Source organism: Lagopus muta, chromosome 4 (assembly GCF_023343835.1).
Source record: "Lagopus muta isolate bLagMut1 chromosome 4, bLagMut1 primary, whole genome shotgun sequence".
NCBI classification, from domain to species: Eukaryota; Metazoa; Chordata; class Aves; order Galliformes; family Phasianidae; genus Lagopus; species Lagopus muta.
This window is the reverse complement of record NC_064436.1, coordinates 27837632-27909720: the sequence shown is the minus strand read 5'-3', so window position 1 is coordinate 27909720 and position 72089 is coordinate 27837632.

Genomic DNA, 72089 nt, shown 5'->3' with positions numbered 1-72089 from the left:
TGTTATGTGAAATTTTTAATTTTGGAACCCAGCTTTTACTCACTTGAACTTGGAAAAAAATGTTACTCTTTGGTCTAAAATTTCCCTTGCTGGTTATTTGCCCAAAGATTGAATGATTTGATTACTGGGAATATGTTGAGGCAAAATATATGCATAAGAGTTGTTCAAGCAAGTTTACAGATTTGTCACTGAGGAAATGTAGTTTAGGGAAAAATTGTTTGCAGTAATATATTTTCATGAATTCTGCCTATGATATTTATTCATACCCTCTCAAGGTATAAAAGAACATGCAATAAAAAAATCATGTGACTGAAACTGCATGAGGGACCTGGAGTAAAACTAACTGAACTACATTATTTTGTTGTTTTCAATTTGTGAAGTTACTTGGCCACACTACATTAAAAAGGACTTAAAAAATAATATTTCTGTGTAATGGTGAAGAAAGCAGTCTGACCTGGGTATTCAATTCAAATTGTGAAGTACAAAACTTAGAAGTAAAATAGTGAAACTCCATAGGCAGCTCAATTCCTGTGACCAATATCCAGAGTCATCCAATTTTTAAGCCTTCATCTTCAAAAACTTTTCTTTCTCTTTGCATAAAGTCATTTTGAAGAGTCTGAATCACAAAACAGTACTCTTTTTATTTGCTGGGACTTCCTATTTAGGATTAGATGGCAGTGTTTCCATACAGCTTAGCATGTTTTCATAGTTTAAGAATTTGAGCGTAGGTGTGCTGCATCTAGAATAATAACAAATCAGATTCCAAAGCAAGATGTACTCAGGAAATCAGTCTCTATGAAGTATGTTGATGCCATCATAGGCAAATTAGAATATTTTTATTTAGTCAAAGCAGTAAAATGTCTGAAGAAAGCTCTTGGCACTCCAGGCATGTACTTTTTCAATTAGAAGGTAATAAAACTTAGGGATTGTCTGCATCGCAGGATTTTTTAGGTCAGGATATCAAGGTTATTCTAAAAACAAACACTATACTGAGAGAATGAGGTATTTCAAGAGGTTGCCCAGTTTACACCAAATAGCCCTTTTTCCTACATTTCTCATGCCTTTTATTATGCTCAACAAAAGCACTGTTCAGCTGCATCTTGCCGGACAGTTAAGATATATAAAATGCCCATTTAGTTCAAATGAATGACAGTAACCTTTATTCTGAACAAATAGCTAGTGCAGCAAGGGAAATGCAGCACTGTCTCTATAGTTCTTCTGTGCTCACTCTTCATCCATTATGGCTAAATAACAGTCATATTTCCCTCCTTTCCGTTTTGCCAGCTCTAGTTCTAGTCTCTGTAAGTGATCACTGTATGGTTCGTTAAGTTCTTGTACATATAAACTGGTGGTTTGGGAGTTGTTGAGATCTACAGTTGGTGGGATCTGGCTATGTTTCCTCAAATCATTTTTCTCTGTGGCAGTGTTGTGTGGAAGGACGCTATATTGGATGTTCTAGATGGGGAGAATATTAAAACAAAAAGTAACTTTTTTCGAGTTCTTAAAATTATGCAGAACTGTAGCAGCAGGTATTGAAAATTGTGACAAGTGTTTTAGATATATTTCTGACTTTCCCAAACTGTGTGAGAACTTTTATCATGTGTATGCCACAGCATACATGTTTTAAGTGGATAAAACTAGAATAATTTTATTGTTTTCAGTTGAACTACAGTTCAAAGTAAGACAAATTTATAGGCAGAAAAATAGGGCAGTAAGGAATATGTAACTAGGAGTCATAACTAATACGTACCCACGAATGTTTGTCATGTGATTAAGCTTAAGCATACAAATGGACCTCTTGCTTTTATTGTGAGCCTCTACCTAAATATTTAGAGAACAAAGATGTAGGACTAAGTTATTGAAGAGTACTTTATTGAAGAATATTATATTACCCTTTATGATAAAGAACACCAACACAAACTTCTACAAATTTCTGTGATGTAGTGCTAAAACTTGCACTTAAGAGGAATCAAGACTTTCACATGCAACACGACACATTACTGTCATGTAATGTGGTGGTTCTCTGTTTAATGGATTTAGGCTGACAGAGTTGCTTTTGGCACATTACTGTATGGTCCTGGACTACAGCAACTGAGGGAAGGACTTTTTTCTTTTAAGACTTGTAATACCTATGGAGGCAGGAATATGCCCAAATGTGTTTTTTTTTCTACATTTTAGGTACGGACAGTGAATGTGAGTGGGAAATTAGGACAGAGTTCTTGATGCTTATCAGCCCAGCTGAGGGAATTCTTGAACTTTTGTCCTTTGTTCTGTTTGTTAACAGAGCTAGGAGTGAAGGCAAACTGATACTGATGAATCTGAATATTTTGCGTAGTCTGAAAATTTCATTGATGATAATCCAGACCCTGTCTGTGTGTGTTCAGTAACTGCATAAAAATATTTTCTCATATGCAGTAACTTCACAAGCAAAAAAATATATCTTTGATCTTTAATCATTTGAATAGTTACTTATAGACTATTGTTTCAAGTACTGGAAGTGCATGAGGCAGTTTGCTCTCCTACGGATGGAGCTCATGAAGCTAATTAATAAGACATATGATTAAAATAGTCATTTAGAATAAAATCTAGCACAGATAAAATAGCCTGAGTTTTCAATGTCTTATGCTGCTGGACCTTCTAATTGTTTAATTTTGCCCTGAAATAGTTAATGTGTAAGTACCTGAAATGCTGCTTTTATAATTAGAGCATGATGATAAGTGGGGGTTCCTTAAGTGAAGAAGAAAAAGGCTAATGTTGCACGAAACTGATCTGTTTCCAATGCTAGAAGATGTTAATACTGTGGGCAGAGTGTAGGAGATTATTCTTTTACATCAGTGTCTCAAAGCTTGCTCTGGGGACACTGATGGACAAGTCCAAGCAAGTCCTGGGCAAGTGTTGTGAAATCCTATGTCTGGAGAACACTGATGGACAAGGTGCAAGGGCTGCGAAATCGGAAAGTTGGAGAGGAAAATGGAGAGGGTACCTCTCTGGAGCTCACTATCTTCCGCTTCATCAGAGTCCTAATTCCTAAGGAAAGATAATGCATTTTCCTTAGTATGCTTGATTGGAAGCCAGAATGGTCTTTCTGAATGTAGCCACCCTAGATAATTTTAATAATCCCATGCGAAATGTTCTCTGTGTTCTTCTGCTACAGTGAGATCTGTATATGTAAGTACAAAATGAATGCATCTCATGTGATGCCCCGTGTTTCTGCAAGTAGACATAAATTGATCCATCTTCACTTACATTTGTTTTCTAAACCTGAATTGGGATATAATCTGCTTGAGACTCCTGAGCAGTGTTCTCTGGAGTGTAAAACAATATGAAATAGATATCTTTATCCTGGAAATTTGGGATATAATGGGAACTGACATCATTTCTTCTGTAGCTGTAAAGCATTGTATATTATAATGCATGAGGCTGGCTGGTGTAACGCTTCTATTGTAAAGACTTCTTGCAGAGAGGTGAGGACTAGCACTTAGTAATAAAACTGAGCCATTGTATAACTGGAGTTAATAGCCTTCATAGTCTAAAAGTGAATGTTCATCCACTTTTCCTGGTTTCTGAAGAGCCAGTTTGAAAATAGTGCCAAAACTCTTGGTTTGGACAGATGCAGAGAAATGCTATCTGTGTTATTCTGCTACAGTGAGACCTGTACATGTAAGTGCAAAATGAATGCATCTCATGTGATGCCCTGTGTTTCTGCAAGTAGAAAAATTTCTAGCTTCTCTTCCCTTCTTCTCCTGAAGGGATTCAGGCTTAATCATTTAAATTTTTGAATGCAACATCTTTGCTCAGGTCTCTCCCCGGGGTGCTTGATGTGCACAGATAAAGGAAAGACCTGCTTCTCAGCACCACAGCCTTTTGGACATGGTTTGCTAAGCAAAGACTGTGTGTTCTGGTTCAAACTGACTCTGGTTCTGTGGTGGCAGGGAGAAGGAAAACTGGCGCAGCAAGACTGATACGTAGCTGGGGACTGTGAGCTGTGGAGAACTGAACTGTGTTTCTAGCAACAGATTGGCTGTGGGCTGAGAGATTCCACACGGTGTTCTGGATTGCTGGCCTCTGCATTTCTTCTCTCACTTGTTGTGCTCCCTGTGTAGCTGGTACTGTCTGCAAGTGTCTGTTGTTGTGTTAAAGGAGATTACCAGCAGATATCATGGTAAGACTTAAAGGGACTTCGGTACTTGGTGAGGCAGCCTCACTGAGATGATGGTTTCTCCCCTCAGAAGTGTGTAGTCAGATGTGATGTCCTCTGCTGTAAATTCTCCTGGCCCTGGAGAATTAAGTTATCCAGGCATTTTTTTTTAGTAACCAGAGTGATTTCAATTACGGCACTTAAGCAAGTCACCCTTAGTTCCTATTTGGAATCTGAGCATAGAATACAGCCAGAAAGCTGTTGTACAGCAAAGAACAGGTCAAATATAAAGCAGTATGTAATTGATTTTTGTGGATTTAGGACCAAATGAATTGCCTTGGCTCTGCTCTGCTGTACTTTCTGTGTCTTATTCAGCTAGGTATTCTGTTGTTTTTTTTTTTTTTTTTAAATCTATACATTTTGCTGTATTTTCCCTTCCATCTCTTCTTTGCCCTGTCTATTCATATTACTCCAAAAATGGAATAAACCAAGCTTCTATTCCCAATGGTGTGGTAGAAGGCAGTTGTGTGCAATGGGGATGCTGGAAGTTACACTTTTGAGTATGCCAGTCTAAGGAATAGCCTGCTTTCCTAATAAAACTATTTCACTTTTGCATGTCTCATCAGCATTGTAAATACAGAACACTTCTCTGCAACTTAACCTGCCATCTGGGGCTGAATTCTAGTAACAACCTACCATACGGAGTAAGTAAAGAATAAATGTGAGTCAGCTCTGTTGTAAAGAAGTACAGCTTTGCATGCTCCTGCCATAAATTTTAGGGAATTGTTCGTCTCTTCTGAATTAGAAATCTGCCAAATTATCATGAAGCAATTTGGATAGTCTGCAAATAGTTATTTCCTGGATAGCATAATGAAAATTCTAATAATTAAGAGCCCTTCTGTCTATAGAAACTTTTGCTTGTTTATTTATTTCAACATTACGGGAGGCCGGAGATGAGAGCACAAGCTGTCATTAGAGCTGTGCAGATATTAAAATGGCCTCTAACTGCCTGAAGACCAGCATACAAAAGTACTTCCACAATAATCACAACAACATGTTGCTCTTACCAAGGCATTTCTCAATTGCAAAATATTTCAAGGGTGCTAACCACTAGGCTATGTTTCATAATCTGCAATTAGTGTCTGAGAAGGCTAGGACTGATTCCTTAATGGTGAAATCAGCATGATTCTTTCCACCACCTGAGCCATATGCATAGGTGCAATGTGGCTCAGAATCAATTGCATAAGTAACTTGCCATATTGCTTTAATTTTTTAAATCTCTTGCATTAATATGTCTTAGGATACATAAGGCTGATAGGAGTATGGATAGACCTAATAGAGATTTTACTGTGAATTTGGCTGTTATGAAGGGCTAAATGCAGCTATGAGTGGGGAAGGGAGAAAGGAATTACCAGAGGTGCAGCCATCTAGTATGAGTGGGAGAACATGCTGCCACAAATGGTATCAAGGGGTGGCACTACCATTTGGATATCTCTAAGTTTGTTCTCATGTATGACATTAAAACACATTATGTGTTTGATTGCTGATCAGGGAAAATAGCATTTTGCAAACTTTTGAAACACTATATTAGAGGAAGCTCGTGATCTATACGGTGCAGTGCTTCCCGCATTTCTACATGTATGCTGCACGTGTGGCAAAATCTCTATGGTTTTACATGCAGACAGGAGAGGAGTGCAAGAGAAACTCATTGATTTGCATGGAGTTGTTCAGAGCTCAAGAACTGTTGCTGCTCAGGCAGAAATGGTGCTCTGGCTCGCTGCTCAACAACAAGATTGCAAATAACACTCTTGCATTGCACTTCCTTCCTTTTCCCATTCAGAAAGCACTGGAACTATTGCCAGTTGCTAACTTAGTAGGAGAACCAAGGCCACTAACTGTATTCCACAGAGGCTATGCAATATCCACTAACTGGAGCAGTTTTGTTTGCTACCTGATATGATTTAGTTCCAACTAATTTAAGATGTGTAATTCTTTATTTAATTTCCAACTATAGCTTCAGAACAGCTATGTTTGCTGTATCTGTTAGCTGTGTAGGAATGAACTTTCAGTACTCCTAAGGTACTGTGCACGGGCTGTTTCAGACACACGAACAAAGACAACACACAACATTCACTTTGTATTAAATATCAGTTGTTTTAATATGAGTGTGTAATCTGCAAGAGACTGTTCTTTTGACTAACTGGTAGAATTGTGCAACAGACTTCTACCATGCTGAGAGAAGAGACAATTTTTTTTTTTTTTCTGAAGAGATGCAGCTCATTACGTTGACATCATCCTAGCCTTGAGATTTCTAACCGCATCTTTGTATTGCTGAAAAAGGTGACTAGTTTTCATGTGCTGATGTCAATGAAAAGTGGAAAATCTCACTGCTATGTGAATTCTTGGAATTATCTTACAGATTTAAAAAAAAAAAAAAGTTTGTATTTTCCTTGTCTAATATGTGCTAAAAGTAGTGTGTTCTTCCTTTGAGAATTTGCCAGTTTGATGTTTTGCTTTACTTTATCATTTTGTTATAGATTTCCTTATTTTCTGTAGAAGGTGATCTGCCAATGGTCATCACTGTGAGCTTTAATTCATAAAAAACTGTTTCAGGCTCTCTTATTCATGCAGCAAAACTGGCTAAACCCTACCCAGAGGAACATAAAACAGCCATCATCATTCCATCCATGAAGGTAGCTCAGGCCTCTCGAAATGAATCACTGTGTTCTAGTGGGATCTTTAACCAGAGACAACTTAGGATCTATTCTGTAATTATATCAAAGTAGGCCTCACACCTCCAGAGAAACTGGGTCCACTTGAGTGCTGCAGGACTATACTCCTAAAACAGCTTGCCATTACAATATTTTCTGAAGAGCGTACTCTCACTAGAATAGCAGAGGAATATCAAAACGTATGTTTACTGTTTTGATGGATGGCAGCATATTTCAAAGTTGTATATGAAAATTATATGCCCTTCTGAAAATCCAAATATGTTGGAGCAGGTCTTGTGACTGTTCTGTCCCAGTTTATTCAGGCATTTGGATCAGGAAGGGTAGTGGGTACAAATGAGAGATCAGGTTTCATTGCCCAGATGTAAAATCTTAACGGTTTCTACTAAAAATAATTAAGGGATGGACTGCTCTTTGCTTCAGATGGTTTGTGGGATTTGAGCTCTTTGGATAATCCAGTTCAGAGCAGCTACTTATGCAGTATGTTGTCTTATATAACATATGTTGTATTCTACTTGTTTTTTACCATTTTCTGAACTGACTGCAGTGACAACCACAAACAAGTCTTTAGAAACCTCTCACTTTAGGTAGATTTTGCCATCTAATCTCAAATTATAGCAGAGCAGGAGTCTGTTTCTGGGGAATTTATTGAGACGTTTAATTTTTAATCAATGAAAAGAAAAAAGAAAAGCATGTTGACTCATCTAGCCTAATTGGTATGTCTTCTGTAAGTAAAACTGAAAGATATTTCTCCCCACTAGAAGATGGTGCAAGTATTAGGTGTGCGTATTGTACAGGTCTTCAGATGAATTCTTCTTTTGTAAGACCTCATAAAACTCATTAGTTTGCTCTTTAACCTTTAGCAAATATATGATTTCCCAAAGTTTTACTGTAGATATCTTTAACTGCTGTTTTAATGTTATGTGTAATTATTCGGTACGTTACCAGTATTAGTGACATTGTCCAGCAGAAATCTCTTTCAGTGGATGGAGCTCTAGATGAGCATTTTCTTCCTAGATTTTTCCCTGGCCCACTGTGGCCCTCTTGCTTCCACTGTTTCTGTTTCGAAAAGTGAGAAGAATAAAATCGTACCTGCCTCCATTTAGGCTACCTGCAGTCTATGAATTATTATTAATTTTTTGTTATATTCTGAACTAGGCTTCTTCAGGATTTTTGTTTAATTTTGGACTTAGCATATAGGGAATTGATTTGGGATCGTTATACTTGTCAGGATACCAGAATTCTTGGTTATAGGGAAGAAAATACGATAGTTGTTTTAGTCTTCTCTGGCATTTCTCTGCTTTTTTGAATTATCAAAAGTCAGCAGGAAATCTGAAGCTAGCTATTTTCCAGCAGCATAGATACCTTATAGTGAACTCAATCGTGCCAGCTTAAGACAATCTACCAGGTAAAAAGAAAGTTGGTGTTCCCCTGTTGTAACTGAGGTTGTAGAAGACTTACAGAGAGAAAATCTTTCTCCATGCATGCTCTATACAGTACTCTTTCGAATTTATGCCCTTCCAAACAGTGCTCTTCTGTAACTGCATTGGGCTCTGTATTGAGGAAAAAATGGGAATTATCATGGGCTTAGGAATATCAGAGCATCATTTAATCAATTTACTTTTTAGTCAGAGGGAGGCATAAGAAGGGAGGAATTTGCAGAATCTCAATTTTTTCTGATGTTCTTGCTTCCATTCACTAATACCAAGCTACTGGTTTTGTATGAGAAGTGTGAGACATTTAGATAAGGTAAGCAGCTTAAACATTATCATTCCAAGTAATTTCATTTGTAATGTAACATGAAAATAAATGTTTGCACTACTTTTCATGAATTCTGTTTCATATTTGAATATGAATTCAAACCTAAAATAACCAAAGCAATAAAACCAAATCAAATACCAACTAAGGTGAAACATTTTGACGTTTTAAAAACAAACCAATATTGTCTAATTAAAACTTTTGTTGGTTTCGACTAGATTTTAGTAGATTTTTGTTTTTATTTGACAGCATGTTTTCAACTGTTTAGGCATCTTTTCTGATTCAGATCAGGAATTCTGACCTGTTCTAGTAGCATCTTCTCTGCTCCTATTGCTGCTCGGGGTTCTGATCAATGAAGCAATTTGGTTCTGGTGACAGTGGTGTCACAGAAGTCAAATGTAGCATGGCAATTAAGACAGTTCCTATTATTTAGAGATAATTTAATTATTCCTGCTGAGTGCTAAAAGATTTCCAGCCTTTCATTAATTTTCATTCTACTTTGTTCTCGGCAAAAAAGAAGGTTATCGACAGCTTCTTCCTGTGTTTTTATGTGTTATGAAAGTCTTGCAACCCGACTTCTTAGATGTAGAAATTATCTGGTAGACAAACATGCAATCTTGTGATCTGGAGAGAAAAGCTTAGAGACAACTGATTGGATTCCCTTCCCTGTGAGATTATCAGTTGGGTATTGAACCACAACCTGTGCTGCAGAGTATGTTGCAAGGGATGTTATAGATTGGCTAGCATTAAATGCATGGTTGTCTCATTGTTTAAGAATGCTGAACATCCCTGGGCTACGTGTACTGTTGTGGAGCATGTGAGGTCTCCTCCAGCTGATTTAATAGTGGAACAAGGAGAGCAGATCTGGGAAGTACTTGTAACCTGGAGTCCGAAGAGCTGAAAGCCAGAGACAGTAGTAGACTTGCCAAGATGATAGTTAGTCTGTGGCTGTCCCATGCTGAATTTAGAGAGCCAGGCTATCACCATTAATCAGACCATCTGGGGGGGAAAAAATGTTGGGTTTTTTTTTTGTATTTTTCACCTGAAAAGCTGAAAATTAGGTGAATAGAAGTATGTATTAGAAGTATAAAACTTATATAAATATGTTAAGGTCTAGACTAATTTTCATAAACAGTAACCTAGGCTCTCATTGTCATTTACATTCCTGCTCCTTGCTAAACCCATAGCCACATCCACTTGTGTGCATTCGTGCTATCTGACCCATTGCTGGTTGAACAGGCACGTTTTTTCTGGTCACTGCGGATTCAGAACAACTGAACTTTATTGTTTTCACTCATAGAACTGTTTCTACTTTGGGGACAAAAACCTTGTTTTGCCAATGTTATTTAACCTTTTCGAGACTGAGATAACTATGGTCATATCAACAGAGCAGGGAAACAAATTGAATCACTGGGGAACTGTATTTGAGAGGTGTCATCCAAAGCTTGAGAGGTGTCTCTGTTAAAGACAAGATCTATATGTGAGAAAATATCTTGACAGTGCTAACTCTGTTTTAATCTTGAGATTTTTCTCTCCTTTCTTTATTTGCAGTCCCACTGTTTTGTAACCATATTCATTGCCCTACCTGCAAAGCATCAAATGTTTTAAGTTCTGACTGAAAAGCTTTGTAATCCATTTTCATCCAATTTTACTGAATCTTACATTCAGTATTTCATTCATGTCTTCAGTCATGTCTTTTACCTCTTAACATCTTTCAACATACTAAGTTCACAATGTAACAGTCACCTGAAGGCAGTTTATTGCTTCTTTGATACACCACAAATGCAATGTGTTCACTGTATTTCAAATGTGAAAGCATCCTTTGTCATAAACTGATGCAAAGAATCAGTTTTGACTACTTTGAATTTTGCAACGCCCACAAAAAGAACAATGGCTTCAGTGTCAGACTATCTCACTGCTTCTCTTTGATGGGGCCAAATATTTAGGAGCATGGAATGGGTGAGGCTTCTCCACTTACATCCTATGTCTTCCCACAGTCTGTGGCTTGGGAAACTCATTTAACAAACGTTGCTTCCAGCATGTGTTTTTTACTAGTTCTTAGTAATATTTTTCCTTAATTTTTATTGAATTCTTCTTTGTTGTTCTTTGTTGAATCTCATCAACATCCTGTGACAGGCTGTTTCTTGTTTTAACCATTTTCCTTGCAAATTTGAATTGCTTCCTATTCAAAGACATGATTGTCCCCAGTTCATCTTCCTCAAGTAGATTATAATTTTAGGTACCACTGTTACATACCTGTTCAATTGCTTTCCAAAGTGCAATGCTCTGTCTATTAAATTTTTCCTCAGAGAGGAGGTGCTCCATGTATTAGATGATATTTTTTTCTTTGCAAATAAGAGTTAGGAGAACAAATATTAATTATGCTAGATATATAAAAAGATAACTGAAGCAGAAAAAAAATACTGCTATATATATTTATATAGACTATGACTTAGTAGCTTGGGGGTAGCCCAAAACAAGAGGTCAGCAAAGTAAACCACATGTACAAATGCAAGATGAATGAATGAAATGTTTGTGAATTCAACGGCTGAAAAAGAGTGTGTAAGTGGTAATTAAACAGTGAATTTGGCCTTTGTTTAGTCCTGATGTCAACAGGAGCAGTGGCAGGCTGGTGTTATGGGTGCTGGTGAGAAAACCTTTTCCAAGAACACTGGTACACTTTGTACTTCTCTGACTGGCTTATTCTGGGTGTTGATTACAACAAATAAAACAGAAAATGTTTGCTCAGTAGTATCAAACTTCTAGCTTGATAAGTTTTGCATACCGAAATAACATACTTTTGAGATTATCCTCATAAAACTAAATACACAATCATGCTGATGTGAAGAATGTAGATCTGAAGGAGAACTCTGTGGTAAAATATTTGATTAGAGTACAGATACCTGAACTTTGAAAACCTTCTTTAAGCCCGGGCCACCCTTAGCTTTTGCTCTGGGCAATAAACACAATATTTATTTTCCCTCCTTCCCATCTACGTAATCATTAATATTTTCTGAAAGTTAGAAGCTTAGAGGCCATAGAAGCTGAAGATCTGCTTGAAAGAGCTCAAGAGGATAAGAGGACTGACTGTAACGGAGTACTGTTTTATAATGTTACAATTTTTCTACAAAACTGGATATGCTCAAAATGGATCAGAACTGCATTATTTTTGTCTGGACTGAGTATATTTTCTGAACAGTTGTTGAAATTTTTATTTAAACCAGCTCTGAGTAGGTGGGTAAAGTGGGAAGTTGTATTTTTGTTGTTTTTCTCAACAGAAGATCTCAGCCCCTACTCTTAATATATGCTGTTTGAATTGTCTGCGGAGTTCTAAACCAAAAATCCTAAGGATTGACTGCATGAAAATTCAGTCAAAGAAGCACCCTATATAATGTTCTAACATTATAAGGCTATGAGCAGCTTGATTTCAGCCTACAGCAGCTCAGGGGCTGCTGAGGTGTTTGGTAACACGAAAGTTCCCAGTAACCAAATTATTTTTATACGGTGCTTCATGAAAGGTCCTCAATCTACATCTGACTAAAATTCAGGAGGTTTTTTGGTAACTTTTTTTTAGTTTTGTCTTTAGAGAGAGAGATATAATGCCTTCCCACACGTACTTTTCTTTCTTTCATTTGACATTGTTTCTGTCTTTTCTCTCTTCTGCTTTCTCCCTCACCTAGTAAATAATGAGAATGACAGACAAAAATCAGTGAAAGGGAATTTGTGAATGATGGGGAAATGAAGGCAGAACTCTTAGAATATTTTGTGTATCTTGCTCAAATTCCTCAAGCACAAATAACATAGAAATGATTTTGTGTGTCACTCAACTGTTTATTTTTTTTAAAAGAAGGACTGTTGACTAGTCCTGACTTTGGTCTGAGTGTCCCACTTTGAGGGAGCCAAAATTGCTGTAGGGCAGAGGAATCTGACCCAGAAAAGATAAATTAAAAAGGAGGTGGTGAGCAGTAAATGACAGCCACAGCTAAAAAGGGACATAAAAAGGGACTGGTCTTACAACAATGACAGGAAAAAACTTGAGGGAAGATGGATCTGCCAATACATGAGAAATAGCATAGCTTTGGAAATATTACATCTGAAGTGAGTTTATGGAAATACCTACTAAAGCAGCCTCCATAAAGATATTTCTTGCATTACAAATGTGTATGTTTCTATTTTACTGTATGACTTCATAGCAAAAAAGAAACAACAAACAAACATAGCAACAGTATGCAGTGTCAGTTGGTGCTTGCAGGGTGGAAAATGGATAATATTTGTCCTTTTGATTGAGTTGCCCTCAGCCATGAAATTGCTCCAGATCCCGTGCTTTTGACACTTAGCCTTGGTGTAATGAAGCAAGTGGTTCTATCCCAGGTAAGCTCCCTTTAAGTGCATCCTGGACTGGTGTTTAGTGTTAACTGGGATTTGGGGAGATGTCACTGCAGGGCTTGTAGTGATGGTGCTTTTCACAGGTGGCTGCAGACTCCAAAGCCATAACAATAATGACATATTAATTGGTTTCAGGACAACACACATTTAACTCCCTGGAATCTGTAGCTTATGAAAGTTTTTTTTTAATACTGAACAAAACTAGAAGAAAGTACTCCTTGGGGAAGAAATCTTGTACTTCTAGGGAGGCTGGAATTCAGCTGTTTGGCTCAGGGTTTCACTTCTGTTTTTGTAATATAAGCAGAAATATTTGTAATGCAAATCCCCCACAAAGGCAAGTGGATGTTCTGCTTTCCTCAAGCAACAAAGCCTGGCATAATCTTGCAAGCACCATAAAACCTATTTTACTCAAGCATTTGTTTCTCCATGTGCTAAGCTGACATGTTGTAAGGCTGGACTTAGTGTTCAACATGCAACAGAAAAAAAAGAAAAAAGTGTGCATTGCTTTAATTAAGCCTTTATGTAGCACTTCAATAAGGTCATTGCCTAGTTCTGTACTGTCTGATACCATTGGCTTATTTTCAGCCCTGTTGTGGTCTCCCTTTTGCTGTGACTAGACTCACCAAGCAAATAATCATCTTGCACACTGAGTTAATTACTTCTGTCCATACCATACAGTCTGGGGAAAAACTGTTACAAATTTGGTAAATTCTTTTCTTTCTCATCAACTGTTCTAAGGAGTAGAGTTAGCTTTGCTCCCTTGATCCCTCCCCTCTGTAGCCCTGTCATTTCTTTAGGCAGCCCATTATCTTTGTTTTATTTCTTGCTGTTAGTTGAGGCTATGTGTGTAGATGCTGTCAAGAGATGGTTTTTCAATTCTCTGCAAAGATTAGGGATTAACAATAAAATCAAATCCTAAATCAGGATGAAAGGTTGAGACTGTGACTTGAACAGGTCCAGAGCAGGAAGAAAAAAACAACCCAGATAGCTGAAGGTCCAAAACTATCTTGTCAATTATTGCGGCTTTCACAGAATAGTTGAAGTTGGAAAAACATCTGTCCTCTTTGGTAGAAATTCCCTATTAATTGTGTCTACACACATAAAAATAACAAGGGACCTGGAGTGATGGAATCTCTACAGTGTAATTCAAATGAAATAACGATGCACCAAGGTTCTTTCAAAAACAACTGCCTTATGCTCAAAATGTTGTCTCCCATATATATATCTGATGTCAAAAATAAACTTGCAGGTTGGCATAGTTCTAATGAAAGAAAAAGCATTTTGCCCAGGCTATTGATTACTTTACCAGATCTATAAAGTAAAAATAACTTCTCTGGAAAATAAAAGGAAGATTTTGTTTATAGCAAGAGTTACAGAAGGAGCATAATGACATCTTCCTGGGCATGCAGATAATAATAGCCTAAGAACAGAGGACATAAGTAAAGGCAACAGAAGGGTGATTAATTATTATTGAAGAAAGCCCAATGGGTATCCAGGAATATAATTGTGATTTGTCACAAGCTGTGACTGGAAAACAATAAAAATCTGGAACAAAGAGGTGCATTACATGCACTGTATGGAATATAAGACACCTTTTTTTTTCTTGCTACATCTTTATTTCACCTGTAAAAGCTAGTGCAGATTTAAAAATAATAATAATAATAATTGTGATGCTTGTATAAAATAGGTAAGTCATCCTATAATGTCAAAGCAATGTCCAAAAAAAAAATATTATTTTTGTGTCTTCGCTCTGTAGATTTTTTTTGCCAAAAGTGTAATCAGAAAAAAATAAGCTTTGGTTTATAGGAGTGTCCTGATATGATGAAAGGTTTCTTATTTTGTTGCTTTTGTGTATCTGTTATGAACAGCAAAAACTTGCACATACCTCACGCTCCAGACATGTTCTGTCTCTAAAAAGGGTTATCAAGAGATTCCTTTATCTATTGTTTCAAATCTTTCTCGGAGAGGTCAGCTCCCTGGATAATTGATATTACGAATTTGTTCAGAAGCACTGCTAAATGTTCTAGTCTTGTAGTTTTGCAATATTTTGGACTAAATTAGTCTGAAATAAAAGTGTTTGAGTTGATCTTTCTATTTGAGACACTGTCATTTACAAAAGGACTCGCAGGCAATTGCACCCACTTTGTTCAGCACACTGCTCTAGAAAGTTTTTCTTTGTGTGCAAGGATGCATCTCCTGCTTTTGCAGGAATTATGTATTTCTCTTTTGTCAGTTGAAGTTAAAATCAACATATTTTTTAAGAGCTTGTTAGTTAGTCCCCTCTGGCAGCTGGCATCTTCTGAGCATACTTGCATTTGCTATCACATCTGACACTCTGCAGGGAGTCCTTGTCATCATGTGATGGCTGTGTGCTGCCTTAATACCACTACATTAATCAAACAGAGAACTTACTGCTTTATAGAACGTTACAAAAATATGTTTATAGTCCTTTTATCTGGGACAGCGTGAAATCCGCAGAGGAAGAGGCAGGTATGCAAAAATAAATAAATAAAGGCTTTTCTGGCAAAGCAATTATCTCCCCACCAGAGATATATGGTTTGAGTAACACTGACAGGACTGTACTGAAGTAGGAGTGCCAAGGATATTCACATACCCCTTGTAAAACCTCACATTTTTTTGTTTTTGACAGTGCTGCTACAACTCAGTCTGGCATTCTGTGCTATGTGCAAAGTATTGCTAGGTCAGGTGTTCCAGCCTTTGCGATAATCTGTGATCTGTGAACATTTGCAAGAGAAGAATATTGTTCCAGGCCCTGGGGGGCAGGAATGGCCTGAATGTGTTATTAATTCATTGCTGAATTTCTCTACTTCTATGCCTTGCTGTATATTCAGTACTTAAGCAGCAATGGATGCCAGTCTCTTCCAGATTCTTAGTTCATACAGTGCAGTTTGTTGGAATTTCCTGGGATTCTTTTTCAGTCTAAAAGCTTAAACAATACTAAGTATTCTGGAGTCTCTTTCCAGAAAGAAAAGCTGATTTCTACTTTATACATCTAAAGATCATAGAACCTGCCTAGATGCATTCCTGTGTGACTTAGTATGGGTTTTCCTGCTCCGGCAGGGGTATTGGACTAGATGATCTTTCAGGGTCCTTTCTAGTCCATGACAGTCTGTGTTTTAGACTGAAAAAGTCCTCATATGTCCTATATAAGTGCACCAGGAAGGTGGGGGTCATCCTTGAGGAGAGTCGCCTACTGCACAGGTCAGGAAATTGTTGCTCAGTCTTTAGTTGGTCTCTGTGCTCGGCCAAGTGAAGAAAGGGCAGGGAAGCCTCCATATCACAAGTACTGCCTACCTATTGGACCTATCTTGGGGGGTCTTAGCACAGGAACCCCTCTCTGCATACCATTATCAGTTGCAGAACACCCTGAAGTTGAGCACCTCACCAATGGGTCAGTAGGTGACATCACAGACATATATAGGAAGAGATGGCAATTCATAAAAGCCATGAAGTGTTCTGGTTTTTAGGCAGCATTATTGGACAAGAGAGGGCAGCTGTCACTTGAGGAGAGTGGTATGCTTGTTTTCTTTGCTGCAGGGGAAAAAAATAATCTTAAAGCTGCCTGAATATTTTTTTTCCTTGTATAAGGTGCCAAATAACTCAAAAGCACATTAATTCCCACAGCTTTTCAATTTGGAGATGTATCTATTTCAGGGAAAATACTAGTTATTAAATAAGTGAGGATGCTATTCTAGGATGTCTGTTATCGATTTAGTATCTGATCCTTTAAAGGCTGAAAGGCACATAGCTCTCATTGGTTATTTGTAAGTGTAACGATAGTTAGGTCTTCTCTAAAAATTTTCAGTCTCAGATCTAAGCTGTAAATATTTACAGTATTTCAAGAGAGCATGGACTGAGAAACCTACTTTCCGTACTTTTCAAGGCTATCTAGTCTCAGGGACTTAAGTTTCTTTAAAGAATTGTCTGCAGATGCAAGCACTGAATGCATTTAAAGGCATAATAAAAGGCATAATGGTTCATAATTCTCTCATTTAAAATATATTTATGAGCAGTGAATGTGGTAATCACATCCTTAACATTTTATACATTAAACTGTTAATCTACTTGTATTGATTGCAGCCTCCTTTAATCAAGGTGCAAGAAACAGATCCTATAAAAATGACTGTATAAATGGTCAAATTGAAAATGGCTCATTCACATAGGAGATCACTATTTAGACAGTCTCTTGGTAAAAAATTCTGCTGTTACAGAAGAAGGCTGTTTATATTGATGTTTTTCAGGCAAAAAGTACATCTAGTTAAATAATTCACAGCTAATACTCCCTGCAGTAAATTTATTTCTATTTTCTATTGGCAAATCATTCATGAAATGAGCTGATTCTTTCTGTGAATGAAAAATACTGGTCTATGGGTTATTTTATCCAGAGCTTTGCATGATACCTTCGTGCAGGAATAGCATAAATTTTCTAAGGTCTAGTCTCAATTTGTTATGTATAATTTTGAATGAATATGTAGCATTCATTTTTCACCTATGTCTAGTGAGAAGTCATTTGTCAAGTGGAAATTACTCTAAAAGAGAACTGTGAAATACGGATTGGAGAAATCTTTGTTTAAGTGTGCACTCATGCAAGTGAGTTGGTATTTCATTGTTAACTTATGGATATTGGAATAGAGCAAAGCAATGGGAAAAAGTGTCAATCTGGGGGCCAGAACTCTTTGCTAGAAGTAACATATGACACTCCACACTTAAGGCATCGAAGATATTTAGGAACTGAATTTAGTTCTAAGTACATCATACATTTTGAACACTAAGCTTTAGTTAACATAAGTCTCTATAAATGCAGAAGGAATTGAGATTCCTAAGTTTTAAGCCTCAACTAGAAGCTTATATGCTATCATAGATGAGTTGAGAGCAAAAAAAGTGCGTGAAGGAGGGAATATTTCTTCTGTTTCAAAGTTTTTGTGTAGGAAAAGTAGTTTAGAAAAAAATCTGTTTTGAAATGCTGTCTTATCTGAGCATTGAATGGTCCTGACACAGAACGGAATTGCTTTGCTTTATAGAAACCCATGAATAATTGTTGGGTTTAATTGTTTTGCTTGTTCTTTTTTCTTAGAATCTGGTTATCTGCAGCAATATTAACAGCAGATTCAATTGTCTCTAAAGTATGCTAAGCTGAGAAGCATCTAAATTATGCTAAAACTGAAACATTATATGTGAATAATTCTGAGTACAGTCTTAATACTGTATAACAATTTACACGGTGCTCTACGTTCCGAAGTTCTTAGGAAGATCTCTACAGATATTTTTCCTTAAACTGTAAAGCAAATGTTTTCCTGCTAGTAATTGTCATTTCTGTGTCATAACAAGAGTCCCAGAAGTTGCTTTTGCCTCTCTGAAATTATTCAAGTTAGAGTACTGATAATAAACCTATAATGCATGGTGAATTTCAGTACTGTGTGATTAACATTGCAGCTTAAAACTTAATTATATTTTGCCTTTGAAGACATTGGATTTCCACGCAATTTAACGGTTTGCTTGTTTGGGGGCTCTTTGGTTCCACTGGGCTATTTTCTCTATGGCTCTTCTGAAAATAACTTTCCATACTAAGACAGCAAGAAGAGGCTGGTACAAGATATTACTAAGGTTTCATATGAGAAGAGATAGGTGGGGAGAATTTTAAAAAGGGTGTATGGAGTACCTGAGTGCACGTAGTACCACTGCACTGCAGGATTGTTGAAATAGTAATACAGCCTTTTGACTGCAGTGGAAATAGGTCAAAAGGCATCAGATCCAAAACTCTTACCAATGAAATAAACTCCAGTTCTTCTTTACGCAGGTTTCAGTTCAGATCTGTTTATAAGTGCACGTATTAAATTAGAAATGCATTAATGGAATCATCCTGATGGATTCTACGTGTTTGTAAGGGGTAGTAATGCACAGACCCTGGCAACTGGTTGGCCAGTTTTTGTTCTTAATTATCAACTCCTAGTAAGACATGAAATACTCAAGTAATGCTTTCTCACTCTTGTGATTAACACCATGTTTCTTGTTTAAAATGGCAAGTTTTGTTCTATCTGGGGTGTGCTAGATGTCATATGTGCTGTTTTCAATGAATTTCCCGATTTAAGATAACTGCATTCTTTCAGGTAGGAAGCATAGTTATTTAAAGGAGAAAACACTGCAGATAAGCAGCTAGTGCGTAAATTCCACTTCCTAGGATTTTTCACACTGGTGTAGCTGGAAACTTATTAATTACACCAGTGATGTTGCACCAACTTAGACTTGGAGAATTTATCCACCTTTGAGAATCCCGTGAAATGGCGCTTGGCAATATACTTTTGTTCATTCAGATATCTAGAATAGGTTTTGGTCACCTTCATAATTATGATGTTATAGCATTATTCCGTGTTACCTCCTACTAAAATTGGCAGAGTAAGAAAATATCTGCAAGACTTGTGTAGTCATTACAATGATGTATTTATTATACTGAACCTCAGTTGTCTTTTGCAACTGTGAAGAATGCTTTCTGCATGCACCATACGAAAAGGTTACTTGTAGAAACCATGTTATAGGTAGATGTCAGCTTCAGAAGTGAAACAGAGACCTCGTGCAGATAGGAATGGAGAAATTCAGAGGCCAGTAGTGCAAATCCCATTATCCCAGTCTATCCCAAAGGAGAATTATTACTGTTGTGTAAAATACTCATACCTTTCCCCTCAACCTGTGTATGTGATCATTGGGCTTGTGCTAAGACAGAAGAAGACTGTGATCATTTCTTTCTTAAGAAAGAGACCATGAATCATTAAATGGGGAAGCACAAGTGGGTAAATGAGATAAGGACTAAGTTCTTCTTCAGCATTTTCCTAAAAAGTTTTGATTCCAGGTATTTTTATTCATGATAGAATGACTTCATAGACTTTGAACTTTCTATTAGCTAGAAGGCATATACAGCTCAAATTATAGACCTGTTCTCCAATCTCAAGGAGCATGATTTTTTAAGGAATATTTGATGGGTTTGCCAAGGCATGTCAAAAAGTCATTGAGTTGTTAATCAGTAGCACTGGGAACAGATTGTTTTTTGCTGCCTGGAAGTGCGAAGAACAGACAATAGAGAATGTGTTCTCAAACTTGTAAATTGGGAAGAAAAAGAAACGGAGAAAACCAGGAATTGCAACTATTTATTGAAAGTAGCAAATCTAAACCTGCTGGTTATATTAAATACAAACTGACCACCAATTCATAAGAGATCTGCTTTTTTCCTATGTGGGAAGTGTATTTAGACTGTTGTGTCTGGGCAAAATCATACAAGAGTCTTCAGGAAATGGAAGCAGGAAGAAAATGATACTTCAGACTGGAGATGGTATCTATGACATGCTGTTTGTCATCTCTGACATACTGCCTAAAGAGTGCGGTAGTAATGAAGATGTGCTTTACAAAAGCTTATGATGCTACTTATTCTATGGTATGACAGTTATAGGGAGTTTGCAATTGGCAATGCTGAATGCGTGGTGAAAGTACAGTTTGCTTTGTTTTCATGTGCTTTTTTCCCTTACAAACTTTTTGTCTATTCATAACTTGTCTAAAGCATTTTACTGCTTTCTCTGTAGCATTCCTGTGGCCAGAAATCTGGAACTGGCCACATTAGGGATTTGGGTCTAGAGAAATTACATCTGTCTGCTGCTGTGTGTAAGAACTGATTTACAAAACCTATAAAATACATTGCTTGTTGCTTCCAACTTCAGACTAAATTTCACTATCCAGGAATGTCCTGGTCAGGCACAAAGTTGAGCTGTTGGCAGCGTTAAATATTCACACCACAGAGCATTGATATAAAATGCTTTTCTCTAGCTGCCCGCTTGGCATAAGTTTGAATTACTCTGCAAATTTGGTGTCTAAATCACTGACTTGCTCTGCATGGCGAAACGACCCATATTCATCATTGTAATGATGCCAAGGATGTTCTCTGTTCCTGTCCTCATTCCTTCTGTTATTGTTTAATGTTTCATGTATTTATAGGTGCAAAACCAACTTGTCACTTTTATGATCTTATAATCAGATTTTCAGCATCTGGTTCCTGCATATTCACCTAAAGATTTGCTGGTTAGGAATGGGGTTCCAATGTACAAAACCCCCAGACAAACATCACATAAAACCTTCACCCTGAGGAACACAGATGGATCAAAAATGGAAAGGCAGAAAGAGCTCGGGGGAGATAAATGCACTATAGTCACACATTTTTCTATGCATTTATGTTCTCTTTTATTTTTTCCCCTTGAATGTTTACCAAAACAACACTTCCTCACCTCCTGTTTAGTCTTATACACCTTGGTAAAATCTGCCAATATTCTTTGTGCTGAAGTGGACATGTGAGTTTGGAGCAGTGTTTTATGAATGTGTCTGTTTGTAGCTGCATTTTTTTTTTTAATTGGTTTAAATACTATCACCTTGGGAGACACAGTTTAGTGGGAATCATGCTTCTAGAAGTAATGTCACTTTGTTGAGAGAAGATGTCTTATTTCTTTTACATTCATTTTGAAAAGCTGCAGGAAAAAGGGTTGTGTGTGTTGTTCTTTATCTGCTTCTGCTGCTGCTCCTGTTGCTCTGCCTCTTTGCGTTGAGGTAGAAATACAGGTTGCTGTTTGAACTGTCCCAGAAATGTGTGCCCAACTGCACAAGCTCTCCATGCTTGGGGTCTATCCAAGTTTTTTTGTCAAAAAGAAGTTAATGCTGAATTGAGTATTCTCCTTGAAATGGGAGAAAACATGCTCTGCTTTGGGCTGTAGCTCAGGAATAGTCATGGAAACACAGAAGCCTTAAAATATTTTCTTTAATTCTCTTCTTTTCCAGCAGATGTCAGGAAGAAATTCTGTGATTTTGATTTACAATCCTGGTGTTTCGAGTTCTAGACTCAAGACCTAGTGAGAGACACATTGTGCTAGATATACTTAGCAATGGCATTGGAGACTGTTGTTGAAAGGATGAGTTGACCTGTTCTGCATGGCTTTCATCTAGACTAAAAACTTTCAATTTTTATGAAGTAATCCTTCAAAAAAAGAGTCCTGATTTTTAAAGTAATTTACCAGAAAGACATTAGAAAAAAAAAAATGCTACAGAGGAAGGAACTCAAATAGAAGAACATAGTGGAGACCACAGGGCCTTAACATGTTCCGTTCTCCCAACACATAAGGAAAAGGTTTTTCATGGGGTTTTTATACCAATGTAAATGCATCAAAAGACCACTGAATTTCAAACTGTGAGGCTTTCAAGGAAAACAAAGATGAAGAATCTAAGTTTTCTGAAATTAAAATGTTAAAGCAACTAGATCTTTTACTGAATATTATCCGGAACACCTGTGACCCTGTAGGACTCGTTCCAATGTTTTAAATCAACTTGGAGTTGTAATCTTCAATGCTGCAGCAATGTGTCAGGCTTCAGAGCATGATATCGTGAACTTAGCTGTCATGCTTTGTAGGTTTCCCCAGCAGAAAAACTGCTTGTGCTGAACCATATTGGAATTGTGTAAAATGTAAAGCAGAAGCAGAATGCAGAGAAAGCAATAATGGGGGGGGGGGAAATGAAAGAGGAGATGAAAAGCAACAAAGTAATAAACTGGAAGAAATCCTTACCACATAATAACTAGATCTAATCAGCTCAGGAAGGGGATTGCTCTTCTTTTTCATCAGCAGGATTTTGATCCAAAGCCACCATGTTAACAGATGAAGACCAGCAATGTTCTCTGGAGACTCTGCTGCTGTTTTGCAGTGCTGCTTAGAAATAAAGGAACAAGCATTCAGGTAGTTCTGTCACTGCTGCTCATGAATACAAAGATGGTGTGATTAAAAATAAGTTTAAAGGCACTGATCTGATTTTTCAGCAAGTCTTCGAGTAGTCTCTCTCTGCCACATTAAGTTATTATTTCCTATGTGTTGTGGGCAGAGTGGACAGGCTTGGTGGCAGAACCAGGTAGTTCTGCTGATCAGTATGAATGACCTATGGTGGGTAATGTGTAGCTGGGAGGAAAAAAGCAGATCCAAAAGAGAGCAAACTTTAATATTAATTAATTTATTCAGCTCAATATATGTCTACAAAAAAAAAAAAAAAGAAAAGCAAACCCAACCAAAAAAACAAAAACCACAAAAGCCAGTAAAGTGCATGAGCACTGTAGAAAAGCAAACTTGCTTTCTTGCAATAAAGTGAAATTAAGTGATATTGTGAATCACTTGTACTTTGGTGAATATGTAAAGACTTTCAATTTAGACTGTTACTCTTACTGGAACGCTTAGTCTTGTGTAAGAGTCTCATTGGTTGCTCACTGCAAGTCTTTAAAATGCCCCAGTGCAATTTGTGATCATTAATCTGCTATTGGAATGATGTGATTTTTTTTTTATATCTGTTTTCCAAATATTTAAAAAAAAAAATCATGATTAATTTTTCCTGAGATTATTGCTTTGTTGTTGCTGTGACTAACAGCACACAGTCTTCCTTATATAATCAGACAGATGTTTCTTTTCCATCTGGGCACTCATTCTTTTGAAGATCTTAATTTATTTTTCCCTTTCCCAAATGCATTGCAGTCTTGTTTCACTGTTGCAGTCAGTCTTGTCCTCATTCTCATAAAACTCCACTGCTTATGCTGATCATTTTGTTCTGGGAATTATTCCCTTCTCTTTCTCCCTATTAAGATTGGGTGTATTGTTAAGAGGGTATCTTTATGCCTTGTGTTGATAAAATAAAAGAAAAACCCCCAACCACTAGTTGCAAGCACAAAACTATTTATCTCAAGCCCATCTTTTCTTTTAAAATCTGGTTGATTTAAGTATCTCATAAAAAAACAGACTTCCTTTGATTATGACTTTGTGTATAGTTATTCTCCAGTCTGTTACATCTTTTTTTTTTTTCCTATTCAGTATACTGATGGCTACCTGCATTTGAGAGTATGCCTAGAATATACTTTCAGTGGGCACCAAAGTTCAGCCTCATGTTTGCCTTTGCCTTTGGGAGAAACAAGCAACAAGTGTATGTTATCAAAGTCTGTGCAAAGTAGAAAGAAGTACCATGAGGAGCTTTCTGTCAATCAAAAGAAAAGATGACCTACAGTTGCATACATAAGTTCCCATGGCCTGACCATTGTCTTCTGATGGTTGCTTTTTTTTTCCCCTGCATCCTTTCCAGTTCCATTCATTAATACAGGGACTGAGATTTTTGTGAAGAAATCAGTTCCCACTGAGATACCTGAAAGTTTAGTCAGACTTACAGCGTAACCAAAATGAACCAGCCTCCATTTAAAGTTACAGTGATGGGAATGTTTATCCTGTGGTAGGAGTGTAGCCTGTGTGTGCTCATAGTCTGATCCCAAGAGCCCAGGTGTTAAGGTAACAGCCTATTCCTGGCAACAGGGAAGCTTGGTTTTAACTCGCGTTTCATTGTAGATGTCCTAATCTTCAGTAGGTTCTAATTCAGTGCTGAGACTTTTGAAGTTTTGCAGTGCATATTGAATTTAATAGTAAAATGAGGGATGAACATCCAGCTTCAGTACTCAGGATAGTCTGAAATGGTCATGTTTTCAGGCAGTTTGGTGGAAGATAGGTAGAGATGAAGCTATGTATTTCTCAGTCTGCCAACGTTGTCAAAAATTTATGTTCTAGTTTCTTCTTCGTGTACTGGAAATGTTTTTAGAAGTCTTCGTACAGGAACTTGTATAAGAAATATTGCTGCATTATACCTTGATATGCTGTTTCTTCTTGCCTAATGCAACTCACTCAACCTGCATACTTTCCTAGATTCCCATCTCAGGCTCTAACGGGTTGCCTCTAGGTGGAGGATGCAGCGTAGCAGTGGGATGGCCAGGAGCTGAGTGCTGAATTTATTAATTTGCTTGCTTGTTACTCTTCTCTTGATCATGCTTGGTTTAATGAATGAATAGCTATGACTTCATTTCTCTCTTAGCCGCTCATCACACACTTGCTGGGTCTCATTTTCATGTACTTTTGTATTAAGGTCATATTCATCACTTAGCACAACAACAGAAGCAGTGAAAATGCACAGATAACCAAAGTTGTGTTTCAACTTTACAGGTACTGTTAAATACATGTACCTTTTTTGTAAAGGTACTTGTCTATCTTAATGCATAAGTTTAGATTAGATATAGCGTTTACTCTTGGAGTAATATCTAATAACATTGGATTCCTGCTATTCCTGCTTTGTTCTGCATGGAGCCTGAGGGCATCAAGTCATGCCTTAAAGACTATAAGCTCTTGTCTTTCTATAACCATCTCTAGCACAGGCTGGTGACATTCCCTTTGGTGCCTCTAGCTCTGAAATGATCCCTCTTCATTTCAAAGTTACTTTTAGATCTAGAGTGTAAGAAGCTGATGGAGCTGTAACGTGCTTTCTCCCATATGCCACTTACTCCATAATGTGTTCTGTCCTTCTTTGCCCTTTTACTGTCTGTAACTTTGTGTCCCTGGGTTACCTGCCGGGGATTCAATGTTAGGCAATGCTGAAGAAGTTTGCTGGCATGGTTGATGTTTGTTGTTTAACAGATTCCCCAGATGTTCCTTACTTGGACCTCAGCAAATTTTTGGATTGTCTTGAAACACTCCCAGGTATTTTAAGGGGACCTTTACTGAAAATGAGTGGATTTAGGTAACATGGAGCCCTTCCAACAGAATGAGTTTCCCTTCATATTATACGTGTAAACTTAGCCTGAAGTAAATTTCTTTTGCATACAGGCTGTTAGATCTTGCAGTAGACTTATGACCTCTAGCACGGTAACTTTTAAAATGATCACTTGTATATTCTGTAATAGTTATTTGTAAGGATAACAACTCCTAGGTCCTGCTTTGCACTTTATTCTGGGATGTGCTGGCTTGAATTTACTGTGTGCACCGGAGCTAAGTTTGCTTGTATTTTAAGGATTTAAGCTTATGCAATTTAAGCTTAGTTGTAGTCTGAGACAGACGATGATACTGTTGTTATTTTTTTTTTAATTTCTGTTCACTCATGCTATCCTAGAACTTCAGTATCATACTTATAGTTTAGGGCCTGAGTAACTTGGAAATAAATTCACTCTCTTTCATAAGACTCCCAAAGGGAAAGAAGCAGATTCAGTTTCTCTCAGTTATTCCTTCCTCCTTCCTGCCAATCACTGTATAGAAGGTGATTTAGATGCATTTGTATGAAGAACTTGTTTTAAAAAGAAACTGGAAAAGTGAAACTGTCAATTTCTTCTCTACTGGCATAACCACGTATAAGTTTTTTGTTTTTTTTTTCCCATACCTTGCCTGGGCCTCTGTAGAGAGAAGCATTATGTTTAACCTGAATAAATTCATAGGTGTAGTTCACAGTATAATCTTGGGAAACGATTGTGCCAGCAGTCTGGAGGAGATATGCTATTCTGTAGCTGGGAGCAGAAAACAGCTTGGAATGAGCGAAAAGGAACTGTTTCAGCTGGCTTCACTGCTGCAGTTCCTGAACTGTTCCACTGCCTTGAGGGTCTCTGTCTCTCAGCAGCTATTAAAACCTTTCCTTGTATCATTGGTAATCTTGACATTAGGATGCAGTGATTTTTAGAGGAGCTGTGCCTCTTTAGGCACAGAATTCTCCATGACTTGCATCACTTGGAAAAGGCATGATAACTTATGTTATCATGAAGCGTGTTTCTGATTATTCTATGGAAAATTGCAACTACTACTGTGAATAGGAAAAGAGAGGAAAGAAAACCTTATTTTGAAGATAGACGCTGTGATCGTTCTACAAGCGAAGTCCATTCAGGGTTTGAAGTTTCGTTAGCATTTTAATCTGCTACTAACAGATCTTCTGAATGCTAGTTTTGTCTTGTGCTTTATTTCTAATACAGGCTTTAACTTAATTAGACTGACAGTGGTTAACTGAGGCTTTAGGTTTTTCAAAAAACTACAGAGTTTCACTGCCAGTTTGCTATGACTGCTCAACTACATTTGGTACAAAGACAGGTCTATTATTAAATTAAAAACTATCATCTGAACAGGCGTAAAATATGACATGCTACAGGTAACAGGGGAAGGAATACAATGACAAATAGAACAGGTGTAAAAGATAAAAGAATGTTTTATCAAATGGTGCAAACATCCCTCAGTAGAAAGTCCTTCAAAACAGGCATTGATTACTGTAAGATGACTGCAAATGACAAATTAAGTGATGCTCTTGCAACAAATGTAAAATCTGACATTAAGGTTTGATACAAAGCATAATGAAAGCAAGACAGCAGCACAATAGAGGAGAAAATTTAAAATGCATCAAAGGTAGCTGATGGTTAAGGCTTTTTGATCCCAGTAACCATTAGATGTTTTTACTTTTTTGAATTGTTTTGGTGGTGCTTTTCAAGTGTTTGGTTAGCATATGCAACAATGGTGGAAAACAAAAAGAGGCAGAAATGCTTGCCTTAAAAGGAATCTTAAGGTGATGAGGAGATTTGCTCACAGAAATTTTATTCTTAGTCAAATTAATAATGAATTAATCAAAACAATACGATAAGCTATTGAAATTCGGTGTGTTGGATGCACTGAATTTCTTCAAGCTTCAGCTGGAGAGTTACACAGAGTGAATGCGTCAGTAAAATTCCAAACCTGTATTTAACCCCTTGCAGACAAGCTATTCTTCTGGAAGTTTAAAGCTTCAGATAGAAGAAGAGGTAACTAGTCTTTCAGGAGTTAAAACTAAACAGAGGATAGCACACGTGGAGGCATCATTGCACCTAATGTATTTCTGAGCAGCACACACATTGGAGGGAACTAGAAAAATTGTGGGAGAGGTGTTCAAAAATTACTATTATTAGAAGTTAACATTTTGTTACACTGATAAGAAAAATCCTGAGCTCAACTGCTATTTCCTAATGTTATTTGGGATATAGACTCCACACTCCTGAAAATCCTCATGCTCAGCTTCAAATCAGTGATTCCCACTTAAAGGGAGTAAACTTTGTGTGTGTTCATGGAGGAACAGGTCTGCTCCATCTTCTATGGGGATATTCCAGAAGCATTTGCAGGCCAAGTAATTTTTCCTTGTAAAGGTATTAGCTGAAGATATCTAAGTAAAAGGTGTTTGTTTTTTTTTTTTATAGGATAAATTTTCACATTAAAGATGATTTTTCTCCATATGAATTTCAACACAGGCAGAAAATTATCTGGAAGATGCTATTTAGCTGTTAGCTATATATTATTAGTAGAAACATACAGTGACCTTTGCTTTCTTCAGTGACCTGGTTGGTCAGCTCAAAAACTTGTGTGGTAAGGCCCTGAAGCCAGGAGATGTCTTTCATTATCTGTGTAGTGTATTCTTAGCCTAATGTGGCTCTTTTTCTCTCTTTTCTTCTGTTTGTTAAAATTTCAAGTTTTTTTTTTTTAAATATGTTGAAAATAAGATTTAAAATAAGAATGGAAAAGTGTTTTTACAGGTTTTCTACTATGAATAATTTGTAATTGAAATATATCTGAATATCTGCTTTTTCTAGATATGATAAAACTGTCTTTCTGGTTACTTTTTATTAAAAAGGGAGAACTTGAGAATGCATATGTATGTGTGTGTATACTTTTATACTTACAAACTAAAACAATAAGAAAATTGAAGTTCTGTGAGTGCAGACCTTGTTCTCTACTGAAACCTTAGAGCGGTCTCAAATGAAAGAGCCCACAAGGCTATTTTTGCTTTTTAAGTGAATACTTCACTTCCACTATTAGCTTGCATGTAGTCCAAGCTTTTGACTACCTTGAGAGTCAGCTTGGCAGATTACTGGACCTAGCCATACAGCCTTCCCTGGAGTGTTACGATTCTTCTCCATTATGCATATACAGTAGGGGATCTAGAGAACCTGGCTTCAGTGGCTCACTATGGAGTTTCCTTAGCCTGCAGACTGGTGAGCTGTATAGTTCATTACTAGGCTGGCTTAAGATATCCAACTCCTGAGAAGGCTGTGAATGACAAGTAGATATTTACCATAATCCTGCTGCTTTCAACCACAAGCTCAAAGCGGTTGGCAAAGATAAATGACAATAAGGACCATATTGGGGAAAAAAAGTCATGGGAGGCATGTTGACATGACCTGCAGTAAATACTGCAGGAAGACAGGCATGTAACTGGAGTAAGCCATCAACAGCTGTTTTATCTTATGGACAAGTAGAGTAATGCAGTATGTTGCAGGAAGACATAGCAGCCTGCAAGGAGCATATGTATCTTCACAGTTGTTTCCTGGAAAGATACCTTAGCTGTAATGGAGCACTGGTTAATATATGATGAAACCATAACATTAATCCTTTAATGTCTTTAATAATTCTAGCAAGAGATGTATGGAGGTTGATATTCTTTTCTGGCACTAGACTCAGAGCCAAGATAAACACTAGAATAAAACGTCTCATAACAGCCACTTGGTAAATCAGATTTAGGTATTGGTAAGGGATAAAGTATTGTGTTGGAGGAATAATGCAACATTAACTATTTTGCATCTCTACCATAAGAAAAGGGCATATGTTTTGTTTTTTCTTTCAGCAAGAACTGTTTAGTCTGGTTCCACCATGATATGGTTAATTCTTGATTAATATTCCACTTCTGAATGCCAGCAAAGAAAACTGTCAGAGCTTTACTTCTTAATTAGCTCCTTGCTTTCCATTTGCAAAAATTATAAGACATACAATGTGCTGAGATTTGTCTCACCAGAGAATTCAAACATTTAGAAACAGAACATACTTTTCATAGGCCGGTGTAATTGATTCTAGGACAATCTATACTGTTACAGAGCCAAAACTTTATTAAAGAGGGGGAAAAAAGCTATTCTGGTTTAAAAAAATAAAAAATATTATACGTATGTAAAATATGAGAACTTGTGTATAAAGTTCATCGTGTGAAGCAAATCAGTAATGTAGAGGGTATGGAAGACCAGAAAGAGAAGAGTTACTCTGAAGTCTTAATGTGAAGGAATGCTGCAGGAGCTGACAAAAGACTTTTTTTTATTTGCAAAAGTTAAGATAAATGATGAGACAAAATACAAAGCTTAATATTTGGCATTGTAATAGGAATATCGTAACATAGGGTTCTGTATTAGGACAACTATTACTTAACATCTTTGCTGGCAGTATGCACAGAGGGACCAAGTGCACTCTCAGTTACCAGCAAAGAACAAACAAAAGGTGAGAGCTAAATTGTGCTGACTTCACAATATAAGGCACTGTAACAGATCATGTCAAAAGGGGAAAAACCAAGTGAGATAATCTTGTCTAACAAAAATGAAGCATTTCTTGTAGAACATGTTGATTGGATTGAACCAGTGTTTTCTAACAGAAAATTATTCTCTGGGGAGAAATTTTAGGCAGTTCTATCTGTGGCTACTGTTCTAAGTAGTCTGAATATTTATTTATTTATTATTATTATTTGTGTCATCCAATTGATTTTTCCATCATAAGATGTTTTGACCAAATATTTGAAAATACTTTCATTGAAGCAGAATATATATTTCAAATAATTATTTGCAGGTAGTAGACCTAGAAGGAAAATGATTTCTTTGTTCTTAATCACTTGAGAGGACAGTGAGATGCATTCTGGAAGCAGTAGAAAATGTTGTAACAAGCAAAATAAATACAGTTAGGCAATGCACTCCGTATTTCAGGTCCAGGATATGAGTGGAATAAGCATTTTGCTCAAAATCACATTGTGCTTCAGAAACGTGGTTAGTAGAACAGCTGCTGATTTTTAGGAATCACCTTAACCCTTGGCTCTCTTCCCAACAGAGGTCTTGGAAATTTCACCACTGACAAAATCTTGAATTTTCCTTCCTTTGTCTTTTAAGTCTGTTTATTACTGAGAATTTTATAAGGATTTCTCTTTGGTCTTACTTTTGTGAAATCTACAGTCACATCTTAATTCTTTCTTGTCTTCATCCATCTCTGTAATTCTCTCTTTTACAGCCGCCTTGTATTCCAAGGTTGAAAATCTGCCCCTTGGAATTCTATTGGAGTTTTGGCTTTGGCATCAGTGTACGTGTGACTGCTTTTTATTTCTTCCTGTAAATTAGGCCTGGGTCTTTGTATAATAGGCAATCGTTATGTATTTCCTACTGCTCCTTGCACGTTAAATTCTAGCAATGAGATGTTAAAATATTGCATAATTTTCACTCAGATGATAGCCTTTTCATTTGAGTTAATTTGGCAGGATTTGTTTACACTCAGGAAGAAACCAAGAAGTATCCTGAAGAAGGTGAGACAGCTGGGAAGGACTTGTAGGAGGGGTACACAGAGGTCATTTTTCACCTGGGAGCAGTATGAAGGCTAACTCATACATGTGGCCAAAATACTCTGAGTAGTATGAATGGTCACTAACCATTTCATGTTGTCTGTCTCTTTCTAATCCCTGCATAAATTTGACATTGATTTATTTACCAGTCAGCATCTATGATCTTTAGTATTGTTACCTCAGATAGAATGTAGATTCTTTTTCAGGGCGGAGAGGGGGAAATCTTGCATATAATTGGCCTGAAAACAATAGCTTAAGTATCAAATGAGTATTTTCTAGAAAACATTATTTATGGGTTTTTTTTTGTTTTGTTTTGTTGTTTTTTTTTTTATTACATTTTTGGTGGCTGCTGACTACCCAAATAGCCCCACTGGTCTCTGGTGCTGGTTGCCTTCAAGAAGGCCACTTGCCTTTGTGTGTAAAGAATGATTTATCAACTTAATCTTGTCTAACAGCATTGTTCTTTTGTTAGCAAAGAAAATGCATCTTTCCAGTATCTTTGTCAGTAAGCATCCCTGAACAGCTGGCTAATTTGCCTGCAGCATGTTTCTGTACTCTACTCAACTTCCAAAGTAATTTTTAATGGAATAATTATTTAATGTGGGGAATGTTCCTTTTATGGCTTCTCTTATACTAGATGAGTTAATCCAAATATTACAAAAAGCAGAAGTTAACATCTAGAAGAATTGGCTGGTATTATCTCTTATGGTATATAATGTAGCAAGTGCATAAAATGAGCAGGTCAGTTGGACATTATTGAGATTGTGTTTTCAGGCTTTCTTAAGAGATCTTTCCTTGATGCCTGTGACTGTGCCCTCATCCCAAAATCTGAGCACACCTCTTTGATTGTAGATCCAGTGCCTCCAGAGGTGGTTTTTCACTTTGCTCTGGGAGCTACTGCAGTTGTGATGGAACAGGAAGGCATTGCTCTGGTTTGTTTAACAAGTTGAGCATGTTCTTCCTGTTTTATTGGATACAGTCGAGTGTACCTTTTCAGTTCATGTGCTTGTTTATATCAGTACTGTGCAAAGGGAACAGTGGAAGATAAAAAATCGTCAACTGCTTTATTTCATTGTAGTCCTTTTTTTAAATTGAATAGTTAAAAGACACTTGTTTTACATCCACCTATAACTGTTTTGTTTTTTTTTTTTAAGTACATTTAAAGACAGTGTATTTGTTCATGTTAAGCAGTTTGCTCGACTGACTTGAAACAGAAAATGAATTGAAAATAGTAGTAACTGAAGTCAATATATGCTTGCATATAGATTTTATTCCCAAGTTTTGAGGCATATACCAAACTGTGATCAGAAATATTTGTTTTGAGACACTGATGGGAGCAAAAGGCCCCCTGTTGCTAATACTGTATGAGTATGAATGCTAATAATGAGTTTCTTCTGCAGTGTGCCCCCTATAAAGTGGGAGATTGTAACCAGCACAGTGTTTCCTCTGTAGGAAAGGTCTTAGAGTGTGCTGTGGGGAAGAGGAGCAAAGAAAGAAGGGGTGACAGGATGTCTATTAAATGTACCAGTATAAAGGAAAGAAGAAATAGCCTTGTTAATTAAAAAGATTTACCCACACTAAGAGCCTTCCTCCATTGAATTGGTTAACAAATTAGTAAGTTCAAAAAATAGATTGTTTTTCTTTTAAAAACTTAATGCAACCAACCTGTTCAAACTAGCAGCATCAGGACACTCCCTGCTTTGATTAGATAGAATACCAGATGTTTAGTATACATGAGTGTGAGCGTTTTATCAGCTTGCTATTTATAAAACCGTAAGATTCACTAATTAAACAGTAAAGGCTGAGTCCCAGTGGAAGGGAAAACAAAAACCAACACAAAAACAACCTTGTAACAAGTTTAGATTTTAAGAAAGCATGCACCTATTTCAAATCTGCAAGCAAGTAAACAAGTATGAAATACTCGTACTAACAGTATAGATGGTTTTTATCTTGTCTTGTGGAGCTCTTTGTTGTAAAGTTCTGTTTGCTACAAGGAACACATTGTCCTGTTTTCTAATCAGCAGTGTAATATAACAGCCTGCAAGAACTATGCAGAGAACTTCCCTGCAGTGTTTTTACTTTTTAAGGATGTATCTAGTTTTGAATAACAAAAATGTTTTAAGAAAGTTATTTTAATTATAAGCACATTACAAGAAGGGTTTTTTGCTTTTGCTGTTTGAACACCCTGCTTAGAACACCTGGATCTAAGGCAAAGCTTAATGAAATCTATCAGTACATTTCATTTGGCTTTAAAATAGTTGTTTGGGGGTGTGTGCAATCTGTGAAAATTTCCTTCTTCGTATTATGGTCTTGGTTTGACCCGGTGTTCTGTAGCATTCTCTGTTTGCTTTTCATTTTAAGAGTGCTTTTCCTCTCCAGGTTGAAGAGATTTAATAGAATACCACAAATGAATAAGATCTTTGTGAACCTGCTGTTTTTTTCCAAATAATTATATGAGATTGTGAAGCTGAAATAATGAAGTAAGGTTTCTGTCAACCTAAAAGAGAGATCATGTTCTATAAATATTTCATTTGGTCTCCTAATACAAGCGTATGATTCAGTTATTCAAATAGGTGTTTATCTTAAAATAATAGCAGAGGGAATATTGCAATGATAACCCATATGGCTTGACAATGTTTCAGCGGTTCTTATTCTTCTGTGAGTTCCTGTTGTTTCTGAATTTCTTCTTCTTATTGAAAGCTATCCTCAGACATCTGTCTACAGCTTGGTATTAGGCATCAAGAGTATTGCATGCATCAGCTTCTTAGAGCCATTGTAGTGGGATTGGCTCCTCCAAACTCAAAGGATAACTTGCTGCCTCAGCATGTTTCCCTAGGAAAGTTTGTTTCTTCTGCCCTGCACCAGTCTCCCAGAGATTGGAAGGAAGCAGCACCTGAGCCCTTACTTGCAAACCCCAGGAGTCTTCCCTTTGCACATTCCACTCTCTTCTTTCTCTCCAGGAATAGTCTCTTTGTGCTATGTGGAAATGAATATTTCATTCTAGGTGTTAAACACAAAAATACTAAGTGCAGTGTCATTTAAAGTGTGAAGTAGATGCATGTACATTTAGTTTCATCTAATTTTATGTTTAAAACAAATTATCTTAATAGAATAGAATGTTCTAATTTCTTAGAATCTCTTGATTATCAAAAGCATCTCAAATTTTTTTCTCTCCTTTTCTGTGTGAGCCAATAACATTGCACCTGGGAGCAATCTAGAGTAATGGACTTCCTTAAACATAAGCATTTTCTCAGCTTTTAGAAAAGGCTTCCTCACTGTGCCTTTGCTGTTAGGCTTCCTCTGCTATCTAAACAATCCTGTTGGGTTAAATACTGGGTTGTTTATGCGTGGCATGTCCCTGTGCTGTTCTGATGTTAGGTGCTAAGAGCTCTGCTTTTGTGGGTTATTTTTTTTGTTTTCCCCAGAAGAAATTATCCAAATGGAAACCAGTTCATAGCTTATAAAGGAAATTATATTACTTCAGTTAATCCAGGTATGACAACTATCTGACACACTGCTTATACTGAAGTATCTTGTATCAGCCTGGGTTGTTTGTTGTAAGACATACTGTAATTGAATGTAGAAAAAGAGATCTGGAGTCCCATGCAATCAGTGCTGTTCCCTGAGTTAGGAAACCTGATTGTTTTATTTGCAGTTGTGAAATACTATACAATTAATAGTAGCATTCATGTGAAGATCATTTTTAGAGAATTTGTATTTGTGGCTGGAGTGTGGAAGGCATATTTGTTGAAGGCATCTATTTAACAAAAAGACAAACACAAAGCAGGGTAGTACAGAAGCACTGAGATGCTTCTGATTGTATGAATATGCTTCTGATATGTAAGAATAAAAAGCATTAATTTCACTTAGCCCTCAATATTCAGCATGTTCTCCCTTCAAATGATTTGTAGTATTCAGGAAGATTCACCTACAAATAAACCAGTTGCATATATAGATGAATGGAAAAAATTCCCATTCTCTAAAGAGAGAATCATAGAATGGTATGAGAAATCTAAATGCCACCTTTAAGTCACTTTCTGGTTAATCACAGTATGAGAAGAAAAGTAGAGCCTAGCTTTTTAGCTTTGGTCTTTCCTGATGCAAATACCAACTCCTGCAACCTCACTTCAGAGAAAACTCTGCTATCAGTAATGTGTCATAGCCTTGAACTCTCTTGAGCAGCCATGGAAGGAGAAAAAGAATCGTGTATTGAAGTTTACTGAAAATCAAACGTTGTATTTCTAAAAAAATTTGACAAAAAATATTCTGAAAGTTCAGAATTTGTCCTTTTGTTTATGTAGATGAATGGGAAATTTTCCCGTTCTCTAAAGAGAGAAATATAATGCTGCCTTTAAAATGCTTTGTTTTTCTCCATTTGAGCAAAAGGCAAGTTTTAATTTATTTCCCCAACTTTTGCATTTCACTGCTGTATTTCGTGTCTTGCTAACAGAGACCATTTCAGAATATTCAGGGGATACTGTTTTGGCACAAGTAACCGGGAATGTAGTTGCAAAGTCTCCATGAAGATGTAAGCACAAATCTCCTCCAGCTCTAGACCATTTGGATGTCTATTAAACTGTTTTCTTAAATGATACATATGTTAAACTTGATAGCAATGCGAGATTTTCTTCAGTCAAATACTTCGCCACTTCATAAGCGAAGAGCACGTCTGCACTACTGGAACAGAAAGGGTGAAATGCTGCCGTGTATCAGTATGGATAGCTCTTTATGGGCCTGCCATCATTCATACCACTCTCTCTTGCATGCAGCCTTCCTCTCTTTCCAAAGTTTCTGATGGCTTAAATTAATCCTTGTAAGTGAACTTCTAGAAAATGCTTCTTCTGGACACTTAGAGTGTTTTCTAGGGCTCTAATGAAGCATATGGAACAACTTAAAAGAATGACAGGTACTCAATATTCTGAAGTATGATCTAAAATGAAGATGTTACTTTGGCATAATTTCCATCAGCTAGTAATAGCAATTGGTTATGCTAGCTTTTAGTTTTTTGTAATTTGGAAGTGAAACATTCATTTAGACATCTCTGAAGATGACTTCAGAAAATGACAGAATCACAAAACTGCAGAGGTTGGAGGGGACCTCTAGAGATGGAGTCCAACCTCCTGCAAAGCAGGCCGTCTGCAGCAAGCTGCAAAAGAAGACAAGTGTGTATTTCAGATGGTCTAAAATACATATATTTAATCTCGCATCAGATCAATCAGCCATAGTAACTTACCTGCTTTGGAAGATCACTACTTATCATTTCTGGGATAGTACTGAAGCTTTTTAAAATAAAAGCTTAGCAGTTGTATGAATGAGCTAAGGAAACAGCTTTGCTTCTGATTACATAGAGATAAAAATATTTAGTAAAAAAAAAGAGCTACGTGCCTTTAGGATTGCTCCTCTGTTACAGAATTGTGCCCAGCAGTAGTGTATGCTAGGTCTTAGATTTGTACAACCTACAGTATTTCCTTAATCAAAATTCTGTTGTTTGTGTGCTTAAATTTTCTCGTGGTCAGATTTATTGCTGTTTGAAATCAAAATAGCCCAACTGACATGGAAGTTTTCACCTTTGTGCTCTGCGCTGATTTATACCAGCACTAAATTATAGTGCTTTAACGTACAGACAACTCTGGACAGCCTCTTGCAGACAGTGAATTGTGGTGAAATATTTCCTTTCTGATTGGGTCATTGCAAACCAAAGTACTACAAGGAATGTTTTGTTACAGTTCATACTACGGGGTGTAGATTACAGGTAGGCATCATACAGTGAGGAACTCAGTCTTCCTGTCTCCCTTGTACCATGCATCCTTTTCTTTGCTGTCTGATATGTTTGATACTTGGCAAGGTTAGGAACCGTTTCCACTTAGTTATCAGGTGGTGCTGACAGGAGAGATGTCTTTTTACTTGTGGAAGAAGAGAAAATAGAGACTGATTTTTCCATGTGTGCTTTTCCACAGATTGATAGCGTGCATGAGTAAACGGCTTTTCCAGTCCTTCCTCTTTGCTTTCTGTATAACCTTTTTTTTCCTGTATCGGTACCGGGAAGATAGAGCCTGCAAAAATGAATGGAACTGAACTCAAAACCTTCTTTTTCCCAGATCTGTGTTTGTTGCCATTGTGTTTTAAGTTGTGGATGCTCTTTAAAAAAAAAAAAAAAAAAAAAAGCAAAACAACAGAAGGGTGTCTCCTTAACCCATTCATATCTTCAGTATGCTGAGTATTCTCAGAAACAGGATTATAGGAAAGAAAGTCTGCTTTTAATGTTGTTTCCTCTTACAGGTGTTTCATATGTGTTGGAAAAAAATCTTACTGTTAGGAAAGGCTTTACTGGATGTCTTTGCAAAAATCACAAACCCCAAATTAACTGTCTAATGCTTTGAAAGAAAAGTGCATTCTAATAATACTCTGAAAGCTCAATATCTAATCACTGGAGCAGTGGGGAAGCTGAAGGATCTATTAATGAAAGCTTCTATTTTACATTAGTTTGATCAAAACAAACCATTTAAACTGACAGCTGATGTTTCACAAAGTGGACGGGGGCTGCTCAGTTACAGCATAAAATGTGAGCTGCTTATACTTAGAGATCAATAAACAGTCAAAAAATCTCTGCTTGGCTGGACAAAAAGCAGCTTAGCACAATGCGGGAGATGGGAATTTTAACACTGTACTTGCTGCAGATTGGCCTGGTTCTGATTGTAGGACCTTCATGGCTGCTGTGTTGGATGGCATCATTTTTAGGGATGCAAAGAAAATTTCTCAGGTCAGATGCAGAGCAGGCTGGGGATTAGGAAAATCTTCCTCACCTTTTCCTAGGTGGGACCATTCACCGGAGCAGGCTGCCTGGGGCAATGGTCTCAGTCCCAAGTCTGCCAAGTGCAAGGAGTCTTTGGACAACACTCTCAGACACAGGGTTTGAATTTTGGGTGGTGCTGTGTGGAGCCAGAATGTTCCTTAATGATTCTGGGGTATCTGTTCTAACTCAGGATGTTCTGTTTAGTTCTAGTAATTAAAGGCATTATATATCTATAAATGTATCCCTTCAAATGTGGGACTTGGCAGTAACAAAACTGGATCATGTCTCAAAGTAACCCTGTGGCAGCAACAGTTTAATTTTAACTCTGAGATTGCTCCTAGTTATTAAGCCACTGCAGAGTGTAAAAAACAAATACCAGCCTGTTAGAATATACCTGATTTATTTATGAGATTGAGATGGTCCTTTTAAGTGCTAGGTGAAGTTACCCATCTGCACCGAGTGTTGCCAGAGAGGTGCTGCTGAGCAGGGTTAGCCAACTGCTAAATAATGCATAGGACAATGTGTGTTTACAGAATGCCTTCTGATAAATTTCCATTTTTATAGACAATCCAAGAAGTTATTACATCCATCCTGCTTTGCATTAGTAGCAGCAAGCTTCTAGCTGATGTCATGCCTACCTGAGCAGTCTTGGTACTTATGACATGGGAGTGTGAACACACAGTAATGGGCTGTTCTCCAGTCCTGTTTTGTATCTAAGTGGTAGTAATCATAAAGGAAGTAAATTTAGCTAGTTGTCTGATTTTTGACTACAGATTGTTCAGTGATTCTAATTATTGTTAGCATTCTTTTGTCATAGATATTTTAGACTCATATGATCATAGAATCAGCCCCAAACCCCTGCTGTGGGCTGGTTGTTTCCCACCAGATCAGGCTGCCCAGGGCCCCGTCTAGCCTGGCCTTGAGCACCTCCAGTGATGGGAACACTCACAGCTTCTTGTTGAGTATCTGCTTTGCATTTCTCTCCATTATTAAGGCAAAAGCTATAACAACTACTTGAACATGGAATAAGACTCAGTTCTTTGAGATCTTCAAAAATCATTTCGTCCAGCTTGGAGTGTCCCTGCTTGAGCAAGGATTCGAGAAGATGTCCTGAATCCATGTCATGGTCCTTCTTGTGCCAGCCTCTATGAGGCTGGCCAGCAGATTAAAAATAAATTCTTTGAAGATTTCCAGTGTCTAATGACCACTGAAATAAATTGTAATATCTCCATCAATTTTGATTTGTGTTAGAGAACCATGATGTGATGATTTTTTTTTTTTTTACTAGAAGTTTCTCCCTTCAGATTTTATCTATGAGTTCAAACTACAGTGTTGTAGGACTTATTTTATTTTTATACAGTCTTGTGGCTACATGCAAGTGCTTCCTTTTGCTGCACTGGGATTTGTAACAAATTTGTTTCCAAATTTTAAATGTCAAGCGTGAAATACATGTGGGGTCACGTTCTCTGAATGAGCTGCAAACTGGAATACAGTTTGCGTACTGTCAGATGAAGGACTTCAAATGGGGTTATGCAGGCACAGGGGGAGCAGTTGCCTTTTTGCATATTCAGGACAAGTGCATGCTCTTCTGAGGTCATCAGAGAATCAAGGTTATTTTACCAATATAAATCATGGAAATGGTCTTGTCTATATAGCTGTTTTTAAACTTCTCAAATATGCATCTGCTTGTTTAGATTAATGGTCATTGTTTAAATAAAAAAAAAAAAATCAAGAATGGGGGACTAAGTCCCTGATGCTAGGATTCTAATAGAGCAGTTCAGCAGATGGCTGACTAAGATACTGAAATAACATACAGATTTGGTATATATAGAAATAAAGTAGTGGGTATTTGGATGAGGACATGTTTTCTAACAGGCACAAGCAAGAAAGATCTGTTATTTTCTCTGCTCTTCTCCATGATCTTCTGTGCCATTCTTTTAAATTTCAGGTAATGATGAAGAAGCAGATTTTCATAGGTAGTAATAAGACTGATTCAAAAGAAGAGCTACCGTACGTTTGCAGTTCAGCAAACTAATACGTAGTAATAGTAATGGGTTGGGTGGGAAGACTTCTTAGTCCCTGCAGTAGGGTTTCATTTTCTTTCTTTAGGCCTTTATTTTGCGTATGATATACTGCTTTCTTCCTAACCTATGATCTGTATAAGCCCCTGATTCCTGCAAAATGTAAGTCTTTATGACCTGTGGAGCTTTAACTGTTCTGGAATCCTTCTACATATTCTATGGCTTAGAGTGCAACCCTGTGTATAATATATTTCTGCTTAGACAACAGTGCTTTTTAAACACTGCTCAGTGCAGAGATGGCTGGCTAGATCTGGATGGGTCAGGATTCAATGTCAAAGAACCGCTTCAGGTGAAAATCTGATGAAAATAAACAAAGGGTAATTTAGGTAAAGTTTTTTAGGTAGTATTATGCAGGTCATCAAGTTAGATAATCCACTCGATCTTAATTTCTGTGTGTGTGGTAAATCCAGGTTGAGGAAAAAAGGCAAGATAATTCTTTATTATCCATGTTTCGTTGTGAGAGTGATCTGTTTTACAGTTAGTCTTCCTTAAGGCTCCAGCATCCTAGCTGGGGTACAGGGATGAATAATTTATGATGTTTCTTTAGTATTCCTTTCTCTTCTGTTTTGAAGGAGACCCTAATCGGCATTCAGGAAAGTTGACTACCTGAAACAAAATGATGGGTGTGTTGGTCACACCTCTGCATTCTGTACAGAAGCAGGGAGAAAAAGATTGCTTTATATGTTTACTATTAAAAGGAATGAGGTTCTATAAACCATAGCCTGTGCTTCAGGATGAGAAGTGGTGGGTTATAACATAATTTTATGTGTGTGTGTAGATTATAATGAATCCATTAGATTACTCTTATGTTCTTGTTATTAATGGCTTATCTGCTTTCCTCAGCAGTTTAAACTCACGGAATAGATTCAGTTCCTTGAACAGGGCAGATAGTAATTCCTGAGGAAGGAGGAATCAATACTTTGCCTTTCATTTAATTGAAAATAGAACAAAAGCTTGCAGATCATAACTTTGTGAGTACCCTTGTAAAATCCTGAAGCAAATTTGTCTTCATTTAGAGCTTTTCTGTCCAGGAAGCTACTGTGCAAATATTTCAGTGAATGTACAGTGTTTGTTGCTCCCTACAAACTTCCTCTTGGGACAGCCTTGGGGCATAATGTGATAACTTCAATGGTCAAGGTCACACAGGTAGTGTGCAAGCAATTCTCACTGTTTCACTGTCCCTAATGAACGAGCATTAGCTGTGAATCTCTTTCAGTAAAGTTTCTATAAAGTATCCATTTGTGCTTGATTTTGCATATGCAGGAGAATACTTGCTAAAAATTATCTTGAATATTTTTTCATAAAGTTGTGATGTTAGCTTCTGCAACACTTCACATTCTTCAAACAGAGCCAGTTGAGATCAGTGATATAACAGAGAACAGCTGATCACTTTTATTAAAGATTCTTAAGCTCTTTGTGCTCATTCCACCATTGCATCATCCTCATGCTCCCCTTGAAATATGACATCTCTTGCTGCCTCCCGGTTGTTCTGTCTTTTTGGCTGAGCTGAGGATAAAAGCTAGTGTCTCATAACCCTTGGGACTGCAGGACAGGAGATGGAGCTCACTGTTTACAGATAATGACACCAGAGGCATTCATACTGGTAGAGAGAAACAGTTTTTGAACCCTGTTGATCTGATGATTTCTTTTAGATGTGTATTTTGAGATAGAATGCATGCCACCCTGAAACCACTTGTTCCTCTGTATCTGTAAGAGGAAGGTGTAAACAAGCTATTTCAGGTATAGACATGCATATATAACAGGCATTTCAAGTTAGGCAGGGGGAACCTGACCAAAGCTTTGTGCTGTGATGCTGAGGTCTGGTCGAGGAGGAACACTGTGAATTCATTTGACTTCAGAGCCGGAATGAATTGCCAAAGGTTAAACCATCTCAGTCAGGTTTGAATGCCAGAGCAAGTACTGCAAAAAGTGGAGTTAACAGCAGTGCAGCTACTTACACAGGCTTCTAGAGAGATAATGAAACACATACCACAAAAATATGTGGTCTCTGAAAAAAATTGATTACCTGGAAAATTGCCATAGGAGGTCATGTTTGAAAGCTGTTAACATTTCTGCATTCTCTGAGGGCAGTTTTAATACATCTCCTTCACCCTCTGCTCTCTTCTCTGGCTGGAAGGGACAGTTTCTCTCCCCTTAACACTTTGATGACCACAAGAATCGTACACTTCCTGATAGCCCAGCCAGAAAGTAAGGGAGAACAAAGTCAGCACTGTTAAAATGATTGCTGGTAAGCAATTGCATTGTGCATCAAGTTTGTTTTTTCTTTCCTTTTTCTTTCCCCCTTTCTTATTTAACTGCCTTTATCTCAACCCACAAGTTTTCTAAATTTTTGCCTGAAAATTCTCCTTCTCCTGTCTGGCTTTGGTTGAGGGGAGTGAGCAGTTTTGTGGTGTGCTACCAGTGTCACACCTCAATACCCTGCAAGGTCCATGGTAATCAATCCAGGAACTTATCAGTCTGATAAGAAAGAAGGAAGATGCTGACTTCATGTAAAGTTTTCCAATACCAGATTGGATCTTGTTCCGTTTTGTTTTGTTTTCTAATTTCAGATTTGTCTGTTATTACTATTAAAACGAGTTAGTACTTTTGGTTTAGGCACTTCCACCCTAAAGCATCTTCCTATGGGAGTAGTGTGTGAAGCTCGTGTGCTTGATCATAACCAGTACATCCGGCAGGACAGCATTATTATTTTGTCCTGTGCCTGTTTATGTGACATCAGTTCAGTGGGTTTGATTCAGTGTGAGGCTTCTCTGAAAATATTAGGCAATTTAGCCTCTATTATCCATAATATGTTCCTGAGGTCTCCTCCTGGAGGTTTCTGTTTGCACCTTCTCCTTAGCTTTTGGAGATAACTTAAAAATTGGTGTTGCTTTTTTGTTTTCCTTTAAGGAAGGATGTACTTACAGTTAACTCAGACACACAATCTTAGAAGTCCAAGAACAGAAACCTCAGGTTAGGAAACATAACAACAACAAAAGATTCAGAAGTGTTTTAAAAATGTAAGTCAAGTATCTCTTATAATGCTTCTCTGATGCAGATGCCAAAATATTCCTGAATGAGGGACTAGCTTTAACATGTCAGCTCATGAACTGGGTGAATGGTAGTAGAAGCCTGCTTTAGCCTGTGCAGTGTACCATGGAGTTCATTTGCTTTTGTTAAGTAAAAATTTCATTAACTGCTTGCTTTCTTCACTGGCGTTATTTTTTTTTTTTTAGTTGTAGGACACCATTAAGCCTGGGCATCACAAAAGTCATATGAAGTAATAAAAAGCTGGAGCCTGATCTCTGCTTAATACACACACTCAACCAGTATCAGATAGATATCAGAAAATAATCTTTTCTCATTTATAAGTCATTGCTATAAAGGATTTAATACCTATTGCTTCAGTGGGATTGGTTATGTGATGGCTGCCTTCCTGCAAAAGGAGCTCATGTATTAAGTAAAATGAAATTAGATATAATCTCTTCAGGGGTAAAATCGTTTAAAATCAATGAAAACAAGGTATAGCAATATCATACATGGCAAAGAGGTGGGGGAGGAATTTCTATTCCTTTATGTTTAGGGCACAGCATCCTAAATTTTAACTACTCCCAGAATAGTACTACAAAAGGCTTACTGGCAGTCCTATGTAATTGCTGTATAAATTATGTCTAAAAGACAAATGGATCCCACTAAGACTTAGTTAATAGGTGTATTGCTGGAGAGTTTAAATGTTAATATATGGGAATTAAAAAAAATACGTATTTTTTTATGGGCTTTATTTGATATTAACTCCTACCATCTGTCTCCTGCTCCTGAGCATATGACTAGATTGATGTTGAAATCTCAGTAGCGTGATCTTAAATAATCCTCCTCTCTTCTGCACGTCTCTTCTTTCAGTACTTAACGCTGTCATGTTTGCTATTAGCAGGCACTTTAAACAAGGAAAAACCAAAGATCTAACAAGGATTTACAGATATGCGTTATCAGTCACCCAGCATAATATAACACAGCATGTACAGTTTTTACTTGTGCCAGATTTTTACAGTGAAGGAGGAAAACAAGATTAACAGTTCTAGCAAGATTTGTCTAATTTGCTCCTATGATTTTGCCATTTTACTATTCTGTGTCTTATACCATTTTAAGTTCCTGCCTTTGACTTATTTGACCAACTTCACTTCAGTTTTTCTCCTGGTATCTGCTGAAAGGGACCTTCTTGTTTTTCATTTCTTGTTTTTTTTCTTTTAATTCTTAGCTATGATGGCCAGCAGGATTCTTACAGCAACAGGGAATTGTCACATTCAATACATTGGATTTTATTTTGATCATATTTATGGGGATGTGAAAAATGAGATTATACCTATCAGGGAACAGGAGATCAGCATCTCTCCTGTGAGTCAGCCAGCTGTAGAATATAGGAAATACTGATGTTTGTAAGTGACAAAAAACAACTGTAAGCATATTACTATGTTACGTTTCTACTGTGTTGATAGCAAAGCTGATGGTTTTAGTATACAGTAAAGCTTTGCAAAGAACAGGGAATTTAAACTCAATTCCCTACGTTGCTACATCATCTCAAAAAGCATCATTTTTAAAAGAAATGTTAAATAACATGCTTTCTAAACCGCGTGTAAATGCCGAAATAAGTACAGCAAATATCCATCTCATCATTTTATTAACAATAATAATTTCATTTTGGATTATTCCATTTTGGAATACTGGTCCCTTAACCAAAGCAGAGAATGTGTAAAAAACAGACTGTGTACTGGCCATTTTCATAGCAAGCATCTTTTATTTTCTTTCCATGAAGCAGCAATCCTGCTCATCATCATTGGAAGGGTTCACTTGAGAAAGCCTCAGATGTGCTGCTTTTTTTCTATTATTTGCTGCAAATGCTGCTTTTAACATTAATGTTCCATCTTAGCAATGAATTTGTTGAGACATTAAAAAAAAATCTTAGAACAAAGTTTTAAAGTATACTTTAGGATTTAAATATCTCTTTAGAGATTGAAAGATTGCAGATGTCCAGATGTGCCTCCTCCAAGCCTGGTCTTTAAGGGGTCTAGGGCACGTGTTTCTATGGCCTTTGTGAAAGTTCACTTTCTTAGGTATTGACAGCTTTGAAAATCCTGCTCCTAGCTTTCATACTGATTCAGTAGAGCTTTTTCCACAGAAGTGAACATGTCAGTCAGCTTCTATGTGTAGATACTACTATTAAGCATGCACAACACTGAAAGCAGCAGCTCTGCCTGCCTCTGTGCCCTGGGCATTCCCCCCAGCTCCCTGTGTCAGCATTGATGATGGTTAGCATGCGGCTAGACTGACTTCTATAGCCCTGACGTAAGCCCAGGGGCAGGGAGGAGTAGCTGTGGTAGGGAAGCAGAAGGTACCTAGGCCGGTTCAGCAAAAGTGTGGACTTCTGCTGGGTTTAAGTAACCATTTAAATAGCCGAAAAAATTGCAGTGCTCTGACAAAGATAAACCTCCTTCCCAATTTTCATACTTAAACAGGCAATTTTCTGGGTCTTGTATCACTTCTACATTATTATTGCTTTTGCAAGAATTGCCTCTACTCTTTAACTTTTGAGAAGTGAACAGAGTTAGAGATGGGAAGCAATCATTTGAGCCTGGGAATTAATTTTGAAACGGTAAATTAATCTTCAGTTTAATATTCCCAGTCATCTGACCTGCAAACTAACCAGAATAATCAAGATATACAGCAAGAGAGACTTTAAAGGATATGTCAGCTGTTTCTTGACATATGGTGCGAGAGACTTACTGTACAAGAATGTCAGCAGTACTTGAAAGGTTAATGGAAGTGGGATTTGCAGAGACATGACTGATTCGCCTAGAACAGGAAGGGAAAAAAGCTGATTTGGACAAAGACCTTTAAAGGCCTTTTGCGTTTGCATCCTTCCATCTGAAGGGAAGAAAAGCACTAGTCTCTTTTAACTTAGATCACTCTAATCTCTTGAAAGGATCCAAAACTTGTCGAAGAAAACATTTTCAAACTAGGAATGAGCCATCAGAGTGGGTGAAATACTCAGTGCAAAGCTTATGAAAATGTATCTACTGTAGCATAGCAGAGTGCCTGATAATATCAAGTGAAGGTTAAATGCATTGTTTTGCTGTGTGTTGCCCTTTGTATCTCACACACACTTTTCTGACTTATCTTTGCATCCATTTGAAATGTAGCCAGGTCCTTTCTTCTTTTTATTTTTTTTATCTATAATTTAATAGCATGAATTAATATGCTTTTGTTCTAGTACTGATTATATAGCAATGCATCAGTAAGAATGATTCTGTTACTGGTTGCCTTTTATTTAAACTCTTTACTTAGGTTAAAACAAAAATAAATAAAGCTCCTGTTGTATAGTAAATGTGTTCTCATTGCAAGAAATAAGTGAATTCACACTAAGCCAACAATTATATTAAAAGATAGTAATACAGTCAGTAATTTTGCTAGCTAACAGCAAGGCTGCTAAAACAGGAATTATTAGTATATCTTGCCCCTCAGAAAATATGTAGGCAAGCAGTTGCTCATAAATCCTTTCTTTCCTAATCTGTTAATTATGCATCTTGAAAGTAGTTGCACATCTACTATTTATTTGCCATTGGTTTTATGTATGTGAAGTCAGATCTGGCATGGAGGATTGATTTAAAAAAAAAATAAAATAAAATAAAATTGTAATTCCTCCATGTAGGTCACAGAGCAATAGAGCAACATGTCACCATGTGGAAAATGAACATTGTATTGGGTATCTTTGGTCTTCAAAATGCAAAATAGCAAAAAATACAGCTGTAAAATGTTTGCAGTGGGCTGAGTGGAAGGGTGCCACTGACACTGAGAATTAGGGAAATCTGGGAGTGGGTTGCATTTGTCAAAGAAGAGAGAAAAAGGAAGAAGGGGCAGTTGCCATCAGGAGGCAGCTCTGTATGCATCCCAAAAACAAGGTGTCAGTCTCTGTTATCCTTAGATCAACCAGCCTGCATTGGGTAAAGAACTGTGGTATAGCAGGTAAAAATTATGGGACTTTCAGAGGAGCTGTGAGCTTTAAAAAGCCAACCAGAAAGTGAGATAAGTCAAGCATTTATCAAAATAAAGGTTACAGATAGCCTGGAAGATGAAAGTATTAAAACTTAAATTCAGCATGGAACTGACACATTTATTAGCAGTGACAATATCTCATCACTCGAACAATGTGTCCAGGATTGTGATAGTTCCCTCTAACAATAGTTTCAGTTTCAACACAACTGGTTTGGAAATGCTGGTTTTTTCTGGGTCACAACATGGATCATAACAATCCCAATGTTTTATTCGAGACTTTGCAGTGCATGAATTTAGCCTTTTTCCTTAGTAGGCTTTGGCTTTCTATTGAAGAGTATAGTATCTGTCGTCCCTATGATGACCTACGGGGTATTATCTATGGAATCTTTAAATGAATATTGCTCTTCCCTAAGCTAAGATGTTCCTGTGCACTTTTTCCCCATTTAGGCTGTGGTTTGTAGAACATGAAGTAAAATGAATACAAATAAAAGGAATTTAACGAACACTAATCAGATAATAGTAATTCTAAAACTGGCCTGTTGTCTTTCCTATATGTCATGTTATTTACTTACAAGATTCATGAATATCTTCATACTGGAAGTTAAAAGTGTTTTGGTGTTTGTTGATTTTATTTTTTTTTTTAATTTGTAAGTCCTAAAAATACCATGAATCTTTGTTATCCTCGACATTAATTTGTCTGCCAGAGGAGGACGGCATCCCATAATGTGATTTGATGCCTGACAAAATAATACAATTTGACAGAATGTGCTGCTCAGGGGATTGATGGACTGATCTTGGTTGACGTAACTGTTGGGCAGGCAGCCTGAATTTTGATAGAATATTTGATGAGATAAAAGATTGACTAAAAGAGGGCAAGTATAATTGCATGAAAGTCACATCTCTACGTTGTCCAGTAATATTTCAGTTCTAAACATGGAGTGAAGTGTTCATATGGCTTCGTGTGCCTTTCTGATTATTTTATTTTGCTGTGATTTTAAGCATATTTTATGTCCACAGTCTCAGTTTGGTGTAGTATCTACTTTATCTGGTTGTCATAACTTAAATAATAATAAAAAAAATCATTCTGATACTGTTTTTCTCATAAGCTTAACCTCTCACAGTTTCCTGTTCTCTCAGCTTCATACCACTGTAGATATTCACTAGCCAGAGAGAAGTTTGGATTTCTGATTGGAACTGCTTTATGTGTGGTGTAAGTAGAAGTGGTGAAGGTGATACACATGCGCATACATCCTGTGTAAAAGGAGCACAACTTTCTTGTCTGTGCTACGATTTTTTTTATTTTTTGTAAATCCCTTAGAAAAATATTTTGGTTAAACAAATTTAACATAGCTTTCATTCATCTTCCTAAACACACTGGCTTCTGTTAGGAAAAAATGATGCCCAGATTTTTCTTTCTGTTTTCACATGTCAGAGTAAGTCAGTTGATATTTTCTCTCAGTTTTTCATCTCTGCATTCACAGTGATGCTCCGTCATTTATTCTGTTTTCAGGTCTAATCCAAACAGTATTTCAGTGATTCTTTAGATTATCGGTTTTGCGTTGGGCTTTAAACTAAACTGTATTGTGGTTGAGTTGAACTTTGTTTATTTCAATTTGAATTATAGTTTTGAGAACCTTAATAATTATTTGAAATGTGACATTCATAGTACTAAGAGATTGTAGCTAGGAGCAGGAGTAAAGCCACTGTCTAAGAAATCTTTTCCTGCTGTCAGTAGCAGAAGGGAGGCAACTGGCACAGATATGAAGCTTTAACCCTCAGTGAACCAAAATTAATTCAGATGAAGCTTACTTATGTTGTCTCTTGATCCCTCCTGAAAAAGTGAAAACCAAATAGCAGAGCAGGGCTCATTGTGCTTGTTTCTGATCTGCTATAGAATAGAAAATGGTACACTTGTTCCAGGGAAAAAGGGAAACAGCAGAATGGTAGCACTTACTAAGAAAAGATGGGTAAGCCCCTGATTTAAAAAAAAAAAAAAAAAAAAAAAAAAAGTAATCTCTTCTGACTAACATAATGGCAGTGGTTTCTGGGTGGAAAAAAGGAGGAAAGTTTAGTAATATGCTCATACTGTCATCAGTGTCTGTGCTGTTTAACTACATGCTTTACTGGGTCTCCAAATATATGTTGTGGCTTTTCTGGCAGCTAAAACTGGAAGAAAAAAAAAGCAGCAGCACTTTGCAGTCTTCATACTGGGACTTGCAGCAACACTATCTGTAATAGCTATAAACAAGATGTGCCTTGTGCCTGCATTTAAAGAATAGGTGTCAGAAATTTAATTTTATGGAAAGCACAGATAATGACATGTTTATACTGCATGGTCATTGAAGTGCTGTGCAGGTCATCCCTAAAGGAGAAAAATAATATATCTAGAGATCGAGGGGGGCTTTAAGCAGGAAAGATAGCTGTTCTGTTTTGTTCATTTTTTTAATTTTTATTTTTTATTATTGGGTCTATGCTTCACCTGCACTCTGACCCACTAAGCAATAATTTTGCTGCTAGCAGTATTGGCTAGTAGCTCTCTCCTGCCTGCTGCCTCTCTGGAGTAAGCTGGCATTGTTCCCTACAGCCCTGATTCTTCAGCTTGGACTACAGCAGCTTATGTTCTTAGAACAGAAAGTATCTGTTTGATCCCATGTGTGTTGGCTACTGTGGCATCACATCAGGCAGTTAGCCTGCATGTCTGCTCTCTCCCAGGGTCAAGTCCTGTTTTTTCTGGCCAAGGTTACAAGTGTAAACCTACATCTAGTTTGTCTCAAGGACAGCAAGGTGCTCTCAACTTCATTGTTCCCTGTTATGTTAGAAGCCACAGGAGGGTACTCTTGTAAAGGAATCTTTGTGAGAAAATTCTTGCAGAGGTTTTCTGCTGTTGTCTGAGAGGTGATTCACAGCCCAGTTCCCTGCCCATCTGTCCTCTACCTAGACAACTGTCAGTTTGAAGTGTGGCTGTTTTTATCTCCATTCTTACTCTGTGCCTTTGTGAAGAAAATAATGGCTGTCACTGGCAACTCTGCAGGCTGCTATCATCCACGCTGCTGTAACCAACACAGGAGAAGAAGGAGCATTGCAGCAGTGTCTGGATAGGCTGAATCAATGGGCTGCCTTCAGTTACAAGGCATTCAGAAAGACTGGAGTCTGGGTCCTGCACTCTGGTTGCAAGGACTCTATGCTGCAGTCTGGGAAAAGAGTAGCTGGAAAGCTGCCTGGCAGAAAAAGACCTGGGGGATGTGCTGCTTGTCAACAATCATCTGAATGTGAGCCAGCAGTGTGCCCATGTGGCCAAAGAGACCAATGGTTCCACTCTGCATCAGAAATATGTGGACAGCAGTACTAGGGAGGGATTGTCCCCTTATACTGGTGAGGCCACACCTTAAGCACTGTGCTTGGTTTTGGACCACTTACTGTAAAGATTTCAAGTTGTTCAAGTACATGCAAAGAACAACAAAGTCAGTGAAGAGACTAGAAAACAAGATATCTGATGGGTGACTGAGGGAACTGGGGCTGTTCAATTTGGAGAAAACTAGGCTGAGGGGAGAGTTCATCACTCCTTGTAACTGCCTGAAAGAAGGTTGCTGCAAGGAGGACTTTGATCTCTTTTCCCAGATGACAAGTTGAAGGACATTGAGGCACTTGCCAGCTTGTCTCAGGAGAGGTTTAGATTCGATATTAGAAAACAAATATTTGCATGAAGTTTGTATGGGCATTGGAAGAGGCTACCCAGGAGAATACAGAGTTTCCATCCCTAGAGATACTTCAGAGACAAGTGGATGTGGTGCATATGGCCATGATTTAGCAGTGGACGCATAGTGTTAGGTGGGTGGTTTGAGTTAATGACATTAAAGGTTTTTTCCAACCTAATTAATTGTACAATTCTGTAATCTTTTTTTCCTTGGCAGGACTTGGTACAGATGCAAATTTTTCTACGTACTTATTCATGTATATTCCTTATTGAATGTAGCTGCACACAGTGCGACTTACTTTGTCAGCTGCTCATAATCAGCAGGAATGTGAAATTTTCTGGGATAACTAGGAATATTCTTTATTATTTGTATTTTTCTGCAGTTAACCATATAGCTGTTGGCTTCAGATACCATTCAGCCACTGTGACTTAAGAAGTTGTCCAGGGTTATTTGACTAACCTTCATAACTATCCACATGTGTGTTCTCAGACTGCTGCAAATAAAAGATACTACGCTGAAGGGTAGATAAAATATTGTTGTTTTTTTTCTTTTTTTTTTTTTGAGAAAAAAGTGTGTACACAGAGTCAGTTTACACCATGTTCTTTGGGAGCTGGATTTGAATCCTTCATTTCACATCACTGTTCTTTCACATTTCACTGCACAAACACATCTCTGAATAGGTGTTTGGGTACACATAGATTTGCTGTGTATGTATGTATAACATTAATGCAGAATGGCTATTTAGGTTTAGGCTATTTAGCTGTGTGTATCCAAAGAGGCAAGACTCTTAAAAGGATGAGCTATGTTCTTGCAACAGAATGTGAAGGGCAAGGTACATTCATAACATACTGACATTCAATACATTAAAATAGTGATGTGCGGCCTTGAGGCTTTTTTTTCTTAACATTCACCTGTGATTGGTCTTGACTGCTTTGTAAATCTGATGGCCATTGTAATGGTAGGTGATACTTCCTGAATGACCTTTCTTGTTTCAGAAGTGGTAAATCTCTTGACAGTGTGCATTCACTGTCTCTCAGTCACTGAATCCATGTGCTATACATGCAATAATACCTGCAGATATTGCTTTTCATCTTCTGTGTTAATTCTTCTCTGTGTATAGTAAGAAGAGAAAGCTGCTCCAAAATGATATCTTTATTGGTAATTAAAAAAGCTGTGCATTGTGAACGTAAAAAATTTCACTCTGTCCTGTTGAGCATGCTTTTATGGCTTAACCAATTGGAGGTAGCTACCTGTGCTGGAAGTTATAAGGAAGGTGTGCTAATTTAATTAAATTGATTTAATAGTCAAGTTGTTTAGGCCAGTATGAGTTCCAGCCTAGGTGCATTTTATCCTTTCATATTTCCTTCCTATTAGTTAAACTAATAATTTATCTAATGGTCTTAATTAAACTGCACCAACTTCTGAACACCTCTCAAGGTCAAGCTTATTGTCTCTTTGGCCTGAATTTATCAGAAGAGTATAGACATGAACATAAATTAGAGGGGCTAACACCATGGGATACATGCACCCATTCCTATGGAATGGTAGATATTGTCTCCCGCTTATGCAGCCCTTAAAGTGAACCCTTGCTCGTTCTCTGGAAGCATCTAAATGGCAAAACTCTGATGCTAATTTGAATTAACATGAACCAGATAACTTAGTAAGAATTTTTCCATCCTCCTTAGACTGGCATTATTTTAAAGACCTTTATGAGATGAGAAGATGCTGAGGGAACACTTCTGTTAATATAAATTATTTCTGGAGCAAAGAAGAAATGAACAAAAGTGAATGTAATATTAAGACTTAACAGAAAAGCACTGTTCCGTTTACAAATGGCATACTTTTTTAATATGGTGCTGAGGTTCTTCCCTCTTTTCCTCAAATGATGTGGTATAGCTGGAAAAAAATGTGTAAGAAGTGTGATGAAAATACTGGAAAAGTCATTGTGATCTGCCATATAGATTATGAAACTATGGTCTGTATTCAGATGGCCTTGGACAGATCAATCATACTTGTAAGAGATGGGGTAGGATTGGGAAGAATGGAACTCATCTTTAACTAGTGTAGGGTAGTAGCTGGGATTTTACGTTAGTCCTCTGTAGGATTGAAAGAAAGGTGCTTCATTAACAATAAGACTTTTTGTTCACTGGTGGAGCTTTCATGGGGGAAATGACAATAAGGATTCAAAATATTGAAAGACAAGATCTTTTAGACAAAGCAACTTTTTTTAAAGAAGTCATTAGTTTAAAACTTTAGGTTTGCTACTGTACAAAGTATAAAAGTCATAAATCTTACTAAGAAAAGAGTAACTTTTTTTCTTTTTTTTTCTGAATTTAAACATTTAGTTTTTTTTCTTTTAATAAAGCAAACAACAGTAAAAGCATGCTTTAAAAAAAGAGTGGAAACACACACAGTTTATTAGGAAACCAAACTAGCTCTACTTAGCATATCACCATTTGTTGTTTCCTAGTGCTAACTTAGAAACTCAGGCTTAATTTAGCAGATGGAATGCACGTTTTGTGTGTGTGTAATTTGTGCTTTCCATTTCTTTGTTAATGTTTTGATAAATTCCTGTAGATTTCCAGTGGCCTCTGAAGTAGCCATTTCACACGTTGCCAAGCTTACAGAGGCATTTTTCTGGGTTGTGTTTTGATTTTATTATTTTTCCTAAAGAGATTCATGAGTGAAGGAACACAGATGCATCAAGATCATTTTTCACATTAGGTGGTGACACATCAGAAAATGTTGGCATGGCCCAAGGGAGCTACCTAACACATTGGCAAATCTGACAGTATTTCTGTCTCTTGTTAGAGACAGTTAAAAGGGTCGTGATTACTGAGATGATCACAGAGTGCCTTCAGAATGGATGTTACAGCTGTCCCAACTGTGCATAGTGGCAACAGTTTAGACATCCATTACAGAGAAGTAGGGATTCATTCTTTAAATGCAGATTGTCTCATAATTTTGAAACAGCTCTTGTATGCTGAGGCATCTCTCACTGTATGACAGTGTTATGTCCATAGGAGAGCAGAGGAATACTTGAAAATGGTATTCTTTGTTCTGAGCAGAGAAGGGACAAAGGAAACTGGATGGCTGGAGGACACAGATATCATAATGACTGTAATATGAGGAGATAAAAACTGGTTCAAGGATTAAGGAAATAAGCTCTTTTTTTATTTGCCAAAATTTGCCGTGAGGTACCTTATCTACGAGGGGCTAAGCATGAGGTCATATGTAAGAGAAGCAGGGAATTTCCATGAACGAGGCTCTATAAGATCAGGCCAAGCAAACGTCTTCTGGAATTGCATAGGTATAGCTGATCTTTCCCTTGGATGCAGTAATTGCCTAGCTGACCTCTTGGTATCTTTTCCAACTGTACGGCTAACAGTTGGGTGAAGACTGATGAGTCACACAGATGCATCACATGTCAAAATTGTTTTGTGCATCTTGGAAAAGCTAATCCAGTTTTTCATGTAATTCATGGAGACTGAGGGATGTAGAAACTTGGGTTTTTGCATCCTGTGTGGCGAATTCCTTTTGTATAGGTAGTGTGCTTCATGCTTTTAGAAGTGTGGAAAGGGATTTGTATTAGTTTTTGAGGAGCAAACTGCAGGTTGTGCTTTTATTTTATTTATTTATTTTAAGAAATGCCCTTTTCTGTGCTTGTACTTAAGGCTATGAGGCTTAGTTGCGTCTCATCTTTGGAATGTCTTGGTGATCATGAGAGGTGCCTGAAGACTGGAGCATAGCCACTGTCACTCCAGTCTTCAAAATGGCAACAAGGTGAATCTAGAAAGCTACAGACCAGTCAGCCTAACCTTTATCCCTGGAAAGGTGATGAAACAACCTTGTGCTGAATGTCATCTCCAAGTAATCAGAAGAGAGGAAGGTTATCAGGTGTAGTTAACATGGATTTACCAGGGGGAAATCATGCTTGACCAAGTTGGTAGCTTTTCATGATAATCATCATTGGTTGGGTAGATAGGAGGAGAGCAGTGGACGCTGTATACCTTGATTTCAGTGAGGTATTTGACAACATCCTTGTTACAAAACTTAGAAAGTGAGATAGATGAGTGGACGTTGAGGTGAATTGAGAACAGGCTGATTGGCAGAGCTCAGAAAATTGTCTTCAGTGGCACAGAGTCTAGCTGGAGGCCTGTAACTAGCAATATTCCCTGGAGGTTTGTGCTGGGTCTGGTCATCAGTGACCTGAATGAAGGGAATAGTGTCCATCCTCAGCAAGTTTGCTGATGATACTAAGCTGGAAGGAGTGATTGACACACTGGAAGGCTGCGTTGCCATTCAGCAAGACCTGAACAGGCTAAGAATTGGACAGAGAGAGGAACCTGATGAGCTTTAACAAGGGCATGTACTGCAGCTGAGGAGAAATAATGACGTGTCAGTAGAGGTTAGGGGATGACCTGCTGGAGATGAGTTCTGCGGTGAATGACCTTTAATGTTCTGGTGGACAACAGATAGGCCATGAGCCAGCAGTGTACCCTTGTGGCCAAGAAGGGCAGTGGTATCCTGGAGTATATTAAAAAGAGAGAGGTCAGCAGGTTGAGGGAGGTGATCCTCCCCCTCTACTCTGTCCTGATGAGCCCACATTTAGAATACTATGTCCAGTTCTGGGCTCCCTTGCTCGTAAGAGACAGAGATCTCCTAGAAGGAGTCCTGTGGAGGGCTAAGGAGATGATAAAGGGCCTGGAGCATCTTCCATATGAGAAGAGGCTGAGTAATATGGGTCTGTTCAAGCCTGGGGAAAAGAATACTGAGGGGGGGATCTGATAAATATTTATAAATATCTAAAGGGAGGTGGGAAGTAAATGGATGAGACCAGGCTCTTCTCAGTGTTGCGTAGTGATAGGACAGGAACAGTTGCCTAAAGCATGAATGTATAAAGTTCCATGGAAACATGTGGAAGAACTTCTTTACCATAATGGTGAGGGAGAGCACAAGAAAAGATTACCCTGAGAGATTGTGGAGTCTCCTTCTGTGAAGATATTCAAGACCCATCTGGATGCCTACCTGTGCAGTCTATTGTAGTGAACATGCTTTAGCAGCGGTGTTGGACTCAGTGGTGTCTTGAGGTCCTTTCCAATGTCTGTAATTCTGTGGTCCTCCCATGTCCACTTAATTGTAAGTTTTCAGATATGTTACTCATGCTGTGCCTTCTTTAACACTGGAATTACAGTAGAAACAGAAGTAAGGTTGAGGCTAAAAGAAGTTTTCTACTTTTGAACAACAGAGTGAAGTCTGTGGTTATCTATGTTTATTTAATTACTTCTTTATTTACTTTTTTTTTTTTTTTTCCCCTGTGCGGGTCTGCAAGAAGTCTATAACAAAGATTTTTATGGAATGTGGTTGTGAAAGATACTGTGTCAGTGGTGAGATTCCAGGAGTCTCTGAAAGGTAACGGATAACACAGTTTATTTCTCAGTCTTTATTAAAGAATTTATGGTCTATGAATTGTTCATTGATTAAGTGATGGGGCTGCCTTGATTAAAAGAAACAGCTTGTTGGAGAAAGCAAGAAGATGATACTGTAAAAGTCTATTTCTTTGCCAAGTCCTTGAGATCTACTGGTCCTAGAAATGAATAGATGCAATACCTGTGAGTTTTAATAAGCTACCAGCTGCTAGTCTTGCAAGGCCTGAAGGCAGCAAGAGATAGGAGAGAATAAGCAGATGGCTTGAAGGAAACAATTTGTAGGAGCTAATTATTGTCTGAGCATGCCCTGTAAGGAAGTTGCAGAGGCTAGAAGTAACATGTTGGAAAGACATCAGAACAAAATACTAAAAAATAAAAGTAAAAAAGAGCAAAACCAGAAGTACAGAATAAAAACAGAAGAGGATAAGAACATTAGCAAATAACTGGAAAAGTGTCCCACATTACTACCTGGGTTGGATTTGGCTCTGGTGCATTCTAGTACTAGAAGCAATCTGATATAGCATAAACATATGAGGAGGTGAAAGTGAGCATATAAGCTGTCTTGGGTATATTGAACAAACTGTTCTAACAAACCAAGTGAGTCTGTCATGTTTGTGTTCTCTGCTGTTTGGGATTCAAGTACAAATATGTTTGTCAGAGCTTTGTGGGTAGATGGAGTCCCACAGAGTAAGATATTATTAAATGGCCGTCACACCCCAGTGAGAAATTTCTTGTTCACTCTTACTATTCTTGCTCGCTTATGCACAGTATCCAAAATGAATGAATGAATTTTATCTTTTGATTCCCATCCTGTTTCATTCTGCGGTTGTGTTGTTTCTTAGTTGTTCGGTGGGCAAACGATCATGCAAGAAACTTAGTCTTTAATAGAGTGTGAAATCATGGCTGTCCTGTCATACTGCTAATTGACATAAAGGATCACTGCATTCTTTAACCTGTGTTCCTTGTGCTGTTTTCTGAAGATGTAACATGTCCTGATAAGACACAGGCATAAGAATAACTGTGTGTGTTTAGTTAATACTTATTTTAGTTTGAAAATAAGCTTTCACATTGATTTCTGCCAGTACTGTAGTATATTCACGTTAGAATTGTTTCAAATTTGCAAAGTAAAGTCTCTTGGAAGCTTAACTAGCAAGATTTTCAACTAGCAGGTTTGAAATTGCCAGTTTGAGGTTTGAGAAGTTGAATCTTAGTTTTTATAAAAAAGAATCCCCCCTCTATCACTTCATTTCACAGAATCACACAGAATCACAGAATGGCCAGGGTTGGAAGGGACCTCAAGAACTGTGAATCTCCAATCCTCCTGCCACGTACAGGGCCACCAACCTACACATTTAATACTAGACCAGGCTGCCCAGGGCCCCATCAACCTGACCTTGAACACCTCCAGGGATGGGGCATCCACAACCTCTCTGGGCAAACTTAATGGTTGTTTCCACTAATATAACCTCAAAGTCTGCCCTTTTAAAATCAATTTTAACCTATTTTTATCTTTCGGTATTCAATTTTAATTAAATTTTCATACCAGTTTTACTGTGCTAGAGTTGATGTCAGGGTATGAGTGATTTTAAATACAGCATTTTTTCACTCCAAAAGTCCTCATTCCTTGTCAGATTTATTCTTCTATTGCTATTTTGTTGTCTTTCTTATGTATGCAAGGTAGCAAGAGACTTTGATATTTATAGAATTTTCTTTATTTCGTATCTTTATAATGGAACACAAGCACTCAAGCTCTAATGAATGTACATTTAAGGAGTTCATAGTACCTGAAATAAACACTGGGAAGAAACTTTAGACTTTCTGATTACAAAAAAAAAAAAAGTTAAGCTCTTTCAAATGAAATGCCAAAAATAGGATACGTGATCTGGATGAAACTCATACCTGCTGAGGAAGCCCTTAGCAGGCATAACTGTCCCACAGGTTGTGAGTAAGTGCTTCTTTGGCTGTAAAAGTTCAGCACATGAGGATGATATCATATGTTGTCCTTTGATCCACTTGCCTTGAATGTCTTTCTGTCCTTGAAAACTCAGCTTAATAGAGTGACTGGACCACATACTGGTTAACTTAGATGCTGACAGCTTTCAACGCCTCAGGAAATCTCTTAGGTCTACCATGAGGGACATCATGGGTTTAGATACAGAGGTCTGAAGGACTCTGCAATAGTAAAGGGCTGGTGTCACAGATCAACTGGCAGTGTATTACCTATATAAACCCCAGGCTGGATTTGTGTTGTGTTTTTGTAGGTTTTTGTTTTGTTTGGTTGGTTACCTCTTTTTTGGAAAGGTTCCTGCTTGGAGGAAGAAAGAAAAAAGGCATCTTGTGAAATGAGCTGCTGCTCTGTAGTGTCTGTGCTGTTAGGGGTTAGAGTAGAAAGGTGTTCTATTCTAAGAATAATAAAGCCAAATTGTTTTCTCTTGTATAATTTCTCTAAAGCAAATTGTGTTTTTGAGTACATCCTGTGGAATGAATTGAGAAGACATTAAACAAAACTGCAGCACTCTGCCTTTTAGTTACATATAAAAATAAAGCAGTATTCAAATTCTCATTTTATTTCATTTCCTTGGTCCTTGTTTTATTAAAAAAAAATAAATAAATGCTGAGCTTGAAAAGAACACCATTCCCTACTCAGTGCCTCTAACTTGCATTCTTATAATTTCTCCACTCCTAGCATCCTATCTGAAAGGCCTATGAGGCTCAGTACCGATTGATTCTGTCAAATACTGCATTGTTTGTAAAACAAACAAACAAAAATTGTTTTGGAGAATGTGTATATATATTTTTTTTCTTATTCATGTATCTATTCAAAATCTAAAAATGTTACAGGAGAAGCCTTAGCAATAGTAGTGCCAGAAATAGCTGGTAGTGTTTGTTATACATCTTGTATCTCTTATTCCAAATGCTGAAGATTCTGCAGCAAAAGTACTTTTATTTCATTCTGACACTTTGGCAGTCAAATCTTTGCTTCTCTTAAACATTTTAAGTGTCAAAGCCCCAGCTGCAGATACTTAGGCTAAATCTAACTGATAGACAGTCATGAATATGTGCTAAGTATCTTGAAAGACAGAAGATGCTATGGCCTTTTTAATGTTTTGGCAGCACTGACCAGGTGAAAGGATATCCTGAATGGGTAACCACTGTAAATAGCCTGCTTAACTGAACTGCAGGGTGGCTTAGTACTTATATTCTGCAGAAAATGTAGCAGTAAAGTTGTGCTAGTTTTACTGGCTTTTAGGTGACTTATTTAAATATTTATTCAGTAAACAAGTAGCCGTGCAAAATTAAAAGATGTTAAAGAGTTGCTTTTAGTGGGGGGAGAGGGAAACACAAGTTATGAAGGATCGTAAACATAGATCGTATGTCAAGAAACGGTTCCTCAGTGCACAGCGTGCAGCAAAGTTTACTAGACTTGCTTCTGGAGAAATTAATTAGGTAATGTATTTAATGTGTCTAGAGTGCTTTGAAAAATATGAAGTGCTTCATAACTGCTAGGAATTTTATTTCTTAATTTGTTAATTGCATATTTATTTATTTCAAAAGCAGTAGTTTTTTTTGTTTTGTTTTGTTTTAATGTGGTAATTCTTGGCAATGACTCTTGAGCTTTTTTAGTACCTGGGAGACATCAAAGATGTTATGCTGTCAGTTGATTTCCCAGCTAACAAAATCTTGGAGCATTTTATGCCTCATAGGAATGTGGGCAATATCAAGAAGGAAAGAACAAATCATGATTTAATCTACTTCTTTATAAATTTACTTGGAGTTATTCTAGGATTGCACTGAAATGCATGTAGTATGGAGAATTTTATGGACCCCACTTTGGAATGGCTGGAATTCCCATTGAGAGGTTATAACCTTGCTTTAATTTGAGAAATAACATATTTGGTTTATATAAGATGTAGTGCAGTAGTGTTGCCATCAGTCTTAGGAATTGCTAAACATCACCATAAATGGAAATAAAGATAGTCCAGTATAAGTGCTTTTGCAAAGTTTGCATGTAGAAAGAGGCTTACGCAGAGTAGACTGCGAATTACAAGAGAGTTGTTGTCTGTTCTAGTTAAAGATCTAGAAACCTGACAAATCCATCAATCCCTGTAAGGCCAAACATAATGTGGCAAAAAATTCAATACGTGCTGTTGAGTCTCCTGTTACCCCTGTTACTATGTGCTTCTTTCTGCCAGAAATTTTTTTTAACTTTTCAGCCAGTTTGAAAACAAACCTAAATTGATCATTGCTTAATAAAAAAAGTAGAAAATAAACTTACTTGAAGTGGAGTAAGAATGCATAAAATCAGAGGCCTGAATAGGGTTCTTCATATCTCTTTAGACTTTAATTGTCTAACTCATGCTGACTTAGTAAGAGATTAGGTTTGTAAGTAGGATAGCTGGCAGATTTGGGATAAGTTAAGGAGCAAGCCTTCATTCTTGTAAGACATTTCATGGTGTGTTATAGTGAAAAGAGATAAAGTTGTTGGAACTTCGGAGTAAAGTGCGATTTCATAGTATGTATTCAGGAATACATGTGTGGGGAAGGACATGACGCCATCCACCATTTGAGTATGGTGTCAGTCTGCCGTCGGCCCTGTGGCCTCACCAAATATGAATAAGATATAGATACACATTGAGGTTCAAGCCTTCCACAGCACTAGTAACATTTTTGCCTCTATTTTTTTAGAGATCCTGTTTACAGCACTCTGATTTCCTTTCTTCACTTCTTATATTTGTTCTGCTGTTAAAATCTGACACTGCTATGTTAGAGTGAAGCTGCTGCTATGTGGGAAATTATTTTACTCTGCTTCCTAGGTTTGCCCTAGTACTGATATGAGCCCTGGAACCTTATTTTCCAGCTTTTCTGGTAAAGTTGTTACATTCTTTGTGGAAAAAAAAAAAAAGACAAATTCTGTGGGGAAAGGATATTTTCTTGGAATTCAAGTTGTGAGACAAATGAGAAAGAAACAAAAATGTTAGTGCTTCATTATTAGCCTTAAAATAGAACTGGGAAGCATGGAAGAACTCCCTCTTCTGTATACATTAAAGAAAATAGCAAATTTATATACATCTAAATGTTCATTGCTCCCAGAAATCTGTAGCAAAATATTCATCTTTACTGTCCAGTTTGCTTTCCTTGATTTCTCTTGAATCAGAGTCATAGTGCTAGGGAGGCCAGATGCTGCTTGTACACTTACCAAATCACGTGCCCACAGCGATGAAGAGAACAGAAATATAGAGAACCTCAGTGACTTTTTCAAAGATTTCAGATTATTTCAGGATGTTAAAAAAATATTTGGCCTTTTTATTTGCAATGATTTTCATCTCTGTAGCTTTACGCAAATTAAAATATTTCTATTCTTAAAGAGTTTCTGCTTCTGTTGTAAAGAATTAATGAAGGACTGATCCAGAAAATGCGAAACAGTTGTAGGGGTAGAAGTACAGAAACTCCCATGCCAAAACAGCCCATACAGAAAACTATTTAGTTTTCTGTACCATTCAGTGGAGATCCATATAGGTTGCACTAAAGTTATCGGGGGAACAGTAGAATGCAGAGTCTCCTTCTTTCAGGCAAGTAATTACCCTGCCTATTGCTTTATAAATCCATTCACTCATTCGTTTTCTGACATTCTAATTCCCATTCACTCATTCTTTCATTTTCTTTCTCTGTAAACATTCACCATATATACAAGATATGCAGAGAGAGGAAAGACTTTAATTTTGTAGGTGAGTACAACAGTAGAGGATATATGTGCTGTTCCAGGCATTGTTTCATGTTAGAGGCCGGTTCCCTCTCTGACACTGTGAATCATACGAATGGTTTTTGGAAAATTGAATTCTCATGAAATGTTTTGGGCTGTAGGGTAATTTCAGTTAGCAGTACAATTTCATTTTTGAGGGACCAAATGTAACTTTTGTGCATGCAGTCCTTATTGTTTTGAACCTCTTTGTTTATTGTGCTAATTATCTGTCCGTTTTCAGTAACCTATGCAAGTTAATCTAGGTTATGATTCATTTACAGTAAAAAAGCTGCTCATAAATATTGCCTAAAGTTACTTTCGATCTCAAAATTCATGATTTCTGCTTTTTTGTGAAAAGCTGCAAATTTCCAGTGGAAAGCAACTTTCCCTACTGCAGTTTACCTGTGTCGTTTTTCTTTGCCCCTCTTCATTCCTCTCTCTGAGTTGCATATTTGCTTCTTCCCACATCACTGTGGTGCTTTTTTTTTCAATCCTCATCAAAACCAGCTGTATGACAAGCTCTTATCCACCACAGAACTCATATTGGCAAGCTGCTGATGATAGGACATGTAGTCTGGGAATTAGTTAATGAATTTTGTTCATTTATTTTAAATTTTCTTATGGTAATGAGGCTGAAAATATGCAGATTTCTTGCATGTTATCTGGTGTTTCCCTTTATGTGACCCTTTTCCACCTCCATTCTGTTCCCTTCACTTTCCATCTCATTTGTGTGCTGCTGGTTTATAGTCTTGCAGTATATACAGCAGACAGCACAAAGAGGCACAGATCTGGGCCAGAATGTGTTTTGCCATCATGCCAATGAAAGATTACCAGTGTATTTACTGTTTTCTCTGAAGCTTTTGTGTGCAGCTTACAGTGATGCAGTAGAATCTGGCTTGAAGAAGCAGAGGCTGTTGCATTCAAGCAGTCTTTGGAATTTGGAGGAGAGAAGGAGAAAGGCAAAGGGAGATTTTCAGAGTCAATCCCCATAAGGCATGCCTATGATGTTATTTTTTTAAGCACACAGATGTTGAAGGGGTGTATACAAAATGCATGCTTTATGCCAATATCAAATCTGCACCATTTGTTACCATACAACTGTCAGTACAGCAAATGAAACGGATTACACAAATAAATAATAGGCTTTGGCTAGCTAGCATATCACTGCAGGTAAACAGGGCTGTGTACAAGCACTCACATCAAAACTTGATACATTTTTTCTTATGTAACTTTGCACCTGTTCTTGTGCTTTTATCAGCATTTTTAAACAATGTTCACTCTGTCTGTCCTTGCTCCAACAGCTTTGTTGTAGTAGATTAGGAAGTAGCAATGATATACATGTGACTTTGTCAAGTTAACTAATGCAGACTGAAAAAGGGGTAGCGTTTTGCAGTGATTCTTGTGAGCCAGTGCTGTCTTCATCAGCTAAAGAATATTTTGATGAAATGCTGGGGTTTGCACAAACGTGTTACACACATGTTATTATTGCAGAATTATAGAATCATAGATTATTGTGTGTGGGAAGGGATCCATAAGGATCATCCTGGCTTGTATCAGGAATGTTGTGGTGAGCAGGACTAGGGAAGTAATTCTCCCTCTGAAGTGTGAAGTGGTGAGGCTCCACCTCAAATACTGTGTCCAGTTTTGTGCACCTCAATACAGACAGGACACTGAGTTGCTGAAGCAGGTCCATGGATGGGCAACAAGTCTTATGAAGGGCCTGGAAAATATGCCTTATGAGGAGAAACTGGAGGAACTGGCTCTGCATATTCTGGGGAAGAGGAGGCTGAGGGGAAACCTTTTGCTCTCTTCAAATATGTCAAGGGTGATTGCAGCGAGAGCAGGGCTGGTCTCACTGGTGACAGGTGACAGGATGAAGGAGAAATGGCCTCGAGTTGCTTCAGGAGAGGCTTAGGTTGGATATCAGGGAAAATTTCTTTACAGAAAGGGTTGTTAATCACTGGAATAGGCTCACCAGGGAGGTGGTTGAGTCACCATCCCTAAATGTGTTTAAAAACTGTTTGGATGTGGTGCTCAGGGACATGATTTAGAAGTAGGCTGTCAGACATAGGGTAGTGTGGTTAGGCTGTGGTTGGACTTGATGGTCTTCAAGGTCTTTTCTTACCTGAGCAATTCTAGGATTGTAAGTACAACACCTGGCTCCACACAAGACCACTCAAAATTCAACCTCTGTGTTTGAGAGCATTGTTCAAACGCTGTTTGCACTCTAGCAGGTTGGTGCCATGGCCAGTGCCCTGGGCAGCCTGTTCCATGCCCACCACTTCACTCTCTGGTGAAGAACCTTTCCCTAGCACCCAGCCTGACCCTCCCTGATGCAACTCTGTGCCATTCCCTCAGGCCCTGTGTCACTGTCTCAGAATGCAGAGCTCAGCGTTGCTCCTCTGCTCCCTGTGAGGAGCTGTAAGTGCCATGAAGCCTCCCTTCAGCTTCCTCTGCTCTGGGCTGAGCAAACCCAGGGACATGAGCCACTCCTCATGTCTTGTTCTCTAAACCCTTCCCCAGCTTCATAGCCCTCCTTTTGGATGCTCTCCAATAGCTCTTGTATCTTTCTTATACACGTGACTGAAGGTCACATCAGACATGGCATCAGTTTAATAGGTATGTCTGATGTGACCTTCAGTGGTAAGTTTCATAGATGGAACTGGCTCTCAGTCGCTACATCACATGACTGTTTACATCTCTGGTCTGAGCACAGTGGAGGTGAGACCTCTCTCAGGGGCTGTCTTGATCATTGCTGACTTAACTTGAACGAGGCTGGGAGCTGTTAGCCATGTAAGCTGTTACCCTGTGTTGTAGTTAGACCCATGGAGGAATGTTTTGGTTTTTATTCTTCCGAGGTGAAGAGACAAATAGTCAGCTCTGTGCAAAAGCTAGCTGGTATCTTATTCCATTCTTTAACTAAGCAAAATCCTATCTTTCCTTCTCCTTGTACTTCCAGCCTGTTTAGGGCAAATACCAGAGAGCTGTTACTGTCATTTTAGAAAGAGATGCAGCTAAAATACTACCCTACTCAAATATCAGCTGTGTAGTGCATTCCTTCCTCATATTGCACAAGCAGATGTGGTTTAGTTTATGTGCCACAGTGACTGAAGACACTCTTTAATGCTGTCACTCACTCCAGAAGGGTTTGAAAAGTACTTATGCCTTTTCTGTGCACAAATAATCAGAATGAATGAATATTATGTAACTGCCAGTACTATGCTTTATTGTGTTATACATTTACTTTTCAAGCAACTTCTCCATCACTAAATTTGGAGGCTATCTATGTAAGGGATTTGCTTGTTTCTCATTCTGGGAGACTGCGTGAGATCACAGATACTCTGGGTCAGTGTTGCCTTCATCTCGAATTCAGTTTCTTCCTCACTGCTGGAGGGAGGAACTGCTTTACAGCACTGAGGTTAACGATCAGTCAGAAAAGTTACCTCGTCTGACAACGTAGCTTCGTAGTGTCTTTGTCTCTCTTTTTTTTTCTTTCTAACTTAAAGTGCAAGTGCCTGCATATGATAATGAGGGCTTCTGTAATGCTGGCTTGTTTGTTTTTGTTATTCTCTCTACAAACCAAAATGAAATTATTTTAGCCTCTGTTGTACTGTACTTGAAAAGACCTGTATTGTGATGGAGATACTTGCTGTCCACTGGGACTAGCTCAAAAGAATTTTACAGAAAAATGTAGGCATATTATATTTTAAATCCTGATTCTGTCATGCAAATGCATCTTATTTTTGTATTTCTTGCATCATGCTTTTTTTAATAAAGCCCCTCTTGTTGATATCTTTATACATCAAACCAAAAGGAGACATTTTAGAGGATCTGTATAAAACAAGAAGCAGTATCAGTGAAAATTTCAGTAGAATTGACTCGAAGCCTGTATAGGAATTTCAAATTGTGTTTTCTTGTTTGCAGATCAGTCTGCATATGTTTGTGTGTTTGCTTCTAGGTGGTGGATAGAAATGGATGGGCAACAGGGAAAAAACTGCACTCAGTGTTTATTACATACCCAACCCCAGGTTTTTTCTATGTCTTGAGATCCCACTTCTGTTTGGTGCCACAGTGGATGCTTGAATCAGGAGGAGTCCTTACATTCTTGTCTAAAGCCTGTTCTTAATAGGAAGTAGTGCTTCTTTTCACACATTATTCCCTGCACCCGTGTCACCTAGTGTTTAATTGCCTGTTTCTGGCTACAGAGATATCTCTTCTGGTCTGTGTGCTTAGCTACCGCTAAGTGTTTATTTTTTTTACTTGATCTTAATATACCATGCCAAAAAGTCAGAAATCTGTAGTTAAAATTCAGAGGCCTTGACTCCTTAGACATACTCAGAGCTAATCTGATAAGCACTCTGGCCATACAGATATGTTAGTGTCATTGATGCAAGCATCAGGCACTACTATGCAAACCTGGGGTTGTGTTATCAACCTGTATCACTTGGATTAATAGCTCTTTCCTCAGTGTCTGAGCTTCACCTTAGTTCTTGTATGTGCAATGTTTGTAAAACATGGATCATTAAAATAGGATTAACTCGCTTGTAAAACAAACCTTTACTAACAAGCAGCTGATCTTAATTGATTCATTTCTTAATTTTACACTGACTTAAAGATTTCATACTCATTTACTGTTTTCATTGCCTGTTTCAAATTCCTCTGCTGACTGGAATTTCTTGGTAATAGACTGTTTTTTTAATTGAAAAGTAAGGACATATTTCGTGGAGATGGATCACTTTTGAGAAAATTCTAAGTTTTAGAAAGATTGAAAAGCATTTAGAGATTGATCAAGCATCTTTTGTTGGAATTTTCTAAATAAAAACAGAAATCTTGGAATTTTCTACTGATTTTCCTCCCTTGGTACTCAGTCATTTTTGTTTCAAAAAATAGTGAAGTTCAAAATAAAGTGTCTTGAAGTTATCAGAATTAAATGTTTTGTAAGAGTGAAGGTGCAACTTAAATGTTTCACCTAGTTTATAACAAACAAAAACCTCAGTTTTCCCTTTTGAGGGAAATTCTGAGGATAGAAAATATTTTCTAATCTGAAAAATGTTTCTACTCTGGGCAAATTTTTCACCGTTTGTTAAAATTCCATATTTACTATTACCCAAATCTATCATATGTGCCTCCTTTTCAAAGTAGGTAGAAAATGACATGAAATTATCTTGTAGAAAATGTATCTCATAATGGAATATCACGATTTTTCCTGGTTTCCCTTGACTACATGATTTCCATGCATGCTGCTCTGAAAAATTAAAACAAATACTTCCATTTTCAGATGCTTTCTCACGCAGACTACAAGATGCTTATGGTTCACTGACTTCACTCAGTCTCCTCTTTATTCTCGTCACTTTGGATTAGGAAACTCCTCACTTCTAATAACTAAATAAAGCTGATATGCTCTAATTGTTCAGTTTACTAAATTCTATTGCATTCTAATGGGAGGTACCATACTCTGGCTTATTGGTTTGCCTATCACATGGATAGTGGGTCCTAGATATGTCCTGATTATTATACGATATGCGAGCCCATTTCTACTGTTAGGAATTGCAGTAGGTTGGCAAGTCTGAGTGCCAAATGAAGCAATATGAGGGGGAGGGAGGAGAATCAAACAAAATGCTTTTAGTTTTCCAGTGACAAGAAGAAAGGATTACCCTTGTTCTATTTATACTGAAAAGCAATTATTCTGTAATGAGGATAAAAAATAATCATCCTAACAATGAAACCTTTTTGTGGCTTTAAATACTTTCATTACATGTATTTGGCAAATTATTGACAGTCATTACTTTTGTTGATGTTACAGGACATCCTTGAAGTTTTGTGAAATAATAAAATGATTTAAAACTGTGACACTAATGGATGATAGAAATTATCATGGCTTTAAGGAACAAACATACAAAAAGAAGAGATTTACCTAAAACTTCTAGAAAGTGAGGATTGTATTTCAGGACAAGTCATGCCTTTGTTTCTGTTAGGAAGAAGGGAAGGTATATCAAAGTGGTAAAAGGTTTAAATATGCTTGATTTAAAGGGTACTTGAAGACAAATTTGTGCTCCTGAAATTTCATTTGGTCATTGTAAAACTGTAGCATAGTTCTGTGACAAAAGGACCTCTGCTATGGCTCTGCCATACGTCCGAAAGACCTGCACCAGCAACTGTTTTTTCTGTGTTAGTAGTGCTGCTTCATTGCCTTACCAGTAAGATCAGAAAGCCAAATAAGTTGTGTGGAGCCCTTACATAGACAGTGGGGGCGGTGGTTGCAGTGTGCTGCCATCATCAGTAAGTTGAATAGATGTCGTGGTATTTGGCCTGCTAAGAGACCTGCAGTGCAGAAGGCAGTTTGTTTTATGGTAGCTTTCCACTGAGCAACTTTGAAACTCATGTACAGGGGAGAGCTTAATCAAAGGGATGGCACTAGTTCTAGTCTGAAGCAAGACTTAATGAATTGCCTATGTTCTGGGTCCCAGTTGGGGCTCTAGTGCCAATGATATCCATATACTGTTCTGTCTATGCTGGGCCTCCTTACTTGCTGGTGTAAACACAGTCTGATTTAACAGGACCATGAGGTCACTGTCTCATTTAGGAGTGCAATAAATATAAATCTGCATAATCAATACAAATCAGCCCCAATCGCTTTGTGAGTAAGATGCTACTCAGGATACTGACTGTAACACAACGATAAACTAAACATTATTAAGGGGGATTCTTATTTCATTGATGCAAGTTTCTTGCTGTGTAGCAGAAATAGGAATAGGGATTGTACTATGGCCTCTTCCTGGCTGATGGAACCACCATGGGGATCTATGTCCCAGCCCTTCTTTTTGACTTCTTTCTGGAGGCACAGACCTCATTGCATATCTTGGCTGTGTTCAGATTTTGGAAGCAAAGGAAGGTGATCTGTGCCTTATTTCTGGAGTTACTTTTGATGAAATTCTGTCTCATTGAGATAACTCCACCAGGGTTTCACCTTCTCTTTCAAGTAATTTCTCTCATCTTTAGAGCATCAGAGTTCTGACCTCAGTTCATGGAATTCAGCCATTCAAAGGATTCAAGTCCAGATTTCTTTTCTGTAATGAACTCTGCGTACAAGCATATCCTTATAAATAGAAACTGTTCTTCAGAGATAAAATCCAATGAGAGTAGAGGAAAAAAAAAAGGATAAAAATTTTGGTGCTTCAGACTTTGGCCTGAAGTTGTTTATCTTTGTCAAACATCCTTTAAAATATTTTTTCCTCAGGCTTCGATGTCATTGGAACTTTTGCAATTCATTTAAAATAGATACTTAATAATATCGCATCATAAGTAATCTAATATGAGTAAGACAAGGAAAATGTATCAGTAAGGAAATACAGGAAAGGTAATAAGAACACTTTACTTACTCTCTTCACAATGTTTTTAAGAAGTTCCTCTCTGTTATATTATCTCTGCAAGGTTCAAATAAGGAAACCTTTTGCCTTTCTTTGGCATTCTTATAGTTCTTGCTGCCAAAATGGGCAACTAAATTTAGAAGTTTCAGTGGAAGGTTTTGATCTTGCTAAATAGTTTCTAGTAGAAGAGCGTGTGTTAGAAAAATGTTGATCTATTTTTGTCCTGAGTATCAAAAGGAAGTCTGCCAGGCTGCGGAAGCATTGGCATAACTGGCCAATCACGTTAAAGCTATTATTTACAAGTCATTCCTGCCCCATCTTCCTTTTGCTTGAACAAGACAGTAAAGGAAAACACTAGATGACAGATCTCATTACTCTGAGGATCTTAAAGGATCTCACAGACTAATTTTCACTAGACAGGTTTGACTTTTGTAACTACTTAAATTGCATTACTATTGAGTCTGTAATCATTGTGGTAGTACACCACATGTTGTTCATTCTAACTAGGTAGTTAATAACTTTGGGAAGTGCTAACATTGTACGTTCATCTGTGCCTTGTACCTATATGGTGATATTCATATAAAAATGCTTTAGCGCTCTGTCTTGAAAAAAGTGAAATTATAATGATTCTTACTACCTTTCAGTAATAACAAGAGCTGCCTAGGGGCCAACTCTGGTAATTTTCATTAGCCTACCATGTGCCTGATTTCACACAGCATTTCTGAAAAACAGCTAGCAGCAATAAGTAAATAATATAACAAGGTAGCAATACTCAATATAAAATGCTCATCTTTTTACCCCAAGTCCTGGCTATGGAGAACCATATGTGGGGTGGCTGTGAAAGACCCCATTTCCCTTGGGCTTGCCTGGGAGCTACAGGAGCACAGCACCATTCAGGATCAGCAAGACTGGGCCATTTGCCTTCGTCATCTGCTGCTTTTCTGCTGAACAGAGAATTTCTCTTCCCATGCCTTCCTTGGTGACAGTAGAGCAAGACATCAGATGCATCCTGGGAGCAAAAGACATGTGCATTATCTTCTTTCTTCCATTCATCATCTTTTCTGTAAGCACTAGGTGTTCTAGAGAAGCAGTAAGCTGTGCTTCTACAGCCTCTCTTAGATGAATTCAGAGGCAGCCCTACTCTGCAGAGACATCAGGGCAGCGTGAAGAGGGTGAGCAATAGAATTTGCAGGCTGGTAGCACAGGCAGTGTTAAGTGAAGGCCATATTTCATTAAAAAAAAAAATATCTGAAGATATTTAAAAGTCTAATCTCTGAAAAAAAACCACTTCTGTAATCTTAAGGGTGCTTGAAATAATATTTTTTATAAAAATACCAACAAGATTATTTGATTTATGAATTGATTTATGTAGCACCAGTTACATTTTGTCATGCTACTGGAAAACAATGAGCTTCATGGCAGAGAAACAGTCCCTGCCAATCTCTCTGATAGTTTAACCAGTACTACATCATTTTTATAGCTCGTTTATTCAGATACAGAAACTAAGAGTTGTTGCAATTTCTCCTGTTGGAATGGTAGGACTCTGTCATACACTCAATGGCAGTATGGCATGATGCTGTTACTATGATACATGGAAATATGATGTGATCTATATGGATGGTATGACATGCTTATAAAATAATGCAAAACTATATGATAGTAACAGTTGGAGACACTAATTACTGTACTGTCTGTATGCCCATCTCTTGCTCTTTCTGTCCTTTCTTCTCTTGTGCACAGTCTGCCTGCACAGTGCCTCTGCTCCTCTCAGAAAGGAAGTGTCACATACAGCCTCTCCAATATGATGGGAGAGTACCAGACTGGAGTTGGTCCTTTTAGAAGATGAGACAGCCCTCTACTCTTAGCTATAGTCCTCCAAAGCCGTCTGAGTGCACTCAAAGCTTGAGAGTATGACTGTGAGATATTCTTAACACATTAGAGAGTTTTCATGGTTGGAGAAACACAACTCTGCCAAGGAAAATCCAAGCAATTTTGCTCAGCTGTGCTTATCCATACACTCACATTCACCATCACTACAAATCCTATAATTAAAATCACAGATTAAAATAAAAAATTGCTCAAGGAGCCAGAAAGACAAATGAATCCTGATTCCTGCAGGCTTGTTACCTCCTGAATGCCTGCACTAAAACTACCATGGTGTCCTTCTGCATGCTACAGTTTCTCACGGTAGGCATAGTGTTGGTTGGTGCTGCTGCCATCAAAGTACAACAGGCTGTCTTCATGCTTTCCCCTCACAATGTTGTTTTCACAGTCTTTTTTTCTCTGCCTGACCATGAGGTATATTCATAACTTAATTAATTAAAAACTGCAACATCCTTTTTCAAATTTCACAAAAAATGATAAATTAAAGAATATTATATCCTTGTGGGGCTAGACAATTCCAATGTTTACCCGTTTAGTATTTCAGAAGATAGAAAAGAAGCCAAAGGTCTGTTGAAATTCAGGAACAGTCTCATGGAGTTTGGTATAAATAAAGGCTAATTTTCATGCTATAATACTGCTTCAATATGTGCCAAGGTATCTCATGCAATTCTAATGAAGGCTCTTGTTGTCACAAGTTGCAGAAAACTCTGCGCTATCTTGTGCCTTCAGGCTTTAAGCAGAGAAAGTATCTAGTCTACACAGATTTTTGCAAAAACAATATTAACATTAGAGTAAAAGTTTG